Raw genomic sequence first — 72,089 nt, 5'->3', positions numbered from 1 at the left:
TTTTCTATTGTTATCAACAAATATTATGATAAAATCTCAGCACTTCTATCGCAGGAACCATATCATGATGCTCATCAATATTTGTCTATTGCCTATCCATGCTCTTCAATAATATTTTTTTTTCAAAGTCTGTATGGCTATATTGGTAGTTTCTGGTATTTTGCAGGATCAGTATGTAACTGAGCAATCCACAACTAGTGAGAGTGGGCCCTTAATAATGAATGCATTTGAAATGATTACCCTTTCTCAGGGGTTGAATCTTTCAGCCTTGTTTGACAGGCGTCAGGAACAGTTACATACCTTCTATTTTGGAACCAAAGCATCACTTAATCTCGCATCAATCCTCTATTTGTTCTAGTTTTTGTTATTCATTTGGGTAGTACTATCATAAACTTCATACTTGCTGGAATTGATAACTTAAAGTTACGGCTCCTCCTAGTGATTATAACATTCCAAGTACTACATTTTTTGGTACAATGCTAGAGATATTTCGTGCAAGTAAAATATGTGCTTATCACAAGGGTCACTCCTTGTTTGTAGCATGTTAATATTGGAAGTTTTATTTCTTGTGCTTTTTGTGTGAAGTAGACTTGTTCATTAACTATTTGCCTTCTAACTATTTGGCAACTGGGGGGTAATCAATTTTATTAATCTTTGGCAGGATTATGTAAAGCGGCAAACTCGTTTTGTTTCCTGCCAATCAGCTAAGCTTATAATTTCAACTATTGAAGCTGTTGCAGAATCAATGGGTCTCAAGGTCCATACACGGTATTACAAGGTATAGTTTTTAATATATTTTGTTGTTGATCTTACCTTGATGCTTCCCCTTGATGCTTTCTTTGTGTTCATTTTCAACTTGATTTGTAAATGCTGATGAATCATGGGAAAATGACTAGTGACTTGAAATTCAGTAGAAAGGTTGGGGGTTGAAGTGTCTATTGTTAGATACCCCGAGTCATGTTAAAAGGTTATAATTTTAGTGTGTTTCATTGTTCTTATCCTTTTTTTTTTCTTTTTTCTTTTTTCCCATTCCTTATTGTCTAGATTCGTGTGAACAAGAAGAACAAGAAAAAAAAGGCTACAAAAAGGAGTTGGAAGAGCACCTCGTATCGCTAATTGTATTATTATTTGGCAATGACAATTGGTTATTGACACTTTATGTAGCTAGCTTGTTGGATTTTATGTAATTTTACAAGGAATTGCAGCTGGAATAGCATTTTTTAGAGCCTAAAATTAAATATGATTTTGCCAAATTTGTCTCAAACAAATGGTTTGGTGCTATTATTTTCAGCAGGATCTTATTTGGTAGATTTATTTCAAAATATTGGTTGCTAGAAACTATTATTACAGTATTTATAAAATATCATTGAAAATTATTTGCGATAGTAACAAGACGGTCGCTAATACATTGTAGGCATTTTTTTTTTACTTTTTTGCGATGACAAAACATCAGTCGCCATAAGTAGATTAGGCGGTCACAAATAGTATTTGCGACCGCTGTTTTGCGGTCGCAAAAAGTATTTGCCACCCTCACATTCACGACCCCTATTTGCCGTCGCATGTGCCGTCGCAAAAGGCTTTTTGCGACTGTATTTCTATTATTTGCGACAGCTTATAGCGGTCGCAAAAAATGTTTTTTTTAGTAGTGTGTAGACACCCCATTTTTGACCGACCTCAAGACTCAGACGTCACCGATGGAGCGCTCGGTGATGTTGCATAATGTGCTCATTCAGAAGTTTCAGAGTCGCGGCCGTGAGCCCTACCTCCGGACTTCCGAACCCTTTTCTGTGCCTTGTCTCGGTTTGCGAGCCAGACTCGGTTTTCTCTGTTTCTTTTCCTGAGGGGAGGGAGAGGTCCCGTAGACCATCTCTCAATGTTCGCAGGCTACATTTGGTGGCCGTAGGCCATTTTTCCCATTTCGGAGTCCGGTTCCTGGTTTTCGGAGCCGTCAGGCCGTGTGCCTCGGTTCGGGACCGCTTAACCATCTCCTGTTGCTCTGATTTTTGGCATACATCTTATTTCATCCCTTTTGAGGGACACTGGGGTTTGAGAAACCCACTTCGGGGCCGAATGCCACTTTCGGTGCTTAACAGCCCATTTTCGGGACCCCGAACTACGTGTTTTGGCCCCGGAACGTTCGTTTTGCAACGGTTTTCGTTCATTTTTGGCAGGTACCTCTGTTTTATCACGAGGAAGGTCACTGAAGGATGGGAGGCCAGAAATTGTTGCAGCAGCCAGTTATCTCTCCTCCGGAGCCTCCTGGCGCCTGTTTTTCGCACTTCCGGGCTAATGTTGAACACCCTAGGGGTAGTGTTGCCAACTTTCAACCACATATCTGTGATCTACACATCTGAGAGGCCACTAAAAGTTGGTGTCTGGCCATTAAGGTCACCTGACCCTTTTGACCCCTTTCTTCCGGGCTAATGTTGAACCCCTTGGACCTTTTTTCTTGAACTTTCAACCACATATCTGTGATGTACACACCTGAGAGGCCCCTAAAAGTTCATGGCCGGCCAGTAATTCAAATTGACCCTTTTGAACCCCTCTTTCCGAGCCAATGTTGAACCCCTCGGACCCACTTTCTTGGACTTTTAACCACATGGTTGTGTTGTACACACATAGGGGTACCTCTCCAGTAGCTGGCCGGCCAGAAAATCACATTGACCCTTTTGACCCCTAGCCGGCCGGCTAGGGGGTGTGGCCGGCCGGCCACCTCCAGCAAAAGTAATGGGTCGGCCTGCTTCCTTGCACTGTGCACTTTACAGCTGTGGGGCAATATCCCCCCGATATTATCTGTATCCGGGGGATATTTTGTGGGGGAGTTTTACTCTCCTTTTCCCCCACCTTTACACCCCCTTTTGGATCCTTATAACCAGCTGGTGGCCTCCTTTGTTAGAGTTAGAAAAACTCTCCTTCAAGCTTCCATAGCCAACTCCATCTTCTTCCTTCTCAATTCTTGAAAAAACCCTAAGTCCCTAACCATCATTCCTTCTACACCACCAAGCTCTACCACCACCATCTCATTTCCAGCAACAAGGAAGGATTCTTGAAGGCTAAAGAAGCTGCAAATCCATCCAAGAAGCAACAAAAGTTTGAATCTTCAAGGGTAAGTAACACTTTTACCCTTTTGACCCTTTTTCTTGATCTATTTCTAAGCCCCACTTGCTTTTTGTTTCAAGCTCCGGCCCTAACTGAAAAGGGCCATATTTTGAGCTCATCTTCACTTTTCATTAAGGGCTCAACCCTGTTTGAGCCCTCCATAACACACTTGTTTCATTGATCATCTTGTATGTCATGATTTTGCATGCTATTTTTGACCCATGAGCAATTTATTTTCAAGCATGTTGTAAACTGATATAAGGCTTATTTTGAGCCCCTCTTCAACATTGGAGAAGGACTCAACATTGTTTGGTGTCTCCATGTGTCACTTGTAGTTATATCCCTTATTTGGCCCCATTTTTGCATAAATTGATAGCCCTCTTTGCTTCTATTTTTGGACCTTGGTCCGAACTGAAAATGGCCTTGTTTTGGCCTATACTTCATGTTTCATTAACACGTTTTTTCTGTTTGGTGATTATTTTGTATACTTCATGTTTTAGCACCTTTTGAGCCTCATTTTGCATCACATTTTTAGCATGTTTGTATACTGATTTTGAGGCTGCCATATACTGTAAATGTTCATATTTTTGGTCCATATTCAGTGTTGTAGAAGGAAAGTTTTCATTTTGGGTTTAGCTTATACCACTTGCTTCATTACCCCTCTTTTGGCCCCTATTCTTGTATGCTATTTTTCCCCTACCTATGCTTGCTGTTTGGCCATGTTTATAACTGTGAAAGTGCATCTCTCGGGACTGCCTAGCTTCTGTCTTTGCATTGCATATCCATATTGTGCATGTTTGGCATGGCTATAGGCCATTTCGGATGCCTAATGTTGCATTTCGGGACAATTCCTTGCATTTGGTATCATTTCGCTTCATTTCGGGACTGTTTTCCCCCATATTTTGTTGCTGAAATTCTGTTAGAATGATTGCCATCCATTCCATGTCATTCCATCACATTTTATCATTGCCTCGGTTTGCGTGCCCGTGTGCACGCATTTCGAGGCACCTCATTTTTATCCGCCGGCATCCTATGTGAGTGTGGCTGAGGCTCACTCATGTTGGCATAAGCCCATTTGTCATTTCCATGTCATTCCATCACATTTTATCATTGCCTCGGTTTGCGTGCCCGTGTGCGCGCATTTCGAGGCACCTCATTTTTATCCGCCGGCATCCCATGTGAGTGTGGCTGAGGCTCACTCATGTTGGTATAAGCCCATTTGTCATTTTCATGTCATTCCATCACATTTTATCATTGTCTCGGTTTGCGTGCCCGTGTGCGCGCATTTCGAGGCACCTCATTTTTATCCGCCGGCATCCTATGTGAGTGTGGCTGAGGCTCACTCATGTTGGCATAAGCCCATTTGTCATTTCCATGTCATTTCATCATATTTTGTCATCGCCTCGGTTTGCGTGCCCGTGTGCACGCATTTCGAGGCACTTCATTTTTATCCACCGGCATCCTATGTGAGTGTGGCTGAGGCTCACTCATGTTGGTATAAGCCCATTTGTCATTTGCATTACGTATGCCGTTGCCTCGGTTTGCGTGTCCGTGTGCACACATTTCGAGGCACTTCATTTTCATCAACCAGCTTCTTATGTGAGTGTGGCTGAGGCTCACTCACGTTGGTATAAGTCTATATCATGTTTCCATGTCATTTCACTACATTTTATCATCGCCTCAGTTTCCGTGCCCGCGTGCACGCATTTCGAGACACATATCATCGCCTCGGTTTGCGTGCCCATGTGCACGCATTTCGAGACACATATCATCGCCTCGGTTTGCGTGCCCCGCGTGCACGTATTTCGAGATACATATCATCGCCTCGGTTTGGGTGCCCGTGTGCACGCACTTCGAGGCATCTCATTTTCATAACATTGTGTATGTTAGGATTACATCTTAGTCGCATTTCATGCATATCATGCATATTGCATCGTGTCCGGAATAGGAGTTAGCCCGGGCACGGGAAACGAGGTACATTTCGTACTCCGAGTGACGGAATGTGTCTCAATTCCCCAGTCACCGACACTCCGGATTATCCATGATGGAGTTTAGGTTTTAGCTGTAGTTTCATGTGCATTCATTATATATTGAGTTGTGCATTTCGACTCCTCGGCCATCATGCCTCGGTATGCGTGATTGGTGGCACGAGGATCGAGACATGCATATATTTGTGCAAATACATTGCTATGCCCCTTTCCTGCTCTCTGTTGCAGCAAAACGCAGAATCAGCGACTTTTTGGGACTTGGCACGCATTTCAAGAACAGGTGTAAACAGAGGCTAATTGGGGCATGCCGGTGGATTTCCGCGCAAGACAACCTGGACATGCATCATCCATCAGAAGCAAGGCGGTCCCTGGCTTGCACGCCAGTTTTATTTGCTTTCATAGTTAATTTGTTAATTAATTAGAACTTTGTAATATTTCGGACTGTAATATTCTTTTATTCGGGACTGTAATATTTGGACTGTATATTTATTCGGACCCTCCGAGTGAGGGCACAACTGTAATAAGTGTGCGTGTGTGTGTTGTATGTCTTCCAACCCCACGTCTTTCTCCCTTTTATTTATCCGCTTATGATGGTTAGATTAGGGCATATTTGAATTAGCATACGGTATGACAGCATGTTTGCATCATTCATCTGTTTTGCATGCACCGGGCTCGGCGCACCATACTAACTGCATCGTACTTTCAATTCCAAATTGAATACATGGTAGTTGTAGCATTTCATATACCATCTTAGAATAGCCGAGCCTGCTATAGTTGCATTTTGCATGTGTTGCATTAGGCATTACTATATACTTAGGATCATGCATGATTTCTAATACAGTTTTTGTTTTGGCTTGGAGTACCCGGTAAGTTTTATGCTTTAGCATCCTTGCATGCGTGTGAGTGTTGCCATGAATAGCATGCTTACCATGAGGCTATGTGCTTATATGATATAACTGCCTGAATGCCTGTGGGTGAAGGTTGGGTTATCTGAATTGGGATAAATCATCAAATGTTTCAAGCCTACCTGCGGGTAGCAAACCATTTTCAAAAACAAGCATGAAATGTTTTGTTCCAATTCGGACGACCCGGTCTATACTTGTATGCTGTGCGCATCACATAGTAACCTAGGCTAATAACCGGAATAAGAGCACACAATGTTTTCAAAAATTGATATCATGGTTAGTAGAGGCCGGTCTATGACCGGGCGAGCGGGGGTGCTCACGAAGTGACCTTCCCCAATCGTACCCAAGTTCCCGAGCCGAGGCAACTTTGGTGATGACGGACACGTGGCCTTTCGGCACCGAGTCAGGGTTTCCTAAATTTCCTAAAATAAAATATTTAGGTGGCGACTCTGTATCTGGCAAAGCAGTCCATGTTTGGCACTACTTCCAAAAAAATCAGTTTTCCTAAAACGATTTGCCGGATTTGGACTCCTTGGTTCAGATTTAGAACCGTGACGACGAAAAGTCGAGTCCGAGCTGTAGCGAGGTCCCCCCGCGGGCCTGTTACAGTTTCTGGCGACTCTGCTGGGGATTTAGAGAGCTTGACTCGAACTCATGATATCTGTTTTAGACTACACTTGTGTGTTTCTTTGCATTGCATTTGCATTGGTGCGCCTAGGACACCGTGTTTGCCATCTGCTATTCCTGAACGGTTTGTCGGAGGCTTGTCTTGTCAAGGCATGACCATAAGGCTGACCGGTTGTGGGCTCTGCCAGTATGGGAACACAAACCCCGATTTTACCGGGGCACCCTCTTTGACCATTCGACCTAGTGCATATTCGGATCCATAGTGACCATTCCAAATTAGGACAGGTTGCTTACCCGTTTATAGGTTGTTTGAAACCGCTGCGTGCGTAGTGAAACCCTATCTCCTGACAAAATAGGACAGGGAAACCCTACCCCAACATAGGGGTGTTTTGGCTCTCACTTATCTGTTATGTGCTTTAGAGTGCGTCTCTACAGGAATGCATGTATCAGTATATGAGTTTGGGCATTAAGCCTGCGGGCTTCAGTTCAGTATTGTCAGTATCGAGCCTGCGGGCATCAGTTCAGAATTGTCAGTATCAGGCCTGCGGGCATCAGATCAGTATATGAGTTTGAGTATCAAGCCTGCGGGCTACGATTCAGTGTTGACAGCATCAGGCCTGCGGGCATCAGCTCAGTACATCAGTTTGGGTATCAGGCCTGCGGGCATCAGCCAGTATTTGAGGATTAGTTATCTGCGGATATCAGATTCTGTTTTAGGGAACAGTGATACAGGGATGATAATCAGTGTTTGAGGACAGTGTATATTTCAAGCTTATTGACTGTGTGTTGATTATGCCCGACTATGTGTCTTGCATTTTTTTTTAAGCTGTTATGCTGTCCGTTTATCTGTTTATTTATTTCCTTTTCGCTTTATTTATCTTTTGCTAGGTCAGTTTTAGCACGGTTGCTTCCAACCCAGCAGGCATTCCCCAAGCACTTTGGACACGAGGTCGTCGACTCCATCGATCTGAGGATCTAATCGACGGACAGCCAGTGTTCCATTCTCTACCCCCTGTTACTAGAAGGAAGCCGAAAAGGCGTAGTGTGTCAGAACAGAGGTTGTCAGAGCAGTGGGTTACCCCGTCAGAGGACAACAGAGGTGAAGTCCTGATTAGTGCTATAAGAGTAGACATACCAGTCAGTCGAATGGAGCAACAGAATACATCAGGGATGGAGGCCCTAATGCGTCAGATGCAGGAGAGCATGAAACAGATGCACGATGATGCCGCCCATCAAACAGAATTCTCCAAACAGCAGGCCGCAGTCATGGCCCAACAGGCTGAGCTGATTACCAGATTGCAACAGCAGAATATAGCATCTGCTTCACAACAAATCCCTCCTCCGGCAAGGGCTCCGTTACCTGAGCAGGCCCCTACTGTTCAGAACCCCCCACCAAATGCCCAAAATACCCTACCAAATGTCCAAAACTTACAAGAGGACACGAGTCTTCCAACGGGGCCAGCTCCGCCCCCGCTTCCACCACAACTGTCCAAGGTTCATACATCCAATCACCCGGACTCTCCATCCGAGGTCGAGGTTGATCATACGGCTCTGAAATTGAGCAAACTGGAGAAGCTCTTCAAAAAATCCCAAGGGGCCAAGGCTATGCCGGATATCGGAGATGGGTATACCGAGGAGGCCGTAACACTCCCCGATAGGTTCAAAATGCCACAAATCGACCGTTTTGACGGGACCGGCGACCCCATGGTCCATATCCGACTGTTTGCGGATGTCTTGCGGCCAATGGGCCTTACGCGACCACAGAAGCTCTCACTATTCGGCCGAACCCTGTCGGGTGTGGCCTCCCATTGGTACGCAAGATTACCAGATGAAGTGAAAAAGAATTGGGATGACATGGCTGAGGCCTTTGTCACATAATATTCATACAACACTCAGATCGAGATCACAACCCGTGATCTTGAAACGACGAGACAAGAGCCCAAGGAATCTTTCTCGGACTTTGTGATCCGATGGAGGGCAAAGGCATCAACGATGACTCTAAGGCCCACTGACAAAGATCAAATTCGGATGATTGTGCGCAATCTCCACCCGAAGCTAATGCAAAGAATGATTGTAGTCCCCTTCCCTACTTTCGTAGATTTACATGATATGGGGGTGCAAATCGAAGATGCAATGAAACAAGGTCTGTTTGACCAGGACAGAGAACAACCGAGGAGGACCTTCAATCGCAATAACAATGCAGGCCCGAGCGGCGCTGCAAATACGAGAGCCTCGGAAGTTAGTATGGTCACCACCACTCTCCCTCCCCCTCCAAGGCCCATGACTGCCACACCATTCTTCGGCGCGTCCGGAAGCAATACACAAAACAACCGATTCCAACCACGAGGCCAAAGAACCTTTACCCCACTATATATGCCACTGACCAAGGTTCTGGGAATATTGATCAGAAAAAATCATTTAAAACCCCTGGAGCCAAAGCCATTACCGAATCCACTCCCCCCTCTTATGACCCGTCAAAGTACTGCGCATATCACCAACAACACGGTCATGACACCGACCGTTGTTACAGATTGCGTCATGAGATCCAAGATCTTATTGACAAACAGGTGATCGCGCCTCCTGATAAACCCAATGTCACAACCAACCCTCTCCCACCACATAACCAGCCTCCCCCTCCCAACAGAATTAATTTCATCCAGACTGGGGTCGCGTCTTACGATCCCAGCATCTATATTACGCCCACTCACCTACCCAAGCCGGAGGTGCTCCTCCCCGATTGCACTGATTTCTTGTGCGTGGTGGACATCTCCAAAACCCAACCAGAACCGATGGTGGTGACCATCGAAGACAGGGCAGAGCAGATTTTGGGAGAGACTGAGTCTGTTGAATCTGAGACTGGGCAGAATTTTGCTGGGGGAGCCTATGATCCAGGCAAGTACATCCTATCAACGAGCCGAATTGGGCTAAGTGTAGAATTGCCAGAGACAGGAGAACTATGCATGATCCGGGGGGATGGATCTGGGATATGGGCAGATGAGCCGACAGCCGTAGAGGAGGACTTTGCTAACTTGCAATTTCTCGAGGACCAGGAACTGGGGGATGCGTCGATTAATTGGTATGATTATGAGGAATCAGAGGAGGCCACGGGATGGCTCGAAGATCAACCAGATGCAGTGGGGGAAGCCCAACCAGAACAGAGCCCGGCAGGGGCAGAAATATCAGTTGTGGCCGGAACGGCCGAAAATCAAGTTGTATCCCCGGAGAGCGCCGGTGTTGAGAATTCCGCTCGGGACATGGGCATTATGGATATGGGAACTGTTGAGCAAACAACTGTACTGACGCAGTTGGAACAAGAAAAATTTGAGGCTACTGAGAGAGCCAGAAAGGCAAAGGGCCCTGAGGGGACTGTAAGTGCCGTGTGCACGAAGACAAACAATGCTGCGAGCATATGGACAGAAAGCACTGAGAGTGCGAGCGGACTGGAGCCAGACAGCTGTCTGTTGGCTGCCAGCGGAATGTGGTGGGAAAATGACGATTTGTGTCTTGCCCACACCGATGAAGACTGGGGGAATAACCAGCCGGATGATACTTGGTACCTCGATGAGGTTGACCATATGACAAGAAGTGGGCGGTACTTCAAACTCCCACACCTGGACCAACCCGAGGCATCCGGGAATGACAGAGAAGCAGAAAGACAGAAGGAGAAGCAAATTGAAGATGAAGCTGTGCTGAAACAGTTAAAGAAGATACAAGCAGACATCTCCATCTGGGGACTGCTAATGGCATCACGAGTGCACAGAGAAGCTGTCCTATCTGCTATGGACAAGTCCAAACTCTCCATAGACACCACGCCTGAACAGCTGGTTGGGCTGGTTTTTCCGGGAGGAGGTTCCCCGGCATTAACCTTTTCGGACAAGGAGCTACCGCCTGAGGGCACAGGTCATAACAAACCTCTCTATATTTCTGTCGAATGTAGAGATAAGTGGATACCGGTGGTACTTGTTGATACCGGGTCTGCGATTAATGTCTGCCCGACCAGAACGGCATATGCAATCGGGTTAAAACCCGCGGACTTCGTCCCAACCACCCAAGTGATCAGAGCATACGACAATACCAGCAGAGAAGTGATGGGGACTGTTAAAATTCAAACCAAGGTTGGTCCAGGACAACACAGTGTCGAATTTCATATCTTGGACGTTCCCGCAACCTTTAACCTACTTTTGGGGCGACCGTGGTTACACCAGGTCAAAGCAGTCTCTTCCACTCTACATCAAATGCTAAAATACCCCCACGGGAAAGGGGTAGCAATAGTTTTCGGGAATTCATCAATCCATCCGCCGCTGGAAGTGTCCACACCTGTCCTAGAGATTGAGCACGGCACGGAGGATGTGTTTTTGTCGGGGTTCACTTTGGCCGAGGCTCAAGTGGTTCAGAATGTCATGGCTGTGAATGAGGGCATGTATGTTAGTGCACAATCTATATACCTCATGAACAAGCTAAAACATACCCCTGGGATGGGATTAGGGAGAAGCGGCCAGAAGGGCGTCTCAGTATTGGCCGAAGTGCCACACAACCCCCACGCCTTTGGACTGGGTTATCTGCCCACCAAGGAGGATTGGGTGAGGAAAGGAAAAGAAATGGCCGGAAGGGCCAGGGCAAAGAAGGCCGGGAAGCCATTTGATTTAATGCACAGGCCCATCTGGGGTACCCTAAACGGACGTTTCGTCCGGGAGGGGGAAGACTTTCCATTCTGCGGCTTCCCAGAGCCATGGCTAAACGCGGAGGGGAAGCGCGTGCCTGGTTTTGAAATCTTCTTCGACATACAATTATCTGGGGATGACGTTGCCGAAGCGCAGACAGACCCACCAACTGAGGTTGAGCAATGTGAAGCAGTGGATCCAGAGAGTACAGAGCTGGAAATGGGGGTAGCACTGGCGAGTCTACTATCAGATCCTCCGATCGGCCAAGAGTGCTTGGGGGATAACTCTTCGGTTTCTGTGATTGGAGATGAAATAGCTGCGGGCTTTCCAGCGCCGATCTTGGATGCATCTATCGCACCTTCTCTCATCTGGCAATATGAAGAAGGCTTTTTATCTAGCAGTTCCGGGTCAGGTAGTGAGCCGGAATCTGATTCTACCGAATCTTGTGCATCAGAATCAGATTCCAGCTCGACTGAGTCTGAGTCCGGTATTCCTGGGGGTGATAACCCGGATACCACAGTCCTGTCTAGGTCGTCTTTTTCATTTTCTTTTGAGTCTGTTGTAACAGAGGAATCTGACGGCTTGGAAGTATTTAATGAGAATGATGTGGATGTGGTTTCCGAGTATTTTTCTGTGCCTTTGATTTATTGCTTAAATCAGGATTTTCAAAATTTTGATGAAAACAGCGAGGAAGAAATTCCTCCAGTTTTGCAACGATTAATTGATCAAGAGCAGGAAAGATTTGTTAAACCTTTAATGGATGAAATCACTACTGTGAATGTTGGTACTGAGAAGGACCCGCGGCTGGTCCAGATCGGGTCCACGTTGTCTTCGGAGGAGCGCGAGCGCTTAGTCGCTTTATTAAAAGATTTCAAAGATGTTTTCGCGTGGTCCTATGAAGACATGCCTGGAATCGATCCTGAGATTGTACAGCACCGGATCCCTCTTGATCCAGAGGCCCGCCCTGTCAAACAGAAACTCAGAAGGATTCGCCCGGACTGGGCCCTCAAAATTAAGGAAGAGGTCACCAAGCAAATTGACGCAGGGTTCCTGCTGGTATCTGAATATCCAACTTGGTTGGCCAACATAGTTCCGGTGCCAAAGAAGGATGGCAAAATTCGGGTCTGTGTAGACTTCAGAGATTTGAACAGGGCCAGTCCGAAGGACGACTTCCCCTTGCCACACATCGACGAATTGGTGGATTTCACGGCAGGACATGCCTTGCTTTCGTTTATGGATGGTTTCTCAGGCTATAATCAGATAGTGATGGCACCCGAAGACCGGGAGAAGACTGCGTTCACTACCCCGTGGGGTACATATTGTTATAGAGTGATGCCATTCGGGTTGAAAAATGCTGGAGCTACGTATCAACGGGCAGCAACTACAATATTGCATGATATGATCCATAAAGAGGTCGAGGTGTACGTGGACGACATGATTGTCAAGTCCAAAGATAGAGAGGGCCACTACACCGCCTTACAAAAATTCTTCCAAAGGATCAAGGAGTTTTGGCTGAGACTGAATCCCCAGAAATGCACGTTCGGTGTTACAGCAGGGAAGATGCTAGGGTTTCTGATTACACAAAGGGGCATCGAGGTCGACCCTTCCAAAATCAAGGCCATCTTAGAAATGCCACCACCAAGGACTGAAAAGGAGGTGCGAGGCTTTCTAGGTAAAGTGCAATTCATAAGACGGTTTATTTCTAAATTAACCTTGACTTGTGAACCACTTTTTGGTCTCCTGAAGAAAGGAAAGAAATTCCAGTGGGACGGCCGATGTCAAGCAGCTTTTGAGCAGATCAAAGAGTATCTACAGAACCCACCCGTGTTGTCACCGCCAGAGCCGGGGAGACCGTTGATACTGTACCTTTCGGTAACCGAGACTACCATGGGCTGCATGCTCGCGCAGGAATCAGAAGACAAAGTGGAAAGGGCCATATACTATCTGAGCAAAAAGATGCTGGATTACGAGACCCGCTATACACCGCTGGAGAAGGCTTGTTTGGCCTTGGTATGGGCAACCAGGAAGCTGCGGCACTACCTGTTAGCCCACTCTGTAATGTTGGTTTCGCGTTTGGATCCCATCAAATATCTCTTCGAGAAACCAGCACTTACGGGTAGGCTGGCTCGATGGCTGCTGTTGCTCTCCGAATTTGATTTGAAGTATGTAATGCGCAAGTCAGTAAAAGGCAGAGCGGTAGCGGAGTTCCTTGCCGACCACCCGGTTGAGGGGGATGAAGCGGTTGAGTATCTATTCCCAGATGAAGCCATTCTGTACGTCGAAGATGAAACCTGGACGATGTACTTTGACGGAGCGTCAAACCAGTATGGGTATGGGATAGGGGTGTTGCTGATAGCGCCTGATGATTCCCGTATTCCTTTAGCATTCAAGCTCCGGTTCAAAGTTTCCAACAATGAAGCAGAGTATGAGGCATGTATTGCTGGCCTGGAAGCAGCCCTAGAACTAGGGGCAAAACGGTTGGACGTCATTGGGGACTCGAACCTTGTTGTGTCTCAAGCAAAAGGAGATTGGAAAGTCAAAGAGGAAAGGATGATAATCTACCACCAAACCTTGGATCTGCTAATTCCTCGGTTTGAGAAGCTAAATTTCACCCACCTCGCAAGAGAGAACAACAGGTTCGCAGATTCATTAGCAACTCTATCTTCTATGATAGACATCCCGTCCGGAGTCCGGATGCGTCCAGTCATTATTGATCAGAAGTTCGTGCCAGCATACGAGTCAATTTCCGCCATAGATGAGGTTCAAGACGGCAACCCTTGGTACTACGACATCTGGAACTTCTTGGAAAAGGAGACATATCCACTAGGGGCAAATGCCAAAGATAAGAGGGCTGTCAGAAGAATGGCTGCTCAGTTCGTTATCTGCGGGGGAAATTTGTACAAAAGGGGCCATCTGGGAATGCATAAGCTCTGTGTTGAAGCTGAAGAGTCAAAACGCCTGATGGAAGCCATCCATGGGGGAGAGTGCGGTGCACACATGAATGGAGTGATGCTGGCCAGAAAGATCCTCAGACAGGGCTACTACTGGTCAACCATGGAGGAGGATTGTATTAACTTTGTTCGGCGATGCCACAAGTGTCAAATTCATGCAAATCGCATGAACATCCCGCCGTCAAAACTGTACAACATGACTTCGCCGTGGCCTTTTTCAGTCTGGGGAATTGATGTGATCGGAGCTGTTACCCCGAAGGGGTCAAACGGGCATGAGTTTATCCTAGTAGCGATAGATTATTTCACAAAGTGGGTCGAGGCCCAATCATACGCAGTGTTGAAGGCGTCGCATGTCGCAAAGTTCATCAGGAACAACATCATCTGTCGCTACGGGGTGCCAAACGAGATAATTTCAGACAATGGTTCCCACTTCAAGAAAGAAGTGATAGACTTGTTGGAGAAATACAATGTGGCTTTTCATAAGTCATCTACATACAGGCCGCAGACCAACGGAGCAGTTGAGGCCGCCAACAAGAATATCAAGCATATACTACAGAAGATGGTGGGAACCTATCGGGATTGGCCAGACAAGCTGCCATTTGCTCTGTGGGGCTACAGGACTTCAATCAGAACTTCTACTGGAGCAACTCCATATTCATTGGTCTATGGAATGGAGGCTGTTCTACCCATTGAGATTGAGGTTCCGTCGTTACGAGTATTGGCTGAATGCCAGATAGCCGAAGCAGATTGGCAGCAAAGCAGATTCGAAGAACTCATGCTCTTTGATGAAAGAAGACTGAAAGCACTGTACCACATCCAAGGCTATCAACGCAGAATTGCCCGGGCTTTCAACAAGAAGGTTAAGTCCAGGAATCTGAAAGAGGGAGATTTGGTGCTCAAAGACAACCGAGCTCCCATCCATGACCCAAGGGGCAAGTTCAAACCTAATTGGACTGGTCCTTACATCATCAAAGCTATCTGGTCAGGTGGAGCTGTGGTTCTGATGGATCTAGATGGCTTGGAGTTCTCACAACCGATCAATATGGACAAGTTGAAGAAATACTATCCTTGAGAGGCTCGCTAGGCCGAAAACCCGAAAGGGCGACCTAGGCAAAATTCAGAGTATAAAAAATTAGAAAATATAAAAACTGAGCTCGCAAGGTTGAAAACCCGCAAAGGGCGGCCTTGGCAAAAGTTAGAGCGCAAAAGGAGAGTGAAAATACTCGAGTGAACCTTAGCCTGAACTACGTAAGGCTTGATTCCCATCTTTGGGATACGTAGGCAGCTTCACCTTGAAGTTCAGCCATAAACTTTTCCCCGATCAACTCTGTCCATTTTGATCATCTCAGTCATCTTTATCCATCAGCATTTATCGTGATCTCCGGTACAGTGCTGTTCAAACTAGGGGCAACTTTCCGTTGCCGCGACGGTGCAAAGTTACTCAGACTATGGGCAACTTTCCGTTGCTGTGGAGTGCCGCATTGTTCTTCAGACTAGGGGCAACTTTCCAGTTGCGGGGATCTGGGGTTGTGCACCTCAGTGACAGATTTTCGGCGTGTCCAATTTTGATCCACATCGAAAATAGTTTTGAAAAGTTTTAATAAAAGTTGACTTTGTTCAAATTAATCTTTTTACGACTAAGACCATTTTTGGACCAAAAGTGGAAAATTTTCAGTACCATAACTTTCAATTTCATTGATTTCAAAATAGAGTTCTCCTGCTCTTGCATTACAATCGAGGTTGCTTTTTTTAGTACATTCATAAAGAAAACTTGAAAATGCTAAATAAGCAATAAATTTGGGGCATAGTTGAATCAAGTATCTCTGCGTCCCCTCCCAGAGCTGGACGGAGCATCTGATGCCAAGCTAGGCCCAACCTGTGCCTCTTCATTAAGCCAATCCAAGCACTCATCGGATAAAGTGCAACTGAAAGTTGAAGCAGGGGCCAGGAGATCTCTAGTCCTCCATGCTGTGGCATATCGGGCAAGCTGTGCCCCCCGGATCGGGAAAGCGGCTGGATACTCAATCCCCTCCGGTGGGCAGGTCTGATCATGGCCAAACTGACGCAGGAACCGGAACGAAAAATAGAATACGCAGTGGGTTAGACCAACCAATTGAATCCCTGTCAGCCGGGACATACAATAGCTCATTGCCGGGAGGTTGAGCCAAGGACAACGCCAAGCAATGCCGTCTGCGGACAAATTGCACATCCAATCGAACCACCACCTTTCGTCAAGAGCATTGACTAGGCGCTGCCGAAAGAAGTAGCCTCGAGCTGAATAGGCCGGGCAAGAGTCCACAACCTGCAATTTATCCATTAACCATACCTAGGGGAGGGATGGAAAATGAGAGAATAAAGAATAGAGAGATGTATGATGAGAGAAAAGTAAGACAAGGGTTTTGAGAGAAAAATCGAACCTGAGGGTCGAGTGATGTGAGCAAATATATATGTGAGGACGGGTGGGAAACATTACCTGCAGTAGCAGTGGACTCCCAGCAAACCTAGTCGCCTCTCGGCGATAGACAGAATCTAAACCCATCAACGTCTCGGCCAAGGTCATAGCAATACAGCTCTTTCCTTCTCTCAAACCTTGGGCAACTTCAATCAGGCGGATGCTAGCCCCGCCGAAGCCCGAGGAAAGCAGAAAGTGAGACAACAAACATAAGCAGAGGGCGTGTTGCCGAAAACCCTACCAATAATGGTTGCTGCGGTCATCAGTGTCGGAAAAACGATGGATCAAGCCGAGGATGTCCAGCTCTCCACTGCAGATCAGAGATCGAGCGTCATGCGCTGTGAGCCCACACATCCGCCCTAAAGCTTGGGCGTGACCAAAACGGAGCTGGGGCAAGATCACTTCAGAACATGCAGACTCCATCAAAAGCTGAAAATCTTCGAAAGTGGGGCACATCTCTTGGCCGCCAAAGCTAAAAACATGCGTCACTGGATTCCAGAACCTTGCCGCGGCATGGAGAAAAGGAAGATGTAGCGGAGTACGGCTCAGCGTGAATAGTGCATTCAAGCCGAAACCCCGGAAATTCAGCTTTTCCGAGCCATCTAGAGAAGAGATCCAAGATGTGATATTTTCTGCGAGAAACGCCTCCATCTTTGCCTAAGACTAAGATGAAATGAATGTTCCCGAAGTTGAGGCTTTTATAGAAGGAAAAACACTATTCACGGGGACACGTGTCAAAAATCTGGTGGCTGCAGGACCGAATGGCCGGCCAGCTACTTTTTCTGGCTGGCCAGCCATTTACTTTTTCAGAAATGGCCGGCCAGCTCCCAAGGATGGCTGGCAATGCTGCAGTGTATCTCATTGGCCCTGTTTTACTCTTCAAGGGAAAGTTCCAAGCATTTCCATGCAACGGGGGAGTCAAAGGCCTTCATCTCTCTCCGTTTCGGATGTGTTCCGATGCCCAGATCGTCAGAAGTACACTTTTTTGTTGTTTTGTTGTTGAGTTTTTTCTTATCGAGTTGTTGTTTTGCTTATCGAGTTGTTTGTCGAGCGGATGTGTTTTGTGTTTTTGAGTCATTGCGCTCTGTTTAAGCAATTTTTGTTAAAGTCTTGCTTATTTGTGTTGTTGCATTTTGCTTATCGAGTTGTAAACTTTCTAAGGTCCTGTTATATCTTAGTAAGTTGAGTTGCTTAGTTTGTTGCGTCGGTTCACTACCTGACTTGGTGATTACACAATGCGCATTACCACTCGATTTCATTTTTGTGCAAAATGATGATGCGATACGATGCTAAAAGTTTAAAATACAAACACCTTTTCAAAAGCTATTTCATTTCATCATGCTTTACAACAAACAAAGGTACAAGTTTTACAAAAAATAAAACTGCCTAACAATGTGCAAAGTGCTACAAACTACTAGTAAAAAAGAAAAATAAAGCAGGAAATAACAATATCAAAGTCCTCGGGAGCGGGAACGAGAAGCACGCCTCGTCCTCTTTTGCGGGACAACCTCCACACCGTCATCTGAGTCGGAGCTGTCATCCTCAGGATCCCCCTCAGCCTCGCCTCTGTTCCCCGAGCCCAAACCAGAACCTCCCTCCTCAGCAGATGTCTCTGACTGACGGTCGGTAGCCTCCTCCTCCTCCTCATCAGGCTCCACCTCCACAACGTGAGCCCTGCGTCTGCGGACAGGCCCTCCTCGAGCTCCTCGAAAAGGCCTAGATGGCCCGGCTCCTCGGGAAGGTCGAGATGACCCCGCCCCCTGAAAAGGCCCAGATGGCCCAGCTCCCCAATGAGGCCCAGGTGGCCTGGCCTGCGGCTGACCGGACCATGAAGGCATCTGAAAACAAAGAGTTCAATTCAAGTACATCAGTCCAAATATGTACATCAGATGCAGATACAAGCAAAAGCTATATGAAGTAGGTGCATGTAAATACAGTGTATAAGTGGGGTGTGTGGCAGATGTGCTCTACACAAGTAGTCTATCGATGCAGTAGAAATCAGCATGTCATCAGAAGTATGATAAATGCCATAAAACTGAAAGGTACCTGGATGCCCGCGACGGACAACTGTGCCTCCCTACGCAGGACCATGCCTTCGAGTGTGGCCACCAGCCCAACCACCTCCTCTATGTACCCTCGCGATGGCTGCAAAAATGAGCTCATAATCATCAGTGAACAAAAGAGTGTCTAAACATCTGAATGATGAATGAAAAAGTGGAGCATACCGGCGGTGAGTCCGGATCAATGGCGTATCGATCACTGGGCATCGGAGGCTCTAGTGGAATCGGGGTCGGAGAGCTAGCCCCATACTGCCACGCCATCAACTCAGTCGGCATATCTGGCCATCCCAGGTGAGGATGAATCGACGGAGTCGGAGGAACCGGTCTACTCCCACCTCTAGATGTGCCAGCCCTGCTAGAAGAAGGGACGTCTGTAGCTCGAGCCCGAGCCTGGTCCGAGGATGACATACCGGCAGGCCTCATCATCGGGATACGAGCTTTCGTCAATGGAGGCATCAAATATATGTGACGGTAAGTGGCGTAGTCCCCCTCCTCAATATATAGCAAAGCATCACTGCCCAGCATGGCGCCGACTACCTCTGAGTAAGAGAGCCTGTCAGCGGTCCGCATACTGGCTGGAGGTACTGCGGGAACATCCTGAGAAAGATACCCCCATACCTGGCGCAGAAAGCGCTCCCCCAGGAACCAGGCCCTGCCAACCGGCCCTTCGAGCAGGACCCTATATTGGGAGATGCCCGATGCTCCGGTTTACTGAAGTCGGAGACCATCACCCAGGGACACCCAAGGCTGCCATGTAATCTGCGGATGACAAATGCATAAACCAATCAGAAATCGAGAATATACAGAGCAAGTCAAAGATGAAAATGAAAAGAACTGAAAGTTCTGAAGTACCTCTAAGTGTCGCACAGTGTCGAAGTACTGTCGCAGGCGAAGGAGGGTCTCTCGAGGTCTCGGTCGGTGCGGGCCCTCGAATATCAATGAATATGGGGTCACGGGAATCCCTACCACCTCCAGCTCTGGGGCTAATGATGGGAAGTATACATAGGCCCATAGCTGAGAAAAGCAGTGCAGAATGTAAGTACGAAATGCTGAAAACAAAATACAGACTGTAAAAGTGCGCTGTGTGTGCAATGTACAAGTAATGAAGAGCAGAAATGTAAATCAATGGGACAGAAAGTACCTCCCAAGCTCTCCAGTAGCCGCCAAGCAAATCACCCCGCCCGCGGGAGGTCGCGCTCATAAAAAAATAAAGGGTAGCCAGGCCGGCGCCACCCCAATCATATCTATGGACCTGTGATAGGTCGACTAGAGCGCTCAGCAAATATAGCCCAACGGTGTTCCCTCTGTCGGCGAACAGGGTAGTCCCGAAGAGGAACATCAGGAAACCACGGGCGTACTGCTCCGTCTCCTCGGGACTCTCAGGCACCATCTCCGCCCGCCGGAAGTGGGAGGAGAACCAAGTGTATCGGACTCTCCCTGAAACCCTGTCAACTGGTGGGCGAGCCCCCAATAAATACATCCAGGCGGCCTCCCACTCGCCCATGTCCTCGTCGAAAGGGATGGGCCAACCTCCGACGTCAAGGCCGGTCAATACCGCGAAGTCAAAAGGGGTCATGGTTATGTCCCCGGTAGCAGAGAAATGAAAGGAATTGGTGGTGTCCCACCATCTCTCTACCAAGGCTGCCATCAATGTCCTCCTGGCAGGACAACGTGACAACCCGACGCAGAAGGGTCCGAATCCTGCCAAATCTACCAAGTCTCGGACGGCCTCCGGGAGCTCAGCATACCAATCCCGCGCCATGGTGGAGCCATACCCCCGCACACTACGGGAGCAAGCCTGCATTCAGAATGAATACATGTGTCAATAATGAAATAAATGGGCTGTGTGCCAATGAGGTGAAATGGGCTGTGTGCCAATGAGATGAAATGGGCTGTGTGCCAATGAGATGAAATGGGCTGTGTGCCAATGAGGTGAAATGGGCTGTGTGCCAATAAGATGAAATGGACTGTATACCGATGAAGTAAAATAAGCTACATGCAAATTCTAAATTTGGGCTGCGTGTTCAGAAAATTTGAAATTTGGGCTGCATGTTCAACTTTCAGTTAAAATTGTGGGCTGCGTGTTCACTATCTACCTGGGCTGCGTGTTCAGAAAATTTGAAATTTGGGCTGCGTGTTCAACTTTCAGTTAAAATTGTGGGCTGCGTGTTCACTATCTACCTGGGCTGCGTGTTCAGAAAATTTGAAATTTGGGCTGCGTGTTCAACTTTCAGTTAAATTGTGGGCTGCGTGTTCACTATCTATCTGGGCTGCGTGTTCAGAAAATTTGAAATTTGGGCTGCGTGTTCAACTTTCAGTTAAAATTGTGGGCTGCGTGTTCACTATCTACCTGGGCTGCGTGTTCAGAAAATTTGAAATTTGGGCTGCGTGTTCAACTTTCAGTTAAAATTGTGGGCTGCGTGTTCACTATCTATCTGGGCTGCGTGTTCAGAAAATTTGAAATTTGGGCTGCGTGTTCAACTTTCAGTTAAATTGTGGGCTGCGTGTTCACTATCTACCTGGGCTGCGTGTTCAGAAAATTTGAAATTGTGGGCTGCGTGTTCACTATCTACCTGGGCTGCGTGTTCAGAAAATTTGAAGTTTGGGCTGCGTGTTCAACTTTCAGTTAAAATTGTGGGCTGCGTGTTCACTATCTAATCTGGGCTGCGTGTTCAGAAAATTTGAAGATTGGGCTGCGTGTTCAAATTTCAACTAGTGTGGGCTGCGTGTTCACTATCTAATCTGGGCTGCGTGTTCAGAAAATTTAAAGTTTGGGCTGCGTGTTCAAATTTCAACTAGCGTGGGCTGCGTGTTCACTATCTAACCTGGGCTGCGTATTCATAAAATGTAAAGTGTGGGCTGTGTGTTCACTTTCGAATTCGGGCTGTGTGTTCGACAAATCAGTGTTTGAACCGTGTGTTCTAATGTGGGCTGTGTGTTCGCAATTAATTAATGAGCCGAGTGTTCAGAAATTCGAGTGTTGAAACTACATGTTCAAGATGTGAGCAAAGTACTATGTCATAAGCTAAACTGCATGTTCGAGCATGGCGAGGGTGCGAAATGTAAAATACAGAAGATGAGGTAAATACCTCTCGGGCCTCGTGAGAGAGATGCTGCTCCGGCTCTCTGAGAAGCAGATCCATGGGTGCTCGCTCGTCAAAGCTGGTAAAATGACGGAAGACGGCACGAGGGAGGACGTGTGCCGCCGGACGGTACCTCCCGGGAATGAAAGGTCGGGTCCTCGGAGGTAGAGTCATGGGATCGAAATCATCTCCGGCACCTGGAAAACCTCCACCGTGGGGAGAATTGCCCGTCATTTTTCAAGAATCTACAAAAGGGAGCAAAAATGAGCAAAATGAGCCAAAATCGGAAAAAGTCAACAAAAGTCAACTCTCGGGAAATAAAAAAGTCAACAAAAGTCAACTCCCGAGAAAATCTTCCAAATATAAAGACAAACTTACCTCAAGTGGTGAAAATGCAAAAAGAAGCTCCGAAGCCGGAATTTAATCGCTCCAAAGTGCTTAAAACTGAATGTTTTTGCGAAAACAATTTGCGCGGGGCGTTGGAAAATGCGCGTGAAACTCAGATCTGGAGAGAAAAGTGTTGAAAGAGGCAAGAAAAGGAGAGGGGCTCGGCTGCCTTTTATAAGCCTCAAGGCCTTGGATTGCAAGAGCATCAAAAAGGAGGGAAAAAGACCAAAATACCCCCGGAAAAAGGCCATGGCCGGCCGACCCCTTTTTCTAGCTGGCCAGCCATCTGTTTTTTGCAGAAATGGCCGGCCAGCCATCTGCTTTAATGGAAAACGGTTGGCCACCTCCCCTTGGGAAGATAAACGGCCGGCCATGCTCCCCACATGCTCACCTAGCTCTCTGCAAATTTTGAGGAAGATCGGAGTTCCCGGGACCCGAAAAAGTTCAAGAAAAGTACACTTCCGGTCGCGAAAATGATCCGCCGGAACTTCGGCTTCAAGTTCTGACATGTGTCTCATCATCATTCATCGAAATCAAAGTGTATCCCTTTTGAAAGAGTTATAACCTTTCAGAGAAGCAGATCGAAGGCCGCGATTGAGTTACCTTCGCCGAAACACGCGTTTCCGTACTCGTTGTTTCATGACAAATGGACACCCTGATTCATGCTCGTTTTGTACTATCATGCACATTATCTTGCATTCTCATGAGCATACTCACATTGCCATGTACATTTCTTGATATTTGTATACCTCTGTGTTTGAGCATGCGTTGTCACGCATGTTCCATTTTTGCATTGCGATGCATACACTCACCGGCACTGCGTGTGTCGAACTTTCGAAATCATATTAAATACATGTTGTTAGCATATTGTGCTTGTTGCAATTTCTCTCTTTTGCAGGCACGATATTGTATGTACGGTTCAATTGAGGCTGGTGCGACCAGACGAATCGCGCAGGTATCGTATCTTCTCCGTGTGAGACGTGGCGGGGATTGAATAATCCTCCGCATTCTTAACTGCATGAAATGTAGTTGGTGCTTTGCATTCTTGCTTAAAACTGTTGCATCTATTTGCGAATACTTGCTTCATTACAGCTTGCTGCATTTGCATGATCATTGGGTTACCTTCGGCTTCTTGCATATCATTTGCATTTTGCCCCCTGCCTGCGGGCATGCCTGCGGGCACATCTTTGTCTATCCCGTATGTTTGCCTAAGTCTTCGGCCTTGTCAAAAATGGGTCGTCTCTGGGCTTTGACATTCACTCCCGTCACTTGTGACTTCCGAGTTCTGTCAAAGAGGGGCAACTGTAGACACCCCATTTTTGACCGACCTCAAGACTAAGACGTCACCGATGGAGCGCTCGGTGATGTTGCATAATGTGCTCATTCAGAAGTTTCAGAGTCGCGGTCGTGAGCCCTACCTCCGGACTTCCGAACCCTTTTCTGTGCCTTGTCTCGGTTTGCGAGCCAGACTCGGTTTTCTCTGTTTCTTTTCCTGAGGGGAGGGAGAGGTCCCGTAGACCATCTCTCAATGTTCGCAGGCTACATTTGGTGGCCGTAGGCCATTTTTCCCATTTCGGAGTCCGGTTCCCGGTTTTCGGAGCCGTCAGGCCGTGTGCCTCGGTTCGGGACCGCTTAACCATCTCCTGTTGCTCTGATTTTTGGCATACATCTTATTTCATCCCTTTTGAGGGACACTGGGGTTTGAGAAACCCACTTCGGGGCCGAATGCCACTTTCGGTGCTTAACAGCCCATTTTCGGGACCCCGAACTGCGTGTTTTGGCCCCGGAACGTTCGTTTTGCAACGGTTTTCGTTCATTTTTGGCAGGTACCTCTGTTTTATCACGAGGAAGGTCACTGAAGGATGGGAGGCCAGCAATTGTTGCAGCAGCCAGTTATCTCTCCTCCGGAGCCTCCCGGCGCCTGTTTTTCTCACTTCCGGGCTAATGTTGAACACCCTAGGGGTAGTGTTGCCAACTTTCAACCACATATCTGTGATCTACACATCTGAGAGGCCACTAAAAGTTGGTGGCTGGCCATTAAGGTCACCTAACCCTTTTGACCCCTTTCTTCCGGGCTAATGTTGAACCCCTTGGACCTTTTTTCTTGAACTTTCAACCACATATCTGTGATGTACACACCTGAGAGGCCCCTAAAAGTTCATGGCCGGCCAGTAATTCAAATTGACCCATTTGAACCCCTCTTTCCGAGCCAATGTTGAACCCCTCGGACCCACTTTCTTGGACTTTTAACCACATGGTTGTGTTGTACACACATAGGGGTACCTCTCCAGTAGCTGGCCGGCCAGAAAATCACATTGACCCTTTTGACCCCTAGCCGGCCGGCTAGGGGGTGTGGCCGGCCGGCCACCTCCAGCAAAAGTAATGGGTCGGCCTGCTTCCTTGCACTGTGCACTTTACAGCTGTGGGGCAATATCCCCCAGATATTATCTGTATCCGGGGGATATTTTGTGGGGGAGTTTTACTCTCCTTTTCCCCCACCTTTACACCCCCTTTTGGATCCTTATAACCAGCTGGTGGCCTCCTTTGTTAGAGTTAGAAAAACTCTCCTTCAAGCTTCCATAGCCAACTCCATCTTCTTCCTTCTCAATTCTTGAAAAAACCCTAAGTCCCTAACCATCATTCCTTCTACACCACCAAGCTCTACCACCACCATCTCATTTCCAGCAACAAGGAAGGATTCTTGAAGGCTAAAGAAGCTGCAAATCCATCCAAGAAGCAACAAAAGTTTGAATCTTCAAGGGTAAGTAACACTTTTACCCTTTTGACCCTTTTTCTTGATCTATTTCTAAGCCCCACTTGCTTTTTGTTTCAAGCTCCGGCCCTAACTGAAAAGGGCCATCTTTTGAGCTCATCTTCACTTTTCATTAAGGGCTCAACCCTGTTTGAGCCCTCCATAACACACTTGTTTCATTGATCATCTTGTATGTCATGATTTTGCATGCTATTTTTGACCCATGAGCAATTTATTTTCAAGCATGTTGTAAACTGATATAAGGCTTATTTTGAGCCCCTCTTCAACATTGGAGAAGGACTCAACATTGTTTGGTGTCTCCATGTGTCACTTGTAGTTATATCCCTTATTTGGCCCCATTTTTGCATAAATTGATAGCCCTCTTTGCTTCTGTTTTTGGACCTTGGTCCGAACTGAAAGTGGCCTTTTTTTGGCCTATACTTCATGTTTCATTAACACGTTTTTTCTGTTTGGTGATTATTTTGTATACTTCATGTTTTAGCACCTTTTGAGCCTCATTTTGCATCACATTTTTAGCATGTTTGTATACTGATTTTGAGGCTGCCATATACTGTAAATGTTCATATTTTTGGTCCATATTCAGTGTTGTAGAAGGAAATTTTTCATTTTGGGTTTAGCTTATACCACTTGCTTCATTACCCCTCTTTTGGCCCCTATTCTTGTATGCTATTTTTCCCCTACCTATGCTTGCTGTTTGGCCATGTTTATAACTGTGAAAGTGCATCTCTCGGGACTGCCTAGCTTCTGTCTTTGCATTGCATGTCCATATTGTGCATGTTTGGCATGGCTATAGGCCATTTCGGATGCCTAATGTTGCATTTCGGGACAATTCCTTGCATTTGGTATCATTTCGCTTCATTTCGGGACTGTTTTCCCCCATATTTTGTTGCTGAAATTCTGTTAGAATGATTGCCATCCATTCCATGTCATTCCATCACATTTTATCATTGCCTCGGTTTGCGTGCCCGTGTGCACGCATTTCGAGGCACCTCATTTTTATCCGCCGGCATCCTATGTGAGTGTGGCTGAGGCTCACTCATGTTGGCATAAGCCCATTTGTCATTTCCATGTCATTCCATCACATTTTATCATTGCCTCGGTTTGCGTGCCCGTGTGCGCGCATTTCGAGGCACCTCATTTTTATCCGCCGGCATCCCATGTGAGTGTGGCTGAGGCTCACTCATGTTGGTATAAGCCCATTTGTCATTTCCATGTCATTCCATCACATTTTATCATTGTCTCGGTTTGCGTGCCCGTGTGCGCGCATTTCGAGGCACCTCATTTTTATCCGCCGGCATCCTATGTGAGTGTGGCTGAGGCTCACTCATGTTGGCATAAGCCCATTTGTCATTTCCATGTCATTTCATCATATTCTGTCATCGCCTCGGTTTGCATGCCCGTGTGCACGCATTTCGAGGCACTTCATTTTTATCCACCGGCATCCTATGTGAGTGTGGCTGAGGCTCACTCATGTTGGTATAAGCCCATTTGTCCTTTCCATGTCATTTGCATTACGTATGCCGTTGCCTCGGTTTGCGTGCCCGTGTGCACACATTTCGAGGCACTTCATTTTCATCAACCAGCTTCTTATGTGAGTGTGGCTGAGGCTCACTCACGTTGGTATAAGTCTATATCATGTTTCCATGTCATTTCATTACATTTTATCATCGCCTCGGTTTGCGTGCCCGCGTGCACGCATTTCGAGACACATATCATCGCCTCGGTTTGCGTGCCCGCGTGCACGCATTTCGAGACACATATCATCGCCTCGGTTTGCGTGCCCGCGTGCACGCATTTCGAGACACATATCATCGCCTCAGTTTGCGTGCCCCGCGTACACGCATTTCGAGATACATATCATCGCCTCGGTTTGGGTGCCCGCGTACACGCATTTCGAGACACATATCATTTTCTCGGTTTGCATGCCCGTGTGCACGCACTTCGAGGCATCTCATTTTCATAACATTGTGTATGTTAGGATTACATCTTAGTCGCATTTCATGCATATCATGCATATTGCAACGTGTCCGGAATAGGAGTTAGCCCGGGCACGGGAAACGAGGTACATTTCGTACTCCGAGTGACGGAATGTGTCTCAATTCCCCAGTCACCGACACTCCGGATTATCCATGATGGAGTTTAGGTTTTAGCTGTAGTTTCATGTGCATTCATTATATATTGAGTTGTGCATTTCGACTCCTCGGCCATCATGCCTCGGTATGCGTGATTGGTGGCACGAGGATCGAGACATGCATATATTTGTGCAAATACATTGCTATGCCCCTTTCCTGCTCTCTGTTGCAGCAAAACGCAGAATCAGCGACTTTTTGGGACTTGGCACGCATTTCAAGAACAGGTGTAAACAGAGGCTAATTGGGGCATGCCGGTGGATTTCCGCGCAAGACAACCTGGACATGCATCATCCATCAGAAGCAAGGCGGTCCCTGGCTTGCACGCCAGTTTTATTTGCTTTCATAGTTAATTTGTTAATTAATTAGAACTTTGTAATATTTCGGACTGTAATATTCTTTTATTCGGGACTGTAATATTTGGACTGTATATTTATTCGGACCCTCCGAGTGAGGGCACAACTGTAATAAGTGTGCGTGTGTGTGTTGTATGTCTTCCAACCCCACGTCTTTCTCCCTTTTATTTATCCGCTTATGATGGTTAGATTAGGGCATATTTGAATTAGCATACGGTATGACAGCATGTTTGCATCATTCATCTGTTTTGCATGCACCGGGCTCGGCGCACCATACTAACTGCATCGTACTTTCAATTCCAAATTGAATACATGGTAGTTGTAGCATTTCATATACCATCTTAGAATAGCCGAGCCTGCTATAGTTGCATTTTGCATGTGTTGCATTAGGCATTACTATATACTTAGGATCATGCATGATTTCTAATACAGTTTTTGTTTTGGCTTGGAGTACCCGGTAAGTTTTATGCTTTAGCATCCTTGCATGCGTGTGAGTGTTGCCATGAATAGCATGCTTACCATGAGGCTATGTGCTTATATGATATAACTGCCTGAATGCCTGTGGGTGAAGGTTGGGTTATCTGAATTGGGATAAATCATCAAATGTTTCAAGCCTACCTGCGGGTAGCAAACCATTTTCAAAAACAAGCATGAAATGTTTTGTTCCAATTCGGACGACCCGGTCTATACTTGTATGCTGTGCGCATCACATAGTAACCTAGGCTAATAACCGGAATAAGAGCACACAATGTTTTCAAAAATTGATATCATGGTTAGTAGAGGCCGGTCTATGACCGGGCGAGCGGGGGTGCTCACGAAGTGACCTTCCCCAATCGTACCCAAGTTCCCGAGCCGAGGCAACTTTGGTGATGACGGACACGTGGCCTTTCGGCACCGAGTCAGGGTTTCCTAAATTTCCCAAAATAAAATATTTAGGTGGCGACTCTGTATCTGGCAAAGCAGTCCATGTTTGGCACTACTTCCAAAAAAATCAGTTTTCCTAAAACGATTTGCCGGATTTGGACTCTTTGGTTCAGATTTAGAACCGTGACGACGAAAAGTCGAGTCCGAGCTGTAGCGAGGTCCCCCCGCGGGCCTGTTACATAGTGCTGCTTGAGACACGCGTGCAGCGCGTGGGATTGCGCGCCGGCTATTTGTATGATGCGTGGAGGCGCGTGATGAGATTGGTGTTCACACGCTTTCTTTGGGTGGGACATGTGGGCGCATGGTTGGGCTTTTGGGACTCTTCCTTGTAGTTCCGGACTCCTCTCCTCCAGAACTTCCTCCTGGTATGCTCGAAAGTGGATTTCAGTCATTTTGAAATTTGGGCACTTTCGGAAAAAACTCGATTTTTCACCACTCGAGCTCTGATACCAGTTGTTGGGGATCGGGCGCACACCAGGAAACACAAACAAACAATACCACAAGAGTTTTAACATGGCTCGGCAAACCGGCCTATGTCCATTGGAGCGATAACACTATATATCAATAAGAGAAGGATTACACACACACCTCACACTCTCTGTCTCTCTATATAGCTTGTTCTCTCCCACTCACAGGTGTTGCTCTCTCTCAGATTGCTCTTTCAAATTGCTTTTATTATCTCTCAACTGAGTACCTTAATTTATACATATTGAGGCACTCCCTCATTGGTCACCACCTACCCCTTCCACTAGCTAGTGGGGTAGGTGGAGTGGAAGAACCACCTTCAAGGTGGGTTGATATAGGTTGAAATCCAACACGAGCAACAGTGGAGAGAGGAGAAAAAAAATACCAAGTTATAATCGAACCTTTTTCAAGTGAAGGATACCAAACATCAGCACATGCACGTCGCAGAATAGCATAAGCACCATGAAAAATAGCATCAGCAATTTGGCTGATATCACTCTTCTCAATCCTCGACTGTAATTAAAAGAATAAATCAAAATAAAATATCCAAACTACATGAGGTAAATATAACTAAGTATACTTGACGAAAGTTTAGGTTGTCATTATAGTGCACTATCATTTCCCCATAGAATCGAGTAACTTCAACAGCAGTACTTTCGCGTAGAACATGCCCACGCCTTTGACCAAACAAATATTTATCTTTCTCAATTTTAGCAAACACCCTTTGCTCAGCATTGCCCGGAGGAGGAATGTTAGAACTCCAATTAGGAATATATTTCATTACACAACCATTCAAAATGGTTCCATCAAACACTTTACGACCATGCACAATATCCCACAACTTCATTATAAATTTTTTTTTTCTGAGTACCGTTCCGAAATGAAGAATCGTCCAGCAGCCAATAGATATCCACTTTTTCACTAAAACACAAATGAACAAAAGATTAATTAGTCAAAAATACACAAGGACAAAAATATTAAAAAGAGATAACATATTTAACTTACTGATATTTTTTGTCCTGCAAGTCCTTCATAAAAAGGGAAAACTCGTTCGAGAGCCCCTGGTCTCTGAAACAACTTTGCTGCCGTCCCCATTGGAAATCATTATCCTGTTTATAGGGCTAAACTATAACTTCAGCCATCAAAGAGTGAAAATCCCCAATGTCTTTGAATTTTGCATTATAAATCTCTGCAAAAAAAGTTGAAATTTTAGAGATGCGTTTCAAAAAACATAACCAAATAAAATGAAAATAAAGAATGAGTTACAATATACCATTACTATGTATGGCATTTTTGACCCAAATAAGTTTGGCCTTTCGGTTCACGACCGAGATTACATCTAAAAATCTAGTAGAGCAGTAGCCCAAAGAATATATTTTGCGTAATGCCATGTTAATATCAGTAAATAGAGGCATTACTTTGGGTTGAATGTAACTCCACCAATCCTTGATGGGGTAGGACTTTTCAAACCAACTTTTGTATTCAAAATCAACATAGGAGAAAATATCTTGTTTGATTCTTTCAAGTCAAACTCTTTTGTCATCAACAAAACAACCCTATATAATGGAACTCCCTTTGCAATGCCTCAATGCTGCCAGGTAATCCATTGCTTTGCGATTATTTTCGAAGTCAAAGCTACTGAACGACATTGCAAAATCTTCAATTAGAGGGCTGGAAAAAGAAGTTTTTCCCATATTGAAATTCACCTTGACGACCTTGCAGTAGATATAAAATTCCAGCTCCTTTACTAGATGGGTCTGGAAATTCTTCCTCAGACCGTGACTGACACGTGTCAGTGACGTGGGAAATAGGTGGCGCTGACGTGGTAGACACGTGGCACTGACTGTGCGCTGGCGTTGTCGTCTTCCTCATTGAGACGCGCATGTAGCGCGTGGAATTGCGCGCCGGCTATTTGAACGGTGCGTGGAGGCACGTGATGAGACTAGTGTTTACGCGCTTCCTTTGGGTGGCGCGTGTGGGCACGTGGCTGGGCTTCTAGGACTCTTCATTGCAGTTTCGGACTCCTCTCCTTTAGAGCATGCTCTTGGTATGCTCGAAAGTGGATTTCGGTCATTTCGAAATCAGGGCACCTTCGAAAAAAACTCGATTTTTCACCACCCAGGCTCTGATACCATTTGTTGGGGATCGGGAGCACACTCGGAAACACAAACAAGTAATACCACAAGAGTGTTAACATGGTTCGGCAAACCGGCCTATGTCTACGGGAGCGATAACACTATATATCAATAAGAGGAGGATTACACATACACCTCACACTCTTTGTTTCTCTATATAGCTTATTCTCTCTCACTCACAGGTATTGCTCTCTCTCTGATAGCTCTCTTAGATTGCACTCTCAGATTGCTCTTATTATCTCTCAACCGAGTATCTCAATTTATAAATATTGAGGCACTCCCTCATTGGTCTCCACCTACCCCTTCTACTAGCTAGTGGGGTAGGTGAAGTGAAAGAACCACCTTTAAGGTGGGTTGATTTGGGTTGAAATCCGACACGAGCAACAGTGGAGAGATCGGAAAAAAAATACCAAGCTACAATCGAACCTTTTTCAAGTGAAGGATACCAAACATCAGCACATGCACGTCGTAGAATAGCACAAGCACCATGAAAACAGCGTCAGCAATTTGGCTGATATCACTCTTCTCAATCCTTGACTGTAATTAAAAGAATAAATCAAAATAAAATAAAATATCCAAACTACATGAGGTAAATATAAGTAAGTATACCTGACGAAAGTTTAGATTGTCATTATAGTGCAGTATCATTTCCCTACAAAATTGAGTAACTTCAACAGCAGTACTTTCGCGTGGTACATGCCCATGCCTTTGGCCAAACAAATATTTATCTTTCTCAATTTCAGCAAACATTCTTTGCTCAGCATTGCCCGGAGGAGGAATGTTAGAACTTCAATTAGGACTATATTTCATAACACAAGCATCCAAAATGATTCCATCAAACAGTTTACGACCATGCACAATATCCCACAACTTCATTATAATTTTTTTTTTCTGAGTACCATTCCAAAATGAAAAATCGTCCAACAGCCAACAGATATCCACTTTTTCACTAAAACACAAATGAACAAAAGATTAATTAGTCAAAACTACACAAGGAAAAAAATATTAAAAAGAGATAACATATTTAACTTACAGATATTTTTTGTCCCGCAAGTCCTTTATAAAAAGGGAAAACCCGTTCGAGCGCCCCTGGTCTCTAAAATAACTTTGTAGTGTCCCCATTGGAAATCATTACCCTTTATATAAGGCTTAACAATGACTTCAACCATCAAAGAGTGAAAATCCCCAATGCCTTTAAATTTTGCATTATAAAGCTCTGCAAAAAAAATTGAAATTTCAGAGATGCACTTCAAAAAACATAACCAAATAAAATGAAAATAAAGAATGAGTTACAACATACCATTACTATGTATCGCCTTTTTGACCCAAATAAGTTTGGCCTTTCGGTTCACGACTGAGATTCCATCTAACAATCTAGTAGAGAAGTAGCCCAAAGAATATAATTTGCATAATGCCATGTTAATATCACTAAATAGAGGCATTACTTTGGGTGAATGTAACTCCACCAATCCTCGATGGGGCAAGACTTTTCAGACCAACTTCTGTATTCAGAATCGATATAGGAAAAAATATCTTGTTTGATTCTTTCAAGTAAAACTCTTTTGTCATCAACAAAACAACCCTCTACAATGGAACTCCCTTTGCAAATCCTCAATGCTGCCAGGTAATCCATTGCTTTGCGATTATTTTCGAAGTTAAAGCTACTAAACGACATTGCAAAATCTTCAATTAGAGCGCTGGAGAATGATGTTTTTCCCCCATTGAAATTCACCTTCACGACCTTGCAGTAGATATAAAATTTTAGCTCCTTTACTAGATGGGTCTGGAAATTCTTCCTCAGATCGTGACTGACACGTGTCACTGACGTGGCAAACAGGTGGCGCTAACACGGCAGACACGTGGCGCTGACCATACGCTGTTTTGTCGTCTTCCTTCTTCAGACACAGGTATAGCGTGTGTCCTCACGTGGGATTGCGCGCCGATAACTTAAACGACGCGTGGGGGCGCGTGATGAGATTGGTGTTCACACGCTTCCTTTGGTTGGCGCATGTGGGCGTGTGGCTGGGCTTCTGGGACTCTTCTTTGCAGTTCCGGATTCCTCTCCTCCTGAGCTTCGTCCTGGTATGCTCGAAAGTAGATTTCAGTCACCTCGAAATCTAAGCACTTTCGGAAAAAACTCAAATTTTCACCACACGGGCTCTGATACCACTTGTTGGGGATCAGGGGCGCACTAAAAAACACAAACAGACAATAGCACAAGAGTTTTAACGTGGTTTGGCAAACCGGCCTACGTCCACGGGAGCGATGACACTATATATCAACAAGAGGAGGAATACAAACTCACCTCGCACTCTCTGTCTCTCTATATAGCTTATTCTCTTTCACTCATAGGTTTTGCTCTCTCTCCGAGAGCTCTCTCAGATTGCTCTTATTATCTCTCAACCGAGTATCTACATTTATTCATATTGACGCAGTCCCTCGTTGGTCACCACTTACCCCTTCCACTAGCTAGTGGGGTAGGTGGCGTGGAAGAACCACCTTCAAGGTGGGTTGATATGGGTTGAAATCCAACACGAGCAACAGTGGAGAGAGGGGAAAAAAATACCAAGTTACAACCGAACCTTTTTCAAGTGAAGGATACCAAACATCAGCACATGCACGTCGCAGAATAGCACAAGCCCAATGAAAAACAGCATCTGCAATTTGGCTGATATCACTCTTCTCAATCCTCGACTGTAATTAAAAGAATAAATCAAAATAAAATAAAATATCCAAACTACATGAGGTAAATATAAGTAGGTATACCTGACGAAAGTTTAGATTGTCATTATAGTGCACTATCATTTCCCTATAGAATCAAGTAACTTTAATAGCAGTACTTTCGGGTGGAACATGCCCATGCCTTTGACCAAACAACTATTTATCTTTCTCAATTTCAACAAACACCCTTTGCTCAGCATTGCACGGAGGAGGAATGTTAGAACTCCAATTGGGACTATATTTCATTACCCAAGCATCCAAAATGATTCCATCAAACAGTTTACGACCATGCACAATATCCCACAACTTCATTATAATTTTTTTTTCTGAGTACCGTTCCAAAATGAAGAATCGTCCAACAACCAACAGATATCCACTTTTTCACAAAAACACAAATGAACAAAAGATTAATTAGTCAAAACTACACAAGGACAAAAATATTAAAAAGAGATAACATATTTAACTTACTGATATTTTTTTTCCCGCAAGCCCTCCATAAAAAGGGAAAACTCGTTCGAGAGCCCCTGGTCTCTGGAACAACTTTGCAGCCGTCGCCATTGGAAATCATTACCCTCTCTGTAGGGTTTAACTATAACTTCAGCCATCAAAGAGTGTTGTCCCCAATGTCTTTGAATTTTGCATTATAAAGCTCTGCAAAAAAATTGAAATTTCAGAGATGCATTTCAAAAAACATAACCAAATAAAATGAAAATAAAGAATGAGTTACAATATACCATTACTATGTATGGCCTTTTTGACCCAAATAAGTTTGACCTTTCGATTCACGACCGAGATTCCATCTAACAATCTAGTAGAGCAGTAGCCCAAAGAATATATTTTGCGTAATGTCGTGTTAACATCACTAAATATAGGTATTACTTTGTGTTGAATGTAACTCCACCAATCCTCGATGGGGCAGGACTTTTCAGACCAACTTCTGTATTCAGAATCAACATAGGAGAAAATATCTTGTTTGATTCTTTCAAGTAAAACTCTTTTGTCATCAACAAAATAACCCTCTACAATGGAACTCCCTTTGCATTTCCTCAATACTGCCAGGTAATCCATTATCTTGTTTGATTATTTTTTAACCTAAACTCATATTTTCTTATCAATTTCTATTGAAAGTTGTCCATCTAGTGAGGACGATAACACAACTACAACCAGCAAAATCGAAGAAGCTGAAGATTTAGTGGAAGAAAGAGATAAGAGTTTGCGGAAAGATTGTTCTGTGATTACTTTCGTCACCTATGTGTGTGCCTATACTGGTTGAATTTTAATCGTGTTGCTAGCTCCTCATTTGTATAATGAATATATATATATATATATTTTTGATCAGGTGTAAAGAGGAACCTTGGTACCTATTATCTAGAAAGAAATTAACTTAAAATGTTTTTGAACGCCTTTCTTTTTTCTTTTTTTTTCTCCTTCTTTCTTTTTGTTCCTGTTGGTTTTGAGGTCTCGGCCACCTTCTTAGAGCTCAGATCTATAGCATCAATTCCATACGAATATGAATACAGAAATGAACCTTGCAGACAGACATACATGAATACAAAAATACTAACAATAGTTTACTCTCATTCTCTACGACAACAGTCTTATTTCATTTCTATATTATCGAAAATGAGGGGTCGTCCATTTATGTAGTCTTACACCTCCTTAATGGACGGTTAGGATCAACTTGATCAAAGGGCCATTATTAGCCTTCAAGAATATTTTAGGATTCTTTTATCATTCCACTATATTATAGAATTCATTAAATTATTCTAGAATATAGTAGAGTTTTCTATATTTTTCCATAATAAGATATTCCAAAACCTTCTAAATTTGTCTAGATTTCTCTAAGTTTTAGTTGTCCTTTGGACCGACTTAGATTTATGGGCTATTGAGACCGCGGTACTTCATGCGTTCTGCTCCAAATTCAAAATTTTAAAGCAGAAAATTCCGCAGGAGAGATTGATGAGCTGGTGGCTCATCCTTTATCGCACTTGCATTACTGTCTCAAGCCCGACATGTTGGTTGACTGCCTTTCAATGTAAGTCCTGCATGTAATTGATTGTTTTGTTCTCTCTGGTTATGTTTTATTTTTTGAATTTTTTTTTACCGTATTAAATTATCAACTTGTCTTTCTCTCACACCACCTCTTCACAAGTTCAGTCACAAAAGCAACATGCCCTAAACAATTAGTTGTTCAACGACCACAAAAGCTTATCACCATCTATAGTCATAGAGAAATGATGAAAATCCTGCACACATGATCATTATCAGAAGTGTAAACAAAGTTCAAAAATGTAAAAGAGATGTAAATGAAATCCAAAAATGGATATCAACCTTGAAGAACTTAACTAAGGCATTTGAAGCAAAAATGGATGCCCATAACGCCATTCTATATCCGTAGATCTACAAAGCTCTAATAGAATGCTCTAATAGAATGGCCATGCCCATAGAATGCTCTAATAGAAAAATATATAAACTTGTTTTAACTTAACTGAACATGCAGCTTTTGGCATAGCAAAATGGCCAAAAAGGATTCCACTATCATATAGCCGCCTCACTTGATTGAGAGACAAAGCAAAATGGTCGTTTGTTTTGGTTACGCAAGTTGGTATCTAAATATCATTTTAAGCTACATATTATCAGCCACTAAACAAAATCTTGGACCAAGAATCATAGAACAGTAATATACGATATATATATATATATATAAGACTAACATACCCTCAAAAGATTCATTAAAATCCTCAAGTTATCCTTTGAATTCACATAGCGCATCATAGCAGCAGAATTTGAACGGTCGAGTAAAATATCTCTCAAAAGTGATAATTTTACCTTTCTTTCTATCTAAGTTCTGTAGCGTTTCAAAATTCAAAATCGATATTCTATCTGAATAATTACAGTCAAAATGTTTTGACGGTCTGACCTTCAGGGCCCTATTGGAACTTTCTAGTTTTCCTTTCCTTTTGAAATCTACGTAGTTAACCATTAGGGTGCGAAGAATCTTAAACCAGACAACTAGAACTCCCAAGCTTCTATTTTTTTCCATCTCAGTAAGCATATTAATCAGAACCAAAAAAAATATATAATTAAAGCAAGAGACTTACTTCAATCTCATTCATCAGTTTCATGGCCACAATGATCCAAACTACCTGGCCTTTCTGGACCTTGTCTCCTACCTGGAGAACCACAATTAGAAATCAGAGATAAGGTAAAAGATGACTCGTAAGTTGTACTTTATTTTGAAAAGGAAAAAAAATAAATAGACAAAATCTAGCACATAATAGAAAAAAAAGCAATGGACTGGGGGACAATACGGGAAAGGGAGAATTTCAAAATTATTCAAAATGATTTAAGAATTATGCATTATCCATGAAAATTCATATACAAACTAATTATATAGGATTATTCAAATTAATTTGAATTTCAGGGTCATTCAAAGGGAAACCCATCACCAGTATTCAAGATAACAGTATAAAAATTTTACTAGATAATTTGTTACAAATAAAAAATGAAAGCTTTCTTCAAGATTTTGAGTCATTTTGACAATAACTTCTTCATCTCACAAATACACACATATACACCCACCTAAGTACAAGCATGCATGCACTTGCATGCAATCACAACTGAAAGCAATATACATTTACCTTCACAAAAGGAGGACCTCTTGGTGCAGGACAACAATAAAATGTTCCTGCCATTGGGCATTTCAGTGGAGGATGGGATGATTTTGGTTTTGCAAGGCTAGGCGACACTGGTGCTGAAGTTGGACGTGAGGGAACATGCACAATATTCCACAACTTCATTATAAATTTTTTTTTTCTGAGTAACGTTCCAAAATGAAGAATCGTCCAACAGCCAGCAGATATCCACTTTTTCACTAAAACACAAATGAACAAATGATTAATTTGTCAAAACTACACAATGACAAAAATATTAAAAAGAAATAACATATTTAACTTACTAATATTTTTTGTCTCGCAAGTCCTTCATAAAAAGGGAAAACTCGTTCGAGAACCCCTGGTCTCTGAAATAACTTTGTAGCCGTCCCCATTGGAAATCATTACCCTCTCTATAAGGCTTAACTATAACTTCAGCCATCAAAGAGTGAAAATCCCCAATGTCTTTGAATTTTGCATTATAAAGCTCTGCAAAAAAAACTTGAAATTTTAGAGATGCATTTCAAAAACATAACCAAATAAAATGAAAATAAAGAATGAGTTACAATATACCATAACTATGTATGGCCTTTTTGACCCAAATAAGTTTGGCCTTTCGGTTCACGACCGAGATTCCATCTAACAATCTAGTAGATCAGTGGCCCAAAGAATATATTTTGCGTAATGCCATGTTAATATCACTAAGAGGCATTACTTTGGGTTGAATGTAACTCCACCAATCCTCGATGGGGCAGGACTTTTCAGACCAACTTCTGTACTCAGAATCGACATAGGAGAAAATATTTTGTTTGATTCTTTCAAGTAAAACTCTTTTGTCGTCAACAAAACAACCCTCTACAATGGAACTCCCTTTGCAAATCCTCAATGCTGCCAGGTAATCCATTGCTTTGCGATTATTTTCGAAGTCTAAGCTACTGGACGACATTGCAAAATCTTCAATTAGAGGGCTAGAAAAAGAAGTTTTGCCCATATTGAAATTCACCTTGACGACCTTGCAGTAGATATAAAATTCCAACTCCTTTACTAGATGGGTCTAGAAATTCTTCCTCAGACCGTGACGGACACGTGTCATTGACGTGGCAAATAGGTGGCGTTGACATGGCAGACACGTGCCGCTGACTGTGCGCTGGCGTGGTTGTCTTACTCATTGAGACGCGCGTGCAGCGCGTGGGATTGTGTGCCGGCTATTTGAACGGCGCGTGGAGGCGCGTGATGAGACTGGTGTTCACGAGCTTCCTTTGGGTGGCTCGTGTGGGCTCCTGGCTGGGCTTCTGGGACTCTTCTTTGCAGTTCCAGACTCCTCTCCTCCAAAGCTTCCTCCTGGTATGCTCGAAAGTGGATTTCAGTCACTTCGAAATCTGGGCACTTTTGAAAAAAACTCGATTTTTCACAACTCGGGGTCTGGTACCACTTGTTCGGGATCGGGGGCACACTAGGAAACACAAACAAACAATACCACAAGAGTTTTAATGTGGTTCGGCAAACCGGCCTACGTCCACGGGAGCGATAACGCTATATATCAATAAGAGGAGGATTACACACTCACCTCACACTCTCTGTCTCTGTATATAGCTTATTCTGTCTCACTCACAGGTATTGCTCTCTCTCTGATAGCTCTCTTAGATTGCTCTTATTTTCTCTCAACCGAGTACCTCAATTTATACATATAGAGGCAATCCCTCATTAGTCACCACCTACCTATTCCACTAGCTAGTAGGGTAGGTGGAGTGGAAGAGCCACCTTCAAGGTGGGTAGATATGGGTTAAAATCCAACACGAGCAACAGTGGAGAGAGAGAGGAAAAAAAATACCAAGCTACAATCGAACCTTTTTCAAGTGAAGGATATCAAACATCAGCACATGCACGTCGCAGAATAGCACAAGCACCATGAAAAACAACATCAACATTTGACTGATATCACTCTTCTCAATCATTGACTGTAATTAAAAGAATAAATCAAAAAAAAATAAAATATCCAAACTATATGAGGTAAATATAAGTAAGTATACCTGACGGAAGTTTAGATTTTCATTATACTGCACTATCATTTCCCTATAGAATCGAGTAACTTCAACAGAGCACTTTCGCATGGAACATGCCCATGCCTTTAGCCAAACAAATATTTATCTTTTTCAATTTTAGCAAACACCCTTTGCTCAGCATTGCCCGGAGGAGGAATGTTAGAACTCCAATTAGGAATATATTTTATTACATAAGCATCCAAAATGATTCCATCAAACAGTTTACGACCATGCACAACATCCCACAACTTCATTATAATTTTTTTTTCTGAGTACCATTCCAAAATGAAGAATCGTCCAACAGCCAACAGATATCCACTTTTTCACTAAAACACAAATGAACAAATGATTAATTAGTCAAAACTACACAAGGACAAAAATATTAAAAATAAATAACATATTTAACTTACTGATATTTTTTGTCTCCCAAGTCCTTCATAAAAAGGGAAAACTCGTTCGAGAGTCCCTAGTCTCTGAAATAACTTTGCAGACGTCCCCGTTGGAAATCATTACCCTCTCTATAAGGCTTAACTATAACTTCAGCCATCAAAGAGTGAAAATCCCAAATGTCTTTGAATTTTGCATTATAAAGCTCTGCAAGAAAATTTGGAATATCAGAGATGCATTTCAAAAAACATAACAAAATAAAATGAAAATAAAGAATGAGTTACAATATACCAGAACTATGTATGGCCTTTTTGACCCAAATAAGTTTGGCCTTTCGGTTCACGACCGAGATTCCATTTAACAATCTAGTAGAGCAGTAGCCCAAAGAATATATTTTGCGTAATGCCAGGTTAATATCACTAAATAGAGCCATTAATTTGGGTTGAATGTAACTCCACCAATCCTCGATGGGGCAGGACTTTTCAGACCAACTTCTGTATTCAGAATCGACGTAGGAGAAAATATCTTGTTTGATTCTTTCAAGTAAAACTCTTTTGTTACCAACAAAATAACCCTTTACAATGGAACTCCATTTGCAAATCCTCAATGCTGCCAGGTAATCCATTGATTTGAGATTATTTTCGAAATCAAAGCTACTAAATGACATTGCAAAATCTTCAATTAGAGGGCTGGCAAAAGAAGTTTTTCCCATATTGAAATTCACCTTGACGACCTTGCAGCAGATATAAAATATCAGCTCCTTTACTAGATGGGTCAGGAAATTCTTCCTCATAGCGTGACTAACACGTGTCACTGACGTGGAGAACAGGTGGCGCGGACGTGGCGGACACGTGGCGTTGACTGTGCGCTGGCGTGGTAGTCTTCCTCCTTGAGACACGCGTCCGCGCGTGGGAATGCGCGCTGACTAGTTGTACGGCACGTGGAGGTGCGTGGTGAGACTGGTGTTCACGCACTTCCTTTGGGTGGCGTGTGTTGGCGCGTGGCTGGGCTTCTGGGACTCTTCTTTGCAGTTCCGGACTCCTCTCCTTCAGAGCTTCCTCCTGGTATGCTCGAAAGTGGATTTCAGTCACTTCGAAATCTGGGCACTTTCGGAAAAAACTCGATTTTTCACCACCCGGGCTCTGATACCACTTGTTGGGGATCGGGGGCACACCAGGAAACACAAATAGGCAATGACACAAGAGTTTTAATGTGGTTCGGCAAACCGACCTACGTCCATGGGAGCGATAACACCATATATCAACAAAAAGAGGATTACACACTCACCTTGAACTCTCTGTCTCTCTATATAGTTTATTCTCTCTCACTCACACGTATTGCTCTCTCTAATAGTTCTCTCAGATTGCTCTTATTATCTCTCAATCGAGTACCTCAATTTATTAATATTGAGGCACTCCGTCATTGGTCACCACCTACCCCTTCCACTAGCTAGTGGGGTAGGTGGAGTGAAAGAACCACCTTCAAGGTGGGTTGATATGGGTTGAAATCCAACACGAGCAACAGTGGAGGAAGGGGAAAAAAATACCAAGCTACAATCGAACCTTTTTCAAATGAAGGATACCAAACGTCAGTAAATGCACGTCGCAGAATAACACAAGCACCATGAAAAACAGCATCAGTAATTTGGCTGATATCACTCTTCTCAATCCTCGACTGTAATTTAAAGAATAAATCAAAATAAAATAAAATATCCAAACTACATGAGGTAAATATAAGTAAGTATACCTGATGGAAGTTTAGATTGTCATTAAACCGTGACAATCTAAACTTCTGTAGTTTGGATTGTCCTCAATGCTGCCAGGTAATCCATTGCATTGCGATTTTTTTCGAAGTCAAAGCTACTGAACGACATTGCAAAATCTTTAATTGGAGGGCTGCCAAAAGAAGTTTTTTTCATATTGAAATTCACCTTGACGACCTTGCAGTAGATATAAAATATCTGCTCCTTTACTAGATGGGTCTGGAAATTCTTCCTCAGACCGTGACTAACACGTGTCACTGACGTGGAGAACAGGTGGCGCTGACGTGGCGGACACGTGGCGGACACGTGGCGTTGACTGTGCGCTGGCGTGGTAGTCTTCCTCGAGACGTGCGTCTGCGCGTGGGAATGCGCACTGGCTAGTTGAACGGCGCGTGAAGGCGCATGATGAGACTGGTGTTCACGCGCTTCCTTTGGGTGGTGCGTGTGGGCACGTGGCTGGGCTTTTGGGACTCTTCTTTGCAGTTCCGGACTCCTCTCCTTCAGAGCTTTCTCTTGGTATGCTCGAAAGTGGATTTCAGTCATTTCGAAATCTGGGCACTTTTGGAAAAAACTCGATTTTTCACCACCCGGGCTCTGATATCACTTGTTGGGAATCGGGAGCACACCAGGAAACACAAATAGGCAATAACACAAGAGTTTTAATGTGGTTCGGCAAACCGGCCTACGTCCATGGGAGCGATAACACCATATATCAACAAGAGGAGGATTACACACTCACCTCGAATTCTCTGTCTCTCTATATAGTTTATTCTCTCTCACTGACACGTATTGCTCTCTCTCTCTGATAGCTCTCTCAGATTGCTCTCTCAGATTGCTCTTATTGTCTCTCAACCGAGTACCTCAATTTATACATATTGAGGCACTCCTTCATTGGTCACCACCTACCCCTTCCACTAGCTAGTGGGGTAGGTGGAGTGGAAAAACCACCTTCAAGGTGGGTTGATATGTGTTGAAATCCAACACGAGCAACAGTGGAGGGAGGGGAAAAAAAATACCAAGCTACAATCAAACCTTTTTCAAGTGAAGGATACCAAACATCAGCAAATGCACATCGCAGAATAACACAAGCACCATGAAAAACAGCATCAGTAATTTGGCTGATATCACTCTTCTCAATCCTCGACTGTAATTTAAAGAATAAATCAAAATAAAATTAAATATCCAAACTACATGAGGTAAATATAAGTAAGTATACCTGACGGAAGTTTAGATTGTCCTCAATGCTGCCAGGTAATCCATTGCATTGCGATTATTTTCGAAGTCAAGGCTACTAAACGACATTGCAAAATTTTCAATTAGAGGGCTGGCAAAAGAAGTTTTTCCCATATTGAAATTCACTTTGACGACCTTGCAGTTGATATAAAATATCTGCTCCTTTACTAGATGGATCTGGAAATTCTTCCTCAGACCGTGACTAACACGTGTCACTGACATGAAGAACAAGTGGCACTGACGTGGCGGACACGTGGCATTGGCTGTGCGCTGGCGTGGTAGTCTTCCTCCTTGAGACGCGAGTCTGCGCGTGGGAATGCGCGCTGGCAAGTTGAACGGCGCGTGGAGGCGCGTGATGAGACTGGTGTTCACACGTTTCTTTAGGTGGTGCGTGTGGGCGCGTGGCTGGGCTTCTAGGACTCTTCTTTGCAGTTCCGGACTCCTCTCCTTCAGAGCTTCCTCCTGGTATGCTCAAAAGTGGATTTCGGTCACTTCGAAATCTGGGCACTCTCGGAAAAAACTCAATTTTTCACCACCCGGGCTCTGATATCACTTGTTGGGGATCAGGGGCACACCAAGAAACACAAATAGGCAATAACACAAGAGTTTTAACGTGGTTCGGCAAACCGACCTACGTCCATGGGAGCGATAACACCATATGTCAACAAGAGGAGGATTACACACTCACCTCGAACTCTCTGTCTCTCTAAATAGTTTATTCTCTCTCACTCACACGTATTGCTCTCTCTCTCTGATAGCTCTCTCAGATTGCTTTCTCAGATTGCTCTTATTATCTCTCAACCGAGTACCTCAATTTATACATATTGAGGCACTCCCTCATTGGTCACCACCTACCCCTTCCACTAGCTAGTGGGGTAGGTGGAGTGGAAGAACCGCCTTCAAGGTGGGTAGATATGGGTTAAAATCCAACACGAGCAACAGTGGAGGGAGGGAAAAAAAAAATACAAAGCTACAATCGAACCTTTTTCAAGTGAAGGATACCAGACATCAGTAAATGCACGTCGTAGAATAGCACAAGCACCATGAAAAACAGCATCAGCAATTTGGCTGATATCACTCTTCTCAATCCTCGACTGTAATTTAAAAAATAAATGAAAATAAAATAAAATATCCAAACTACATGAGGTAAATATAAGTAAGTATACCTGACAGAAGTTTAGATTGTCATTAAACCGTGACAATCTAAACTTCTGTAGTTTGGATTGTCCTCAATGCTGCCTGGTAATCCATTGCATTGCGATTATTTTCGAAGTCAAAGCTATTGAACGACATTGCAAAATCTTCAATTAGAGGGCTGGCAAAAGAAATTTTTATCATATTGAAATTCACCTTGACGACCTTGCAGTAGATATAAAATATCTGCCCTTTACTAGATGGGTCTGGAAATTCTTCCTCAGACCGTGACTAACACGTGTCACTGACATGGAGAACAGGTGGCACTGACGTGGCGGACACGTGGCGTTGACTGTGCGCTGGCGTAGTCGTCTTCCTCTGTGAGACGCGTGTTCGCGCATGGGAATGCGTGCCGGCTAGTTGAACGGCGCGTGGAGGTGCGTGATGAGACTGGTGTTCACGCGCTTCCTTTGGGTGGTGCGTGTGGGCACGTGGCTGGGCTTTTGGGACTCTTCTTTGCAGTTTCGGACTCCTCTCCTTCAGAGCTTCCTCCTGGTATGCTTGGAAGTGGATTTCAGTCACTTCGAAATCTGGGCACTTTCAGAAAAAACTCAATTTTTTACCACCCGGGCTCTGGTACCACTTGTTGGGGATCGGGGGCACACCAGGAAACACAAATAGGCAATGACACAAGAGTTTTAACGTGGTTCGGCAAACCGGCCTACGTCCATGGGAGCGATAACATCATATATCAACAAGAGGAGGATTACACACTCACCTCGAACTCTCTGTCTCTCTATATAGTTTATTCTCTCTCACTCACACGTATTGCTCTCTCTCTGATAGCTCTCTCAGATTGCTCTTATTATCTCTCAACCGAGTACCTCAATTTATACATATTGAGGCACTCCCTCATTGGTCACCACCTACCCCTTCCACTAGCTAGTGGGGTAGGTGGAGTGGAAGAACCACTTTCAAGGTGGGTTGATATGGGTTGAAATCCAACACAAGCAACAGTGAAGGGACGGAAAAAAAATACCAAGCTACAATCAAACCTTTTTCAAGTGAAGGATACAAGCATCAGTAAATGCACGTCGCAGAATAGCACAAGCACCATGAAAAACAGCATCAGCAATTTGGCTGATATCACTCTTCTCAATCCTTGACTATAATTTAAAGAATAAATCAAAATAAAATAAAATATCCAAACTACATGAGGTAAATATAAGTAAGTATACCTGACGGAGGTTTAGATTGTCATTAAACCGTGACAATCTAAACTTTTGTAGTTTGGATTGTCCTCAATGTTGCCAGGTAATCCATTGCATTGCGATTATTTTCGAAGTCAAAGCTATTGAACGACATTGCAAAATCTTCAATTAGAGGGCTGGCAAAATAATTTTTTCCTATATTGAAATTCACCTTGACAACCTTGCAGTAGATATAAAATATCTACTCCTTTACTAGATGGGTCTAGAAATTCTTCCTCAGACCGTGACTAACACGTGTCACGGACGTGGAGAACAGGTGGCGCTGACGTGACGGACACGTGGCGTTGACTGTTCGCTGGCGTAGTCGTCTTCCTCCGTGAGACGCGTGTCCGCGCGTAGGAATACGCGCCTGCTAGTTGAACGGCGCGTGGAGGTGCGGGATGAGACTGGTGTTCACGCGCTTCCTTTGGGTGGCGCGTGTGGGCGCGTGGCTGGGCTTCTGGGACTCTTCTTTGCAGTTCCGGACTCCTCTCCTTCAGAGCTTCCTCCTGGTATGCTCGAAAGTGGATTTCAGTCACTTCGAAATCTAGGTACTGTCGAAAAAAACTCGATTTTTCACCACCCGGGCTCTGATACCACTTTTTGGGGATCGGGGGCACTCCGGGAAACACAAACTAGCAATAACACAAGAGTTTTAACGTGGTTCAGCAAACCGGTCTACGTCCACGGAAGCGATAACACTATATATCAACAAGAGGAGGATTACACACTCACCTTACACTCTCCGTCTCTCTATATAGCTTATTCTCTCTCACTCATAGGTATTGCTCTCTCTCTGATAGCTCTCTTAGATTGCTCTTATTATCTCTCAACAGAGTACCTCAATTTATACATATTGAGGCACTCCCTCATTGGTCACCACCTACCCCTTCCACTAGCTAGTGGGGTAGGTGGAGTGGAAGAACCACCTTCAAGGTGGGTAGATATGGCTTGAAATCCAACACGAGTAACAATGCAGAGAGGGGAAAAAAAATACCAAACTACAATCGATCCTTTTTCAAGTGAAGGATACCAAACATCAGCACATGCACGTCGCAGAATTGCACAAGCACCATGAAAAACAGCATCAACAATTTGGCTGATATCACTCTTCTCAATCCTCGACTGTAATTAAAAGAATAAATCAAAATTAAATAAAATAAAATATCCGAACTACAATAGGTAAATATAAGTAAGTATACCTGACGGAAGTTTAGATTGTTATTATAGTGCACTATCATTTCCCTATAGAATCGAGTAACTACAACAGCAGTACTTTCGCATGGAACATGCCCATGCCTTTGGCCAAACAAATATTTATCTTTCTCAATTTTAGCAAACACCCTTTGCTCAGCATTGCCCGGAAGAGGAATGTTGGAACTCCAATTAGGATTGTATTTTATTGCATAAGCATCCAAAATGATTACATCAAACAGTTTACGACCATGCACAATATCCCCCAACTTCATTATAAATTTTTTTTTCTGAGTACCGTTCCAAAATGAAGAATCGTCCAACAGCCAGCAGATATCCAATTTTTCACTAAAACACAAATGAACAAAAGATTAATTAGTCAAAACTACACAAGGACAAAAATATTAAAAAGAAATAACATATTTAACTTACTGATATTCTTTGTCCCGCAAGTCCTTCATAAAAAGGGAAAACTCGTTTGAGAGCCCCTGGTCTCTGAAATAACTTTGCAGCCGTCCCCATTGGAAATCATTACCCTCTCTATAAGGCTTAACTATAACTTCAACCATCAAAGAGCGAAAATCCCCAATATCTTTGAATTTTGCATTATAAATCTCTGCAAAAAAAAAAATTTGAAATTTCAGAGATGCATTTCAAAAAACATAACCAAATAAAATGAAAATAAAGAATGAGTTACAATATACCATTACCATGTATGGCTTTTTTGACCTAAATAAGTTTGGCCTTTCGGTTCATGACCGAGATTCCATCTAACAATCTAGTAGATCAGTAGCCCAAAGAATATATTTTGCGTAATGCCATGTTATTATCACTAAATAGAGGCATTATTTTGGATTGAATGTAACTCCACCAATCCTTGATGGGGCAGGACTTTTCTGACCAACTTCTGTATTTCGAATCGACATAGAAGAAAATATTTTGTTTGATTCTTTCAAGTAAACCTCTTTTGTCATCCACAAAACAACCCTCTATAGTGGAACTCCCTTTGCAAAGCCTCAATGCTGCCAGGTAATCCATTGCTTTGCGATTATTTTCGAAGTGAAAGCTACTGAACGATATTGCAAAATCTTCAATTAGAGGGCTGGAAAAAGAAGTTTTTCCCATGTTGAAATTCACCTTGACGACCTTGCAGCAGATATAAAATTTCTGCTCCTTTACTAGATGGGTCAGGAAATTCTTCCTCAGACCGTGACTGACACGTGTCACTAACGTGGCAAACAGGTGGCGCTGACGTGGTAGACATGTGGCACTGACTGTGCACTGGCGTGGTCGTCTTCCTCCTTGAGACACGCGTGCAGCGCGTGGGATTGTGTGCCAGCTACTTAAACGGCGCGTGGAGGCGCGTGACGTGACTGGTGTTCACGCACTTCCTTTGGGTGGCGCGTGTGGGCGCGTGGCTGGGCTTCTAGGACTCTTCTTTGCAGTTCCAGACTCCTCTTCTCCAGAGCTTCCTTGTAGTATGCTCGAAAATGGATCTCAGTTACTTCGAAATCTGGGCACTTTTTGAAAAAAAATCAATTTTTTACCACCCAAGCTCTGATACCATTTGTTGGGGATCGGGGGCACACCAGGAAACACAAAGAAGCAATAACACAAGAGTTTTAACGTGGTTTGGCAAACCAGTCTACGTCCACGGAAGCGATAACACAATAAATCAACAAGAGGAGGATTACACACTCACCTCACACTCTCTATCTCTCTATATAGCTTATTGTCTCTCACTCACAGGTATTGATATCTCTTTGATAGCTCTCTCAGATTGCTCTTATTATCTCTCAACCGAGTGCCTCAATTTATTCATATTGAGGCACTCCCTCATTGGTCACCACCTACTCCTTCCACTAGCTAGTGGGGTAGGTGGAGTGGAAGAACCACCTTCAAGGTGGGTTGATATGGGTTGAAATCCAACACGAGCAATAGTAGAGAGAGGGGAAAAAATACCAAGTTAAAATCGAACGTTTTTCAAGGGAAGGATACCAAACATTAGCACATGCACGTCGCAGAATAGCACAAGCACCATGAAAAACAGCATCAGCAATTTGGTTGATATCACTCTTCTCAATCCTCGATTGTAATTAAAAGAATAAATCATAACAAAATTAAATAAAGTATCCTAACTACATCAGGTAAATATAAGTAAGTATACCTGACGGAAGTTTAGATTATCATTATAGTGCACTATCATTTCCCCATAGAATCGAGTAACTACAACAGCAGTACTTTCGCGTGGAACATGCCCACGCCTTTGGCCAAACAAATATTTGTCTTTCTCAATTTTAGCAAACACCCTTTGCTTAGCATTGCCCGGTGGAGCAATGTTAGAACTCAAACTAGGAATATATTCCATTACACAAGCGTCCAAAATGATTCCGTCAAATAGTTTACGACCATGCACAATATCCCACATCTTCATTATAATTTGTTTTTTCTGAGTACCGTTCCAAAATGAAGAATCGTCCAACGGCCAACAGCTATCCACTTTTTCACTAAAACACAAATGAACAAAAGATTAATTAGCCAAAACTACACAAGGACAAAACTATTAAAAAGAGATAACATATTTAACTTACTGATAGTTTTTGTCCCGCAAGTCCTTCATAAAAAGGGAAAACTCGTTCGAAAGCCCCTGGTCTCTGAAATAACTTTGCAGCTGTCCCCATTGGAAATCATTACCCTCTCTATAAGGCTTAACTATAACTTCAGCCATCAAAGAGTGAAAATCCCCAATGTCTTTGAATTTTACATTATAAAGCTCTAAAAAAGAAATTGAAATTTCAGAGATGCATTTCAAAAAATATAACCAAATAAAATGAAAATAAAGAATGAGTTACAATATACCATTACAATGTATGGTATTTTTGACCCAAATAAGTTTGGCCTTTCGGTTCATGACCGAGATTCCATCTAACAATCTGGTAGACGAGTGGCCCAAAGAATATATTTTGCGTAATGCCATGTTAATATCAGTAAATAGAGGCATTACTTTGGATTGAATGTAACTCCACCAATCCTCGATGGGGCGGGACTTTTCAGGTTAACTTCTGTATTCAGAATCGACACAGAAGAAAATATCTTGTTTGATTCTTTCAAGTAAAACTCTTTTGCCATCAACAAAACAACCATTACAATGGAACTCCCTTTGCAAATCCTCAATGCTGCCAGGTAATCCATTGCTTTGCGATTATTTTCGACGTCAAAGCTATTGAACGACATTACAAAATCTTCAATTAGAGGGCTAGAAAAAGAAGTTTTTCCCATATTGAAATTCACTTTGACGACCTTGCAGTAGATATAAAATTTCAGCTCCCTTACTAGATGGGTCCAGAAATTCTTCTTCAGACCGTGACTAACACGTGTCACTGACGTGGCAAATAGATGGCGCTGACTGTGCGCTGGCGTGGTCGTCTTCCTCCATGAGACGAGTGTGCAGAGCTTGTTTGTGCGTGGGATTACGCGCCGGCTACTTGGACGGCGCGTGGAGGCGCGTGATGAGACTGATGTTCACACGCTTCCTTTGGGTGGCGTGTGTGGGCGCATGGCTGGGCTTTTGGGACTCTTCTTTGCAGTTTCGGATTCCTCTCCTCCAGAGCTTCCTCCTGGTATGCTCGAAAGTGGATTTCAGTCACTTCGAAATTTTGGCACTTTCGGAAAAAACTTGATTTTTCACCACCCAGGCGCTGATACCACTTGTTGGGGATCGAAGGCACACCAGGAAACACAAACAAGCAATAACACAAGTGTTTTAACGTGGTTCGAAAAATCGGTCTACGTCCACAGGAGCAATAACACGATATATCAACAAGAGGGGGATTACACACTCACCTCACACTCCCTATCCCTCTATATAGCTTATTCTTTCTCACTCACAGGTATTGCTCTCTCTCAGATTGCTCTCTCAGATTACACTTATTATCTCTCAACCGAGTTCCTAAATTTACACATATTGAGGCACTCCTTCATTGATCACCACCTACCCCTTCCACTAGCTAGTGGGGTAGGTGGAGTGGAAGAACCACCTTCAATGTGGGTTTATACGAGTTGAAATACAATACGAGCAACAGTGAAGAGAGGGGAAAAAAAGTACCAAGTTACAATCGAACATTTTTCAAGTGAAGGATACCAAACATTAGCACATGCACGTCGCAGAATAGCACAAGCACCATGAAAAACAGCACCAACAATTTGGCTGATATCACTCTTCTCAATCCTTGACTGTGATTAAAAGAATAAATCAAAATAAAATAAAATAAAATATCCAAACTACATGAGGTAAATTTAACAAAGTATACTTGATGAAAGTTTAGATTGTCATTATAGTGCACTATCATTTCCCCATAGAATCGAGTAACTTCAATAGCAGTACTTTCGCGTAGAACATGCCCACGCCTTTGGCCAAACAACTATTTATCTTTCTCAATTTCAGCAAACACCCTTTGCTCAGCATTGCCCGAAGGAGGAATGTTAGAACTCCAATTAGGAATATATTTCATTACATAAGCATCCAAAATGATTCCATCAAACAGTTTACGACCATGCACAATATCCCACAACTTCATTATAATTTTTTTTTTTCTGAGTACCGTTCCAAAATGAAGAATCATCCAACAGACAAAAGATATCCACTTTTTCGCTAAAACACAAATGAACAAAAGATTAATTAGTCAAAACTACACAAGGAAAAAAATATTAAAAAGAGATAACATAGTTTTAACTTATTGATATTTTTTGTCCCCCAAGTCCTTAATAAAAAGGGAAAACTCGTTCGAGAGCCCCTGGTCTCTGAAATAACTTTGCAACCGTCCCCATTGAAAATCATTACCCTCTCTATAAGGCTTAACAATGACTTCAACCATCAAAGAGTGAAAATCCCTAATGTCTTTAAATTTTGCATTATAAAGCTCTGCAAAAAAAATTGAAATTTCAGAGATGCATTTCAAAAAACATAACCAAAAAAAATGAAAATAAAGAATGAGTTACAATATACCATTACTATGTATCGCCTTTTTGACCCAAATAAGTTTGGCCTTTCGGTTCACGACTGAGATTCCATTTAACAATCTAATAGAGTAGTTGCCCAAAAAATATATTTTGCCTAATGTCATGTTAATATCACTAAATAGAGGCATTACTTTGTGTGAATGTAACTCCACCAATCCTTGATGGGGCAGGAATTTTCAGACCAACTTCTGCATTCAGAATCGACATAGGAGAAAATATCTTGTTTGATTCTTTCAAATAAAACTCTTTTGTCATCAACAAAACAACCCTCTACAATGGAACTCCCTTTGCAAATCCTCAATGCTGCCAGGTAATCCATTGCTTTGCAATTATTTTCAAAGTCAACACTATTGAACGACATTGCAAAATCTTCCACTAGAGGGCTGGAAAAAAAGTTTTTCCCATATTGAAATTCACCTAGACGGCCTTGCAGTAGATATAAAATTTCAGCTCCTTTACTAGATGGGTCTGGAAATTCATCCTTAGACTGTGACTGATACGTGTCACTAACGTGGCAAACAGGTGGCGGTGACGTGGCAGACACGTGGCGCTGACTCTTCTTTGTAGTTTCGGACTTCTCCCTTCGAAAGTGGATTTCAGTCACTTCGAAATCTGGGCACTTTCGGAAAAAACTCGATTTTTCACCACCCAGGCTCTGATACCACTTGTTGGGGATCGGGGGCACACTAGGAAACACAAACAAGAAATAACACAAGAGTTTAAACGTGGTTCGGCAAACCAACCTTCGTCCATGGGAGCGATAACACTATATATCAACAAGAGAAGGATTACACACTCACCGCACACTCTCTGTCTCTCTATATAGCTTATTCTCTCTCAGTCACAGGTATTGCTCTCTCTCCGATTGCTCTCTCAGATTGCTCTTATTATCTCTCAACCGAGTACCTAAATTTATTTATATTGACGCAGTCCCTCGTTGGTCACCACCTACCCCTTCCACTAGCTAGTGAGGTAGGTAGATTGGAAGAACCACCTTCAAGGTGGGTTGATATGGGTTGAAAGCCAACACGAGCAACAGTGGAGAGTGGGGGAAAAAAATACCAAGTTACAATCCAACATTTTTCAAGTAAAGGATACCAAACATTAGCACACGCACGTCCCAGAATAGCACAAGCACCATGAAAAACAGCATCAGCAATTTGGCTGATATCACTCTTCTCATTCCTCGACTTTATTTAAATGAATAAATCAAAATAAAATAAAATATCCAAACTATGTGAGGTAAATATAAGTAAGTATACCTGATGAAAGTTTAGATTGTCATTATAGTGCACTATCATTTCCCTATAGAATCGAGTAACTTCAATAACAGTACTTTCGCATGGAACATGCCCATGCATTTGTCCAAACAAATATTTATCTTTCTCACTTTTAAGTTACCACCCTTTGCTCAGCATTGCCCGGATGAGAAATGTTAGAACTCCAATTAGGAATATATTTCATTGCGTCAGCATCTAAAATGATTCCATCAAATAGTTTACGACCCTGCACAATATCCTACAACTTCGTTATAAATTTTTTTTTTCTGAGTATCGTTCCAAAATGAAGAATCGTCCAACAACCAACAGATATCCACTTTTTCACTAAAACACAAATGAACAAAAGATTAATTAGTCGAAACTACACAAGGACAAAAATACTAAAAAGAGATAACATATTTAACTTACTGATATTTTTTGTCTCGCAAGTCCTTCATAAAAAGGGAAAACTCGTTCGAGAGCCCCTGGTCTCTGAAATAAATTTGCAGTCGTCCCCATTGGAAATCATTACCCTCTCTCTAAGGCTTGACTATAACTTCAGCCATCAAAGAGCGAAAATCCCCAATGTCTTTGAATTTTGCATTATAAAGCTCTGCAAAAAAAAAAAATTGAAATTTCAGAGATGCATTTCAAAAAACATAACCAAATAAAATGAAAATAAAGAATGAGTTACAATATACCATTACTATGTATGGCCTTTTTGACCCAAATAGGTTTGGCCTTTCGGTTCATGACCGAGATTCCATCTAACAATCCAATAGAGTAGTAGCCCAAAGAATATATTTTGCGTAATGCAATGTTAATATCACTAAATAGAGGCATTACTTTTGGGTTGAATGTGACTCCACCAATCCTCGATGGGGCAGGACTTTTCAAGCCAACTTTTGTATTCAGAATCGACATATGAGAAAATATCTTGTTTGATTCTTTCAAGTAAAACTCTTTTGTCATCAACAAAATAACCCTTTACAATGGAACTCCCTTTGCAAAGCCTCAATGCTGCCAGGTAATCCATTGCTTTGCAATTATTTTCGAAGTCAAAGCTACTGAACGACATTGCAAAATCTTCAATTAGAGGGCTGGAAAAAAAGGTTTTCCCATATTGAAATTCACCTTGATGACCTTGCAGCAGATATAAAATTTCAGCTCCTTGACTAGATAGGTCTGGAAATTCTTCCTCCAACCGTGACTGACACGTGTCACTAACGTGGAAAACAGGTGGTGCTGACGTGGCAGACACGTGGCACTGACTGGGTGCTGACGTGGTCGTCTTCCTCCTTAAGACCCGCGTGCAATGCGTGGGATTGCGCGCCAACTACTTGAACGGTACGTGGAGACATGCGATGTGACTGGTGTTCACTCGTTTCCTTTTCGGGGCACATGTGGGTGCGGGGCTAGGCTTCTGGGACTCTTCTTTACAGTTCCGGACTCCTCTCCTGTAGAGCTTCCTCCGAGTATGCTTGAAAGTGGATTTTAGTCACTTCGAAATCAGGGCACTTTCGAAAAAACACTCAATTTTTCACCACCCGGGCTCTAATACCACTTGTTGGAGATCGGGAGCACACCAGAAAACACAAATAGGCAATAACACAAGAGTTTTAACGTGGTTCGGCAAACCGGTCTACGTCCACGAAAGCAATAAAACTATATAACAACAAGAGGAGAATTACACACTCACCTCACACTCACAGGTATTGCTCTCTCTCTGATAGCTCCCTCAGATTGCTCTTATTATCTCTCAAACGAGTACCTAAATTTACACATATTGAGGTACTCCCTCATTGGTCACCACTTACCCCTTTCACTAGCTAGTGGGGTAGGTGGAGTGGAAGAACCACCTTCAAGGTGGGTTTATATGAGTTGAAATCCAACATGAGCAACAGTGAAGAGAGGGGAAAAAAAGTATCAAGTTACAATTGAATCTTTTTCAAATGAAGGATACCAAACATTAGCACATGCACGCCGCAGAATAGCACAAGCACCATGAAAAACAACATCAACAATTTGGCTGAAATCACTCCTCTCAATCCTCGACTGTAATTAAAAGAATAAATCAAAATAAAATAAAATAAAATATCCAAACTACATGAGGTAAATATAAGTAAGTATACCTGGCAGAAGTTTAGATTGTCATTATAGTGCACTATCATTTCCCTATAGAATCGAGTAACTTCAACAGTAGTACTTTCGCGTGGAACATGCCCATGCCTTTGGCCAAACAAATATTTATCATTCTCAATTTTAGCAAAAACTCTTTGCTCAGCATTGCCCGGAGGAGGAATGCTAGAACTCCAATTAGGAATATATTTCACTACATAAGCATCCAAAATGATTCCATGAAACAGTTTACGACCATGCACAATATCCCATAACTTCATTATAATTTTTTTTTTGAGTACTGTTCCAAAATGAAGAATCGTCTAACAGACAACAGATATCCACTTTTTCACTAAAACACAAATGAACAAAAGATTAATCAGTCAAAACTACACAAGCAAAAAAATATTAAAAAGAGATATTTTTAACTTACTTATATTTTTTGTCCCGCAAGTCCTTCACAAAACGGGAAAACTCATTCGAGAGCCCCTGGTCTCTGAAATAACTTTGCAGCCGTCCCCATTGGAAATCATTATCCTCTCTATAAGGCTTAACAATGACTTCAACCATCAAAGAGTGAAAATCCCCAATGTCTTTAAATTTTGCATGATAAAGCTCTGCAAAAAAAATTGAAATTTCAGAGATGCATTTCAAAAAACATAACCAAATAAAATGAAAATAAAGAATGAGTTACAATATACCATTACTATGTATGGCCTTTTTGACCCAAATAAGTTTGGCCTTTCAGTTCACGACTGTGATTACATCTAACAATCTAGTAAAAAGAAATAGCCCAAAGAATATATTTTGCGTAATGCCATGTTAATATCACTAAATAGAGGCATTACTTTGGGTGAATGTAACCCCACCAATCCTCGATGGGACAAGACTTTTCAGACCAACTTCTGTATTCAGAATCGAAATAGGAAAAAATATCTTGTTTGATTCTTTCAAGTAAAACTCTTTTGTCATCAACAAAATAACCCTCTACAATGTAACTCCCTTTGCAAATCCTCAATGCTGCCAGGTAATCCATTACTTTGCGATTATTTTCGAAGTCAAAGCTACTGAATGACATTGCAAAATCTTCAATTAGAGCGCTGGAAAATGAAGTTTTTCCCATATTGAAATTCACCTTGACGACCTTGCAGTAGATATAAAATTTCAGCTCCTTTACTAGATGGGTCTGGAAATTCTTCCTCAGACCGTGACTGACACGTGTCACTAACGTGGCAAACAGGTGGCGGTGACGTGGCAGACGCGTGGCGCTAACTCTTCTTTGCAGTTTTGGCCTCTTTCCCTCGAAAGTGGATTTTAGTCACTTCAAAATCTGGGCCCTTTTAGAAAAAAAACTCAAATTTTCACCACCCGGGCTCTGATACCACTTGTTGGGGATCGGGGGCACACTAGGAAACACAAACAAGCAATAACACAAGAGTTTAAACGTGGTTCGGTAAACCGACCTACGTCCACAGGAGCGATAACACAATATATCAATAAGAGAAGGATTACACACTCACCGCACACTCTCTGTCTCTCTATATAGTTTATTCTCTCTCACTCACAGGTATTGTTCTCCGTCCGATAGCTCTCTCCGATTGCTCTCTCAGATTGCTCTTATTATCTCTCAACCGAGTACCTAAATTTATTCAAATTGACGCAGTCCCTCGTTGGTCACCACCTATCCTTTCCATTAGCTAGTGGGGTAGGTGGGGTGGAAGAACCACCTTCAAGGTGGGTTGATATGGGTTGAAATCCAACACGACCAACAGTGGAGAGAGGGGAAAAAAATACCAAGTTACAATCGAACATTTTTCAAGTAAAGGATACCAAACATTAGCATACGCATGTCGCAGAATAGCACAAGCACCATGAAAAACAGCATCAGCAATTTGGCTGATATCACTCTTCTCAATCCTCGACTTCAATTAAAAGAATAAATAAAAATAAAATAAAATATCCAAACTACATGAGGTAAATATAAGTAAGTATACCTGACGGAAGTTTAGATTGTCATTACAATGCACTATCATTTCCCTATAGAATCGAGTAACTTCAACAACAGTACTTTCGCGTTGAACATGCCCACGCCTTTGGCCAAACATATATTTCTCTCTCTCAATTTTAGCAACCACACTTTGCTCAGCATTGCCCGGAGGAGGAATGTTAGAACTCCAATTAGGAATATATTTCATTGCGTAAGCATCCAAAATGATTTGATCACACAGTTTACAACCATGCACAATATCCTAAAACTTCATTAGAAATTTTTTTTTTCTGAGTACCGTTCCAAAATGAAAAATCGTCCAACAACCAACAGATATCCACTTTTTCACTAAAACACAAATGAACAAAAGATTAATTAGTCGAAACTACACAAGGACAAAAATATTAAAAAGAGATAACATATTTAACTTACTGATATTTTTTGTCCCGCAAGTCCTTCATAAAAAGGGAAAACTCGTTCGAGAGCCCCTGGTCTCTGAAATAACTTTGCAGCCGTCCCCATTGGAAATCATTACCCTCTCTATAAGGATAAACTATAACTTTAGCCATCAAAGAGTGAAAATCCCCAATGTCTTTGAATTTTGCATTATAAAGCTCTGCAAAAAAAATTGAAATTTCAAAGATGCAATTCAAAAACCATAACCAAATAAAATGAAAATAAAGAATGAGTTACAATATACCATTATTATGTATGGCCTTTTTTTACCCAAATAAGTTTGGCCTTTCGGTTCGTGACCGAGATTCCATCTAACAATCTAGTAGAGCAGTAGCCCAAAGAATATATTTTGTGTAATGCAATGTTAATATCACTAAATAGAGCCATTACTTTTGGGTTGAATGTGACTCCACCAATCCTCAATGGGGCAGGACTTTTCAAACCAATTTCTGTATTCAGAATCGACATAGGAGAAAATATCTTGTTTGATTCTTTGAAGTAAAACTCTTTTGTCATCAACAAAATAACCCTCGACAATGGAACTCCCTTTGCAAAACCTCAATGCTGCCAGGTAATCCATTGCTTTGCGATTATTTTCGAAGTCAAAGCTACTGAATGACACTGCAAAATCTTCAATTAGAGGGCTGGAAAAAGAAGTTTTTCTCATATTGAAATTCACCTTGACGACCTTGCAGCAGATATAAAATATCAGCTCCTTCACTAGATGGGTCTGGAAATTCTTCCTCCGACCGTGACTAACACGTGTCACTGACGTGGCAAACAGGTGGCGCCGACGTGGCAGACACGTGGCGCTAACTGTGCGCTAGCGTGATCGTCTTCCTCCTTGAGACGCGTGTGTAGTGCGTGGAATTGCACGCGGCTACTTGAACAGCGCTTGGAGGTGCGTGATGTGACTGGTGTTCACCCGCTTCTTATAGGTGGCATGTGTGGGCGCGTGGCTGGGCTTTCGGGACACTTCTTTGCAGTTCCGGACTCCTCTCCTGCAGAGCTTCCTCCTAGTATGCTCGAAAGTGGATTTCAGTCACTTCGAAATCTGGGCACTTTCGGAAAAACACTCAATTTTGCACGACCCGGGCTCTGATACCACTTGTTGGGGATCGGGGGCACACCAGGAAACACAAACAAGCTATAACATAAGAGTTTTAACGTGGTTCGGCAAACCGGTCTACGTCCACGGAAGCGATAAAACAATATATCAACAAGAGTAGGATTACAAACTAACCTCACACTCTCTGTCTCTCTATATAGCTTATTCTCTCTCACTCACAGGTATTGCTCTCTCTGTCTGATAGCTCTCTCAGATTGCTCTTATTATCTCTCACCCGAATACCTAAATTTACATATATTGAGACACTCCTTCATTGGTCACCACCTACCCCTTCCACTAGCTAGTGGGGTAGGTGGAGTGGAAGAACCACCTTCAAGGTGGGTTGATATAGGTTGAACTCCAACACGACCAACAGTGGAGAGAGGGGAAAAAAATACCAAGTTATAATCGAACATTTTTCAAGTAAAGGATACCAAACATCAGCACACGCACGTCACAGAATAGCACAAGCACCATGAAAAACAGCATTAGCAATTTGGCTGATATCACTCTTCTCAATCCTCGACTTTAATTAAAAGAATAAATCAAAATAAAATAAAATATCCAAACTACATGAGGTAAATATAAGTAAGTATACCTGACGGAAGTTTAGATTGTCATTATAGTGCACTATCATTTCCCTATAGAATCGAGTAACTTCAACAACAGTACTTTCGCGTGGAACATGCCCACACCTTTGGCCAAACAAATATTTATCTTTCTCAATTTCAGCAAACACACTTTGCTCATCATTGCCCGGAGGAGGAATGTTAGAACTCCAATTAGGAATATATTTCATTACATAAGCATCCAAAATGATTACATCAAACAGTTTACGACCATGCACAATATCCCACAACTTCATTTTAAATTTTTTTTTCTGAGTACCGTTCCAAAATGAAGAGTCGTCCAACAGATAACAGATATCCACTTTTTCACTAAAACACAAATGAACAAAAGATTAATTAGTCAAAACTACACAAGGACAAAAATATTAAAAAGTGATAACATATTTAACTTACTGATATTTTTTGTCCCGCATGTCCTGTACAAAAAGGGAAAACTCGTTCAAGAGCCCCTGGCCTTTGAAACAACTTTGCAGCGGTCCCCATTGGAAATCATTACCCTCTCTATAAGGCTTAACAATGACTTCAACCATCAAAAACTGAAAATCCCCAATGTCTTTAAATTTTGCATTATAAAGCTCTGCAAAAAAAATTGAAATTTCAGAGACGCATTTCAAAAAACATAACCAAATAAAATGAAAATAAAGAATGAGTTCCAATATACCATTACTATGTATCGCCTTTTTGACCCAAATAAGTTTGGCCTTTCGGTTCACGACTGAGATTCCATCTAACAATCTAGTAGAGAAGTAGCCCAAAGAATATATTTTGCTTAATGCCATGTTAATATCACTAAATAGAGGCATTACTTTGGGTGAATGTAACTCCACCAATCCTCGATGGGGCATGACTTTTCAGACCAACTTCGGTATTCAGAATCGACATCGGAGAAAATATCATGTTTGATTCTTTCAAATAAAACTTTTTTGTCATCAACAAAACAGCCCTTTACAATGGAACTCCCTTTGCAAATCCTCAATGCTGCCAGGTAATCCATTGCTTTGTGATTATTTTCGAAGTCAAAGCTACTGAACGACATTGCAAAATCTTCAATTAGAGGGCTGGAAAAAAAGTTCTTCCCATATTGAAATTCACCTAGACGGCCTTGCAGAAGATATAAAATTTCAACTCCTTTACTAGATGGGTATGGAAATTCTTCCTCAGATCGTGACTGATACGTGTCACTAACGTGGCAAACAGGTGGCGGTGATGTGGCTAACACGTGGCGCTGACTCTTCTTTGCAGTTTCGGAATCCTCCACTCGAAAGTGGATTTCAATCACTTCGAATTCTAGGCCGTTTCGGAAAAATCTCGATTTTTCACCACCCGTGCTCTGATACCACTTGTTGGGGATCGGGGGCACACTAGGAAACACAAACAAGCAAATAACACAAGAGTTTAAACGTGGTTCGGCAAACCGACCTACGTCCACGGGAGCGATAACACTATATATCAACAAGAGAAGGATTACACACTCACCGTACACTCTCTGTCTCTCTATATAGCTTACTCGTTCTCACTCACAGGTATTGCTCTCTCTCCGATAGCTCTCTCCGATTGCTCTTATTATCTCTCAACCGAGTACCTAAATTTATTCATATTGACGCAGTCCCTCGTTGGTCACCACCTACCCCTTCCACTAGCTAGTGGGGTAGGTGGAGTGGAAGAACCACCTTCAAGGTGGGTTGATATAGGTTGAAATCCAACACGACCAACAGTGGAGAGAGGGGAAAAAAATACCAAGTTACAATCAAACATTTTTCAAGTAAAGGATACCAAACATCAGCACACGCACGTCACAGAATAGCACAAGCACCATGAAAAACAACATTAGCAATTTGGCTGATATCACTCTTCTCAATCCTTGACTTTAATTAAAAGAATAAATCAAAATAAAATAAAATATCCAAACTACATGAGGTAAATATAAGTAAGTATACCTGACGGAAGTTTAGATTGTCATTATAGTGCACTATCATTTCCCTATAGAATCGAGTAACTTCAACAATAGTACTTTCGCGTGGAACATGCCCATGCCTTTGGCCAAACAAATATTTATCTTTCTCAATTTTGGCAACCACCCTTTGCTCAGCATTGCCTGGAGGAGGAATGTTAGAACTCCAATTAGGAATATATTTCATTACGTAAGCATCCAAAATGATTCCATCAAACAGTTTACGACCTTGCACAATATCCTACAACTTCATTATATTTTTTTTTTTCTGAGTACCGTTCCAAAATGAAGAATCGTCCAACAACCAACAGATATCCACTTTTTCACTAAAACACAAATGAACAAAAGATTAATTATTCGAAACTACACAAGGACAAAAATATTAAAAAGAGATTACATATTTAACTTACTGATATTTTTTGTCCCGCAAGTCCTTCATAAAAGAAAACTCGTTCGAGAGCCCCTGGTCTCTGAAATAACTTTGCAGCCGTCCCCATTGGAAATCATTGCCCTCTCTATACGACTTAACTATAACTCTAGCCATCAAAGAGTGAAAATCTCCAATGACTTTGAATTTTGCATTATAAAGCTCTGAAAAAAAAATTGAAATTTCAGTGATGCATTTCAAAAAACATAAGCAAATAAAATGAAAATAAAGAATGAGTTACAATATACCATTATTATGTATGGCCTTTTTAACCCAAATAAGTTTGGCCTTTCGGTTCATGACCGAGATTCCATCTAACAATCTAGTAGAGTAGTAGCCCAAAGAATACATTTTGCGTAATGCAATGTTAATATCACTAAATAGAGGCATTACTTTTGGGTTGAATGTGACTCCACCAATCCTCGATGGGGCAGGACTTTTCAAACCAACTTCTGTATTCAGAATCGACATAGGAGAAAATATCTTGTTTGATTCTTTCAAGTAAAACTCTTTTGTCATCAACAAAATAACCCTCTACAATGGAACTCCCTTTGCAAAGCCTCAATGCTGCCAGGTAATCCATTGCTTTGCGATTATTTTTGAAGTCAAAACTACTGAACGACATTGAAAAATCCTCAATTAGCGGGCTCGAAAAAGAAGTTTTTCCCATATTGAAATTCACCTTGACGACCTTGCAGCAGATATAAAATTTCAGCTCCTTTACTAGATGGGTCTTGGAATTCTTCCTTAGACCGTGACTGACACGTGTCACTGACGTGGCAAACAGGTGGCACTGACGTGGCAGACACGTGGCGCTGCCTGTGCGCTGGCGTGGTCGTCTTCCTCCACTACTAGAAATATGACTTTTTGCGTCTATTTTTTTGCGACGGATTGTTTAGCAGTCGCAAAAAAACAACTTTTTACATTAAAATGTCATTTTATTTTAATGCTCAATCGTATTCTTACCTAACTTTAAAAAAAAAAAATCCAAATCTTATAAAACTTGCCCTATCCCCTTTTACTCTTATTTCCCAAACCCATTTTGCTCTCTTCCTCTGAAGACCGATCTCCAAAGGTATGAACTCTCTCTCTCTCTCTCTCTCTCTCTCTCTCTCTCTCTCTCGACTCTGTCTTTGGACTCTTCATCTAAATTTTATTGTTCATTTGAAGATTTTGATCAATAGTTGATGATGATTTGAAGATTTCGATCGATTATTGATGAAGATTTGAAGATTTTGATCGATTTATAATCGGTAAGCCTAATTTTTATGAATGAATCCAACTCTCTCTCTCTCTCTCTCTCTCTCTCTCTCTCTCTCTCTCTTCATTTTATCTATTAGTTGTGTTTAATGATTTTAATATTTTGTGACGTGGAGGTTTCAGGGAGGTTTTAGTTATCTCCTCTTCATTTTTTTGTTGAATTTCAATATTCTGTTGAATTTCATTCGTTCTTAAAAACAATAGAGGTGTTTGAACCTCTTGGAACAATCTCTCTCAACTCTTACTGTTTCTACTGTGATTTCAGCTATTATAGCCATCTGTGTTGTGTTGATCCAGAATTGTTGATTCAATTGCCTGTATACACAGGTATGGTAGGTAGTTTCATGAATTAGGAATAGTGATGATTAAGGAAAGCTTGTAAAATCTAGGGCTATATGGAAGAGCAATTGTTTGAATTGGCTTGGTTTTGAAAGTGTTTGGCTGCTTGAAATTATTGCTGGAATTTCTAGATCGCTAATAAGAGGTTTTCAAAACTGTTTTTATATGAATTTTCCAAAAGCAATGTATTGTTAGAACCTTAGGGAAAAACAGTGTGAAATAAACTGTTTATATATATATATATATATTTGTCTTTAGATTTCAGTGATTGACTTTGATTTCAGTATTTTTGAATTTTTTTTTTGGGAAAAGTGTTAGCCATCGGATGGGATTAGCAATGTGGTGTTCGAAGGTCAAGTTATAGATGAAGAAGTTGAGAATTTGAACAAAAGGTGAGAGATCCAACCAAATTTATGTGAAAAAAATGGAAAAGTTTGGTTGTATATACCTATATTTATCTATATAGACATTTTTTTTGGCTTATAAATTTATTTATTCTTTCGTGCTTTTCTTTTTTTTTTAAAGTAATTTTGGCATTTTTTAGGGGTTGAAGTTTTTGGCATTTTTTGGGGGGTTGAAGTTCAGAGATTTTGCTCTGTTCAGTGATCTCTCTCTCTCTCTCTCTCTCTCTCTCTCTCTCTCTCTCTCTCTCTCTCTCTCTATTTGATGCTTTGAATTGAAATGCTTGATCTTTTGGGTTGGGAGGTTCAAGTGATATTTGTTCTTTGATGTGTTGTCTATTTGTATGAAATGTTGTAGTTTTGATGGTTTATTTGAATTTATGTTCCCTATTTTTTTGATTGTTTATCCGAATTGAGTTGATATACAAATTTTAACATTAAGTTGATATATATTTGGTATTTAAATTTCAATCTAACTTCTTTATCTCTCTTCAAAACCTAACTTATCTTTGTTTATATAACTACACTAACGTCTCTGTCTTGTCTTATAGATTTTCATGTGCTTTAAACATTCTCTATATTCTTCCAATCAAGTCTCTTTAACCTTCATAGTGACAAACTTAAGACTCTATAGATAATAAGTTTTGCAATTATATGTGCTTATGGGTTCAATGAATGCCTTAAATATCTTGTTTACTTTTTTGTTTTTTTCTTCTTTCTCCTCCCCCCCCCTCCGCGTTAATTGGCATGCATTTTATGGTGATGAAGTGACAGCAACTTAACATATATTTAATCAATTTACTACTAAAATCTGAAGCATTGCAGGTGGGATCAAGAGTGTGTTAGCTTTAGTTTTGCCATTTTTCCTGCTAGAATATTATATAAACAATTCAAATCACGTGGTCTATAAATAAATATAAATATCATTGAAGTCAAAATTCTTCCCTTCTGGGGGGTTCTCATTTGTTTGAAAACAAATGAAATCACCAATTTTCCGCTTCCTAAAATTCTGAAAATTTTGGAATTGACTCCACTTTTATGAAAACGAAAACAATATACCAAACAAATTTTGTTTATGGTTTCCAAGGAGAAAATGAAGATGTGAATTTGGATGATGTTCATGTAGTTTTTGATGACATCGAGGTTGTGCCTCCCCGCCCCCCCCCCCCCCCTCCCCCTCCTCCTCCTCCTCCTCCTCTTTTGCTTTGCATACATAGAGGTGTCACAGTGCCAGAATTTGAAGTTTTTTTCTATTGTTATCAACAAATATTATGATAAAATCTCAGCACTTCTATCGCAGGAACCATATCATGATGCTCATCAATATTTGTCTATTGCCTATCCATGCTCTTCAATAATATTTTTTTTTCAAAGTCTGTATGGCTATATTGGTAGTTTCTGGTATTTTGCAGGATCAGTATGTAACTAAGCAATCCACAACTAGTGAGAGTGGGCCCTTAATAATGAATGCATTTGAAATGATTACCCTTTCTCAGGGGTTGAATCTTTCAGCCTTGTTTGACAGGCGTCAGGAACAGTTACATACCTTCTATTTTGGAACCAAAGCATCACTTAATATCGCATCAATCCTCTATTTGTTCTAGTTTTTGTTATTCATTTGGGTAGTACTATCATAAACTTCATACTTGCTGGAATTGATAGCTTAAACTTACGGCTCCTCCTAGTGATTATAACATTCCAAGTACTACATTTTTTGGTACAATGCTAGAGATATTTCGTGCAAGTAAAATATGTGCTTATCACAAGGGTCACTCCCTGTTTGTAGCATGTTAATACTGAAATGTTTATTTCTCGTGCTTTTTGTGTGAAGTAGACTTGTTCATTAACTATTTGCCTTCTAACTATTTGGCAACTGGGGGGTAATCAATTTTATTAATCTTTGGCAGGATTATGTAAAGCGGCAAACTCGTTTTGTTTCCTGCCAATCAGCTAAGCTTATAATTTCAACTATTGAAGCTGTTGCAGAATCAATGGGTCTCAAGGTCCATACACGGTATTACAAGGTATAGTTTTTAATATATTTTGTAGTTGATCTTACCTTGATGCTTCCCCTTGATGCTTTCTTTGTGTTCATTTTCAACTTGATTTGTAAATGCTGATGAATCATGGGAAAATGACTAGTGACTTGAAATTCAGTAGAAAGGTTGGGGGTTGAAGTGTCTATTGTTAGATACCCCGAGTCATGTTAAAAGGTTATAATTTTAGTGTGTTTCATTGTTCTTATCCCTTTTTTTTTCTTTTTTCTTTTTTCCCATTCCTTATTGTCTAGATTCGTGTGAACAAGAAGAACAAGAAAAAAAAGGCTACAAAAAGGAGTTGGAAGAGCACCTCGTATCGCTAATTGTATTATTATTTGGCAATGACAATTGGTTATTGACACTTTATGTAGCTAGCTTGTTGGATTTTATGTAATTTTACAAGGAATTGCAGCTGGAATAGCATTTTTTAGAGCCTAAAATTAAATATGATTTTGCCAAATTTGTCTCAAACAAATGGTTTGGTGCTATTATTTTCAGCAGGATCTTATTTGGTAGATTTATTTCAAAATATTGGTTGCTAGAAACTATTATTATAGTATTTATAAAATATCATTGAAAATTATTTGCGATAGTAACAAGACGGTTGCTAATACATTGTAGGCATTTTTTTTTACTTTTTTGCGATGACAAAACATCAGTCGCCATAAGTAGATTAGGCGGTCACAAATAGTATTTGCGACCGCTGTTTTGCGGTCGCAAAAAGTATTTGCCACCCCCACATTCACGACCCCTATTTGCCGTCGCATGTGCCGTCGCAAAAGGCTTTTTGCGACTGTATTTCTATTATTTGCGACGGCTTATAGCGGTCGCAAAAAATGTTTTTTTTAGTAGTGCTCCTTGAGACACGCGTGCAGCGCGTGGGATTGCACGCCGGCTATTTGTATGATGCGTGGAGGCGCGTGATGAGATTGGTGTTCACACGCTTTCTTTGGGTGGGACATGTGGGCGCATGGTTGGGCTTTTGGGACTCTTCCTTGTAGTTCCGGACTCCTCTCCTCCAGAACTTCCTCCTGGTATGCTCGAAAGTGGATTTCAGTCATTTTGAAATTTGGGCACTTTCGGAAAAAACTCGATTTTTCACCACTCGGGCTCTGATACCACTTGTTGGGGATCGGGGGCACACCAGGAAACACAAACAAACAATACCACAAGAGTTTTAACATGGCTCGGCAAACCGGCCTATGTCCATGGGAGCGATAACACAATATATCAATAAGAGAAGGATTACACACACACCTCACACTCTCTGTCTCTCTATATAGCTTATTCTCTCTCACTCACAGGTGTTGCTCTCTCTCAGATTGCTCTCTCAAATTGCTTTTATTATCTCTCAACTGAGTACCTTAATTTATACATATTGAGGCACTCCCTCATTGGTCACCACCTACCCCTTCCACTAGCTAGTGGGGTAGGTGGAGTGGAAGAACCACCTTCAAGGTGGGTTGATATAGGTTGAAATCCAACACGAGCAACAGTGGAGAGAGGAGAAAAAAAATACCAAGTTATAATCGAACCTTTTTCAAGTGAAGGATACCAAACATCAGCACATGCACGTCGCAGAATAGCATAAGCACCATGAAAAATAGCATCAGCAATTTGGCTGATATCACTCTTCTCAATCCTCGACTTTAATTAAAAGAATAAATCAAAATAAAATAAAATATCCAAACTACATGAGGTAAATATAAGTAAGTATACCTGACGGAAGTTTAGATTGTCATTATAGTGCACTATCATTTCCCTATAGAATCGAGTAACTTCAACAACAGTACTTTCGCGTGGAACATGCCCACGCCTTTGACCAAACAAATATTTATCTTTCTCAATTTTAGCAAACACCCTTTGCTCAGCATTGCCCGGAGGAGGAATGTTAGAACTCCAATTAGAAATATATTTCATTACACAACCATTCAAAATGGTTCCATCAAACACTTTACGACCATGCACAATATCCCACAACTTCATTATAAATTTTTTTTTTCTGAGTACCGTTCCGAAATGAAGAATCGTCCAGCAGCCAACAGATATCCACTTTTTCACTAAAACACAAATGAACAAAAGATTAATTAGTCAAAAATACACAAGGACAAAAATATTAAAAAGAGATAACATATTTAACTTACTGATATTTTTTGTCCTGCAAGTCCTTCATAAAAAGGGAAAACTCGTTTGAGAGTCCCTGGTCTCTGAAACAACTTTGCTGCCGTCCCCATTGGAAATCATTATCCTCTTTATAGGGCTTAACTATAACTTCAGCCATCAAAGAGTGAAAATCCCCAATGTCTTTGAATTTTGCATTATAAATCTCTGCAAAAAAAAATTGAAATTTTAGAGATGCGTTTCAAAAAACATAACCAAATAAAATGAAAATAAAGAATGAGTTACAATATACCATTACTATGTATGGCCTTTTTGACCCAAATAAGTTTGGCCTTTCGGTTCACGACCGAGATTACATCTAACAATCTAGTAGAGCAGTAGCCCAAAGAATATATTTTGCGTAATGCCATGTTAATATCAGTAAATAGAGGCATTACTTTGGGTTGAATGTAACTCCACCAATCCTTGATGGGGTAGGACTTTTCAAACCAACTTTTGTATTCAAAATCAACATAGGAGAAAATATCTTGTTTGATTCTTTCAAGTCAAACTCTTTTGTCATCAACAAAACAACCCTATATAATAGAACTCCCTTTGCAATGCCTCAATGCTGCCAGGTAATTCATTGCTTTGCGATTATTTTCGAAGTCAAAGCTACTGAACGACATTGCAAAATCTTCAATTAGAGGGCTGGAAAAAGAAGTTTTTCCCATATTGAAATTCACCTTGACGACCTTGCAGTAGATATAAAATTCCAGCTCCTTTACTAGATGGGTTTGGAAATTCTTCCTCAGACTGTGATTGACACGTGTCAGTGACGTAGGAAATAGGTGGCGCTGACGTGGTAGACACGTGGCACTGACTGTGCGCTGGCGTTGTCGTCTTCCTCATTGAGACGCGCATGTAGCGCGTGGAATTGCGCGCCGGCTATTTGAACGGTGCGTGGAGGCACGTGATGAGACTAGTGTTTACGCGCTTTCTTTGGGTGGCGCGTGTGGGCACGTGGCTAGGCTTCTAGGACTCTTCATTGCAGTTTCGGACTCCTCTCCTTTAGAGCATCCTCTTGGTATGCTCGAAAGTGGATTTCGGTCATTTCGAAATCTGGGCACCTTCGAAAAAAACTCGATTTTTCACCACCCAGGCTCTGATACCATTTGTTGGGGATCGGGAGCACACTCGGAAACACAAACAAGTAATACCACAAGAGTTTTAACATGGTTCGGCAAACCGGCCTATGTCTACGGGAGCGATAACACTATATATCAATAAGAGGAGGATTACACATACACCTCACACTCTTTGTTTCTCTATATAGCTTATTCTCTCTCACTCACAGGTATTGCTCTCTCTCTGATAGCTCTCTTAGATTGCACTCTCAGATTGCTCTTATTATCTCTCAACCGAGTATCTCAATTTATAAATATTGAGGCACTCCCTCATTGGTCTCCACCTACCCCTTCTACTAGCTAGTGGGGTAGGTGGAGTGAAAGAACCACCTTTAAGGTGTGTTGATTTGGGTTGAAATCCGACACGAGCAACAGTGGAGAGATCGGAAAAAAAATACCAAGCTACAATCGAACCTTTTTCAAGTGAAGGATACCAAACATCAGCACATGCACGTCGTAGAATAGCACAAGCACCATGAAAACAGCATCAGCAATTTGGCTGATATCACTCTTCTCAATCCTCGACTGTAATTAAAAGAATAAATCAAAATAAAATAAAATATCCAAACTACATGAGGTAAATATAAGTAAGTGTACCTGACGAAAGTTTAGATTGTCATTATAGTGCAGTATCATTTTCCTATAAAATTGAGTAACTTCAACAGCAGTACTTTCGCGTGGTACATGCCCATGCCTTTGGCCAAACAAATATTTATCTTTCTCAATTTCAGCAAACACCCTTTGCTCAGCATTGCCCAGAGGAGGAATGTTAGAACTCCAATTAGGACTATATTTCATAACACAAGCATCCAAAATGATTCCATCAAACAGTTTACGACCATGCACAATATCCCACAACTTCATTATAATTTTTTTTTTCTGAGTACCATTCCAAAATGAAAAATCGTCCAACAGCCAACAGATATCCACTTTTTCACCAAAACACAAATGAACAAAAGATTAATTAGTCAAAACTACACAAGGAAAAAAATATTAAAAAGAGATAACATATTTAACTTATTGATATTTTTTGTCCCGCAAGTCCTTTATAAAAAGGGAAAACCCGTTCGAGCGCCCCTGGTCTCTAAAATAACTTTGTAGCGTACCCATTGGAAATCATTACCCTTTATATAAGGCTTAACAATGACTTCAACCATCAAAGAGTGAAAATCCCCAATGTCTTTAAATTTTGCATTATAAAGCTCTGCAAAAAAAATTGAAATTTCAGAGATGCACTTCAAAAAACATAACCAAATAAAATGAAAATAAAGAATGAGTTACAACATACCATTACTATGTATCGCCTTTTTGACCCAAATAAGTTTGGCCTTTCGGTTCATGACTGAGATTCCATCTAACAATCTAGTAGAGAAGTAGCCCAAAGAATATAATTTGCATAATGCCATGTTAATATCACTAAATAGAGGCATTACTTTCGGTGAATGTAACTCCACCAATCCTCGATGGGGCAAGACTTTTCAGACCAACTTCTGTATTCAGAATCGATATAGGAAAAAATATCTTGTTTGATTCTTTCAAGTAAAACTCTTTTGTCATCAACAAAACAACCCTCTACAATGGAACTCCCTTTGCAAATCCTCAATGCTGCCAGGTAATCCATTGCTTTGCGATTATTTTCGAAGTTAAAGCTACTGAACGACATTGCAAAATCTTCAATTAGAGCGCTGGAGAATGACGTTTTTCCCATATTGAAATTCACCTTGACGACCTTGCAGTAGATATAAAATTTCAGCTCTTTTACTAGATGGGTCTGGAAATTCTTTCTCAGATCGTGACTGACACGTGTCACTGATGTGGCAAACAGGTGGCGCTGACACGGCAGACACGTGGCGCTGACCATATATTGTTTTGTCGTCTTCCTTCTTCAGACACAGGTATAGCGCGTGTCCGCACGTGGGATTGCGCGCCGACAACTTAAACGACGCGTGGGGGCGCGTGATGAGATTGGTGTTCACGCGCTTCCTTTGGTTGGCGCATGTGGGCGTGTGGCTGGGCTTCTGGGACTCTTCTTTGCAGTTCCGGATTCCTCTCCTCCTGAGCTTCGTCCTGGTATGCTCGAAAGTGGATTTCAGTCACTTCAAAATCTAAGCACTTTCGGAAAAAACTCAATTTTTCACCACACGGGCTCTGATACCACTTGTTGGGGATCAGGGGCGCACTAAGAAACACAAACAGACAATAACACAAGAGTTTTAACGTGGTTTGGCAAACCGGCCTACGTCCACGGGAGCGATGACACTATATATCAACAAGAGGAGGATTACAAACTCACCTCACACTCTCTGTCTCTCTATATAGCTTATTCTCTCTCACTCATAGGTTTTGCTCTCTCTGAGAGCTCTCTCAGATTGCTCTTATTATCTCTCAACCGAGTATCTACATTTATTCATATTGACGCAGTCCCTCGTTGGTCACCACTTACCCCTTCCACTAGCTAGTGGGGTAGGTGGAGTGGAAGAACCACCTTCAAGGTGGGTTGATATGGGTTGAAATCCAACACGAGCAACAGTGGAGAGAGGGGAAAAAAATACCAAGTTACAACCGAACCTTTTTCAAGTGAAGGATACCAAACATCAGCACATGCACGTCGTAGAATAGCACAAGCCCAATGAAAAACAGCATCTGCAATTTGGCTGATATCACTCTTCTCAATCCTCGACTGTAATTAAAAGAATAAATCAAAATAAAATAAAATATCCAAACTACATGAGGTAAATATAAGTAGGTATACCTGACGAAAGTTTAGATTGTCATTATAGTGCACTATCATTTCCCTATAGAATCAAGTAACTTCAACAGCAGTACTTTCGGGTGGAACATGCCCATGCCTTTGACCAAACAACTATTTATCTTTCTCAATTTCAACAAACACCCTTTGCTCAGCATTGCCCGGAGGAGGAATGTTAGAACTCCAATTGGGACTATATTTCATTACACAAGCATCCAAAATGATTCTATCAAACAATTTACGACCATGCACAATATCCCACAACTTCATTATAATTTTTTTTTTCTGAGTACCGTTCCAAAATGAAGAATCGTCCAACAGCCAACAGATATCCACTTTTTCACAAAAACACAAATGAACAAAAGATTAATTAGTCAAAACTACACAAGGACAAAAATATTAAAAAGAGATAACATATTTAACTTACTGATATTTTTTTTCCCGCAAGCCCTTCATAAAAAGGGAAAACTCGTTCGAGAGCCCCTGGTCTCTGGAACAACTTTGTAGCCGTCGCCATTGGAAATCATTACCCTCTCTGTAGGGTTTAACTATAACTTCAGCCATCAAAGAGTGTTGTCCCCAATGTCTTTGAATTTTGCATTATAAAGCTCTGCAAAAAAAATTGAAATTTCAGAGATGCATTTCAAAAAACATAACCAAATAAAATGAAAATAAAGAATGAGTTACAA

This window comes from Camellia sinensis, chromosome 9 (genome assembly GCF_055761805.1).
Source record: "Camellia sinensis isolate YWXY chromosome 9, ASM5576180v1, whole genome shotgun sequence".
NCBI classification, from domain to species: Eukaryota; Viridiplantae; Streptophyta; class Magnoliopsida; order Ericales; family Theaceae; genus Camellia; species Camellia sinensis.
The sequence above is the reverse complement of the archived record's forward strand: the minus strand, read 5'-3'. Positions refer to the sequence as shown.